We start from the raw sequence: 72,089 nt of genomic DNA, 5'->3' as shown, positions 1-72,089 counted from the left end.
TCCCTTTGCCTTTGTCGTCAGTGCAAATGATATTCCTGGACCAGCCTAACGTCACCAACATGTTTGCTTCTAATTGTTCTCTCACGATATTCAGACGGGAGGAGAAACTTCAAAATGATATTAATCAAAATGCGTTCATAGCCGTACGCGTATGACCGCAACTTTATTCTGGTAAAGTTTAAAGATAACTTTCAGTGAAAATGTATATAACTTATGACAGTGTCTAAAACCAACTCGTCCACACAAAACATGTCGATGACGAAATATAAATTATACGATGCACCAAGAGTTCTAAACTCGATTCTGTAGAGAAATGATGTGGGAAATCTTTTCTCAGAGTTAATAAAACCAATGCATTTGTTCATTCAATCGTTCATTTATTCAGACAAGGCATTGATCACAATCATACAGTTGCACAATTATAATGTATAGGTGTATCCGTGTCATTGTTATGGAGACAACAATACAACATAAAACCGGCATTCTGATGAATTTATCGTTTATAATTTGTTTTTAATGCTTGAATACAAACGTCGTTTATTTATCATAATGCAAGGTGGATGAAGTTAAACTAAAATTTCAGGCAATGCATCACCTGGTTTACAATTGGCTCTTAGCATACATAGACAACGCCAAGTACTTATCACACTCCACATTTCTGTCAACTTGTGGTTTTTGGCGACAACTCCGTGGACAATTATCTTACTTTCTTATTAACCAGGACCCGTATTCCTGAATATGTTCTCATACTCAAATAGGGATTTTGTGCTCAAGCCAAATTTCTTTTTCTGTTTATAAATTACTAATAAAATCTTATTTTGTCAATGATTTATAGCGGAATTTGAAGAGAATTTAAAGCCGAATACTTTTTTTTATCTTTTGATATGATTTGAGCGAGTTACAAGAAAATTGGTTTGAGCACAGAATACATTCTTGAACATGAGAATGATTTCATGAATACGGGCCCTGATTTTACATTTGAACCCCGGTAGTGCTAAAGTGTCGTCCCTCTCTGATTGAGATCTACATGTAAATTGCATTCACTGTTTTCTCTTAACAACCACGAAAAGGAACTTGGAAACGACGGAAGTTATGTACATCTAGTTTTAATAAAGTATTGACAAAAAATGCAAATATACAAGGCATATAAAATCATACAGCAGAAACTAGTTTGTAGATTGTAATGTTTAAGTTATAGGCGTCGGAACAAAATGGGTACTGCAAAGGTTGTACGGAATTGGGGAGGGAAACAGGAGAGAGTGCAATACGAACTATATACACGGGGCTGTTATGTACAATGGATACGTAGTAGATTAGATAGTTGCACACATTTGGGATGAGATGGAGAATCGAGGTAAGAATAGGGAGTGAAATATCATTCTATTACTGGAAAGTGACGTCTTTCGATTGTTTTTCATTGTTACGTCACTGAAAATTCACAAGGTCATTTATTTCTCTGGGCTAGAACAAGGACATTCCAGATCAGGAAAATCATGCTCAGGGGTAATATAAACAATACATTGAGGGGAATCGAAACTGAAAGGCCACGATATAACAAAACACAAGTAAAAGGAGGCGGGACTAATCACGTATGTACAATGTACAACAAGTACAGGGACGAAACAAAGGCAGCAAAGCATGCTGGTCAGACGGACTTTTTATGCTAATCAAACCATTTTAAAACGTAAGTTATAACCACATGGTAACTCATGCTCAGCGGTTGTGGAACATTGGATCATTTATCAAATGAATTCAAGTATAGAGTCCGTTTCCGGCATTTTTTTCGAGAAACTGACATACAATTAGTAAGAGTAATAGTGAAAGTATCGTTTGGCGCGTTTAACCCCGAGATAGAGGTTCTAGGCGCAAATTTCTATATGTAACACATTAAAACATACTTCGGTCAAACTTATTCACATTGCCAACCATTAAAGCATGAATGTCAATGAAGAAGATAGCTTATCATTATCTTGAAAATTAAAGAAGCTGCACTTATATACGAACTTCTGCAATCAAAACAACTTCAATAGTTTCATTTTTTTTTTAGTTTCATAAATTTTAAAGTATCAAGATGACAGATATTCATCATCTGATTTGTCATCGTCCTCGTCAGCATCAGCATACTTGTATCGTGCTAAATCATCGCTCTCCTCCTCTTCCAGAATAGCGCCTAAGTTACCGTCTCCAAGGTCGGCGTGGATTTCTGTAGATACATCCTCCTTATGTTTTGTGTCTGAAGAGGCTGTACCGTCTGTTGATTCAATCTCGTCTTCGTTTCCGGATGTTGAACTATGTGTGGTGTGGAAGTAGTTTTCCATTTCATCCTCTGACGTCATTTCTTGCATAACTGAAGTTTCTTCCGGCCCTGTTGTTTCGTCTGTGACGTCATGGAATGTGCCGGATTCTGACGGCGGGGAGTCGTACGGTATGGTGTGCAAGGAAACTGTGAGTGGAGGACTTGGTGTCTTACGGCTGGTACTAGCAGTTTCGTCATACGTCTTGTCCTTGGCGGGGCCGTGTTTCATATCGTACAATTCTTTTGCGCTGTTACGGATGTTAGTCGTATAAACTACGTCATGGAAGCCTTCAAAGTCGACTTCCCATCTTCCGTTTCCGCTGTCGAACTCTTCTAGCCTGTCAAAGCGGTGTCCCCAGAGTAATTCCGACGGCAGATATGAGGTGCGGGCCTGGCAGTACTCTCCAGTAGATTCTATGGTACCTTCAACATATATGATAAGTTCATACTTGTCGGTCATGAGGTCAGCAGGTTTGATGGTCCAAAAAGGGCTGTCGGACGTGATTTTATGAGACAGGATCAGTGGCCACATCAGCACAACCTTTTCCCCCATCCCTTGCGCATGGAACTCCATGTCGTGTAGATACAGCGGGTACTGCACGCCCTCTGCGGTCACGTGTTTCTTTGCGAGAACTCCATGAACCCGGGCGTCCAGCAGGTGGCTCTGACGCATATCTCCTAGGCGGATCTGTGGAGTACAGATTCAGTTTAATCACAAAACGCGTTTACGATATGCAATATTTATGTCAAACATGAATTGTGAATAAATAGTGTCGATATCTAACATGTTTTTGGTATGCATGGTTGAAGAACAAGTACTGGAGTGCATAAGTTAGATTATAGAGATATTTTTGTAGATACTTCACATGTTGTGATTTTATCTTAACGAAACAAAGTACACCTATTATACTGTCTAGTTTTTGTTGAACTTGAAACCCATTCAGAAACATGAAATTATAGTTAACACTCTACATGATTGATAATTTGTAATGATGTTTACCTGCAGACAAAGGTTGCCATTTTCCTGGTTGACAACGGCGTTCTTACTGAAGACAATGGTTTTCTGTCGGCGCTTTGGCTGGGCGAACTTGACAAAGACGAAGCCCAATAACAGGTTCTCCATCAATATCCCGCAGGTGATCTGGATGAACAACAGCACGAGCGTACTGGTACAGTCCGCGTTAAGGTAGGCGTATCCATACCCAATGGTCGTCTGCGTCTCTATGGAGAAGATGAGCGTACCGGCGAATGTGTAGACCCCGGTAAGGCACGGCTTCCAGTCGGGGTCGTTGAGGTGGTCGAAGTCGCCATTGCTGGCCATGATCCAGTACCAACACACTCCGAAGAAGAAGAAGGTGATCAGGTACATGTTGAATACGATGGCGAGGAGATATCGCCATTGTAGGTCGACGAGAGTGATGTAGAGGTCCCGTAGGAAAAACCCTCGGAACTGCTTTAGTCCTAGAATATACAAGGGTTAAAATCAAATAATGTCATTTTTAAAGTTACAATTTAAAAAGGACTAGGGGCGTTAAGGGTCAGTTCCGGCCTCATCGGGAATTTAAAATTAGTTGTTATATTCGTAATCTTGAATAAACGAAGTACGCAAATATGGAATTTCAAATTCATTCGACAACTGGTTTAGGAGATATGGCATTGCGAAGAGAGGCATAAACGCGCATTTTCATGATAAAATGTGTGAATATCGTCTGTTGTGCGCTATTTGGTTGAGAATTGGCCATTTTGAAGGAAATTAACTAAACGCTCTTCAATTTTTGAAAGCCTCCGCATGCCACAAACAAATAAATAAACATTGTTATACCAGTGTTCATTCGTAGAAAGGATTTTTTGTTTGTCACATGCCGAGGCTTTCATTTCTGCATGTTAACTGTCCAAAAACACCATTTTTTTTCTATTTCTGCATAGCAACGCAGTTCGTTGCTATAGTGGGGCATCTACGCATCCGCAATGGACAAAATATACACATAGAAAAATAGCCCCAGTTAACCAATATGATGTTTTTAACAGAATATGGCAAATAAATTCAAGTTGAAATTTTCAAACATGACCCATTACGCCTCAAGTCCCTTAAGACCATACGAATTAAAACATATTGTGGTTCAACCCCATCCAAAAATCGTTAGCCTACCAACCTTCATTAAAAACTACAGTGTATTTTCTATTATCTGGTGATCTCCGTAACAAGAAACCAAGTCTGCCAAAAAAACATGCAACCTGTATGTGAGGGAGAATCCACTATTATATAGAATTTATATTCTCTGTACACGAGAAGGAACTGACTGTTAAGTTTAACTAGGTACAATGATAACCAGTGTAAATCGCCGGAGTATTATTTCTCACGGAAGGAGTTTGTGGACAATAATCATGTAACTCGCCCTTTAAACCAAGACACTGCACGGACTTCAGGTTAAGTGTGAGAATGATAAAGAACTTCATACCATAATGTATAGAATATAAAGAGTTTAGGCGTCAGGTGACGACATCTGAAGATCTATATTTAACCTGTATGCAATGTCCAGGTCAATAAGCTCGTGTTTTTCCCTTAAGTTAAGTTCGTCTGTAATTATGTAATAGAATAAAGAATTGTTTTAGATCTATCAGAACAGTTCTCCTGAATATGATCACTCAAGTGGTTTCTATTATTTTTTTACAAAAGTTGCCAAAATATTAGCGATTTATTCTGACATGTTAATTATGCTATCCCGACTACTTGCTTTTGGAAACTTATACAAACCTCTCTTTTAGTGGTAAAAGTTAAAATTTTATCTGGTGTCAATTGTAGATTTAACAAAAGATGTAACTACATTGTAATTTTATATCATATGGTCGCAGACGAATGTTTTTGACCTTATATGTGTACAAAATAAGACGAAAATTGAAATGTCACTTTTCTTGCAAACAAAACAATTACATATATGTAATGTTTTAAACCTTTATAAACGAAACTGATTGACAATGCCACTAATCAATATTTTTGACATACTGACGCATAGTAATTATTATTTGTAATTAACCTCACTTGGAGTAAAAAGGGCGCTGGAAGTAATAAAATACTAACGATAGAGCAAACTACAGAATAAAGCAATATGAAATTGTTCTTTTCGAACCAAAATGCTTTCTGTTGTCGTTATGGTCAAATGAACACAGGATACCTTTATAACTGTGCTGTCGTCAGTATGGTCAAATAAATACCGGATATCTATGTTAACCGTTCTTTTGTCACCATTGTCAAATGACCACTGGATACCTATATATCTGCACTGTCATCTATATGGTCAAATAAATACCGGATACATAACGGCACTGTTGCCACTATGCTCAGATAAATCCTGATACCTGTAATGATACTGCCTTAAGCTTATTTGGTCTGATATGGCAATTGTTTTTATTCACAACCACAAAGATTAAAAAGAAGTATTGCATTGTTCCATATTACCCTGAAAGTTATTTTGGAAATACTAAACCAATGTTAAACTATATTCGGCAATTTCTGCCTTTTAAATTGAAAATCTCCATTTCCTGGTGTCCTTTTTACACAGGTAAAATGATGAGCATATTAAGATTCAAGTTTATGAAATAATGCTTTTTTGTTCAACAATATACCACAATTAATACGTTAAGGACAAAGCAAAGTAGTGGATTAACATTATGTTTAAATTGGCGTTTTAATCGTAATACAGAGAACAGTGAAGAAATAATCAAAATGGATTTCTGTTGTTTTTCGGTAATTATTCGCTGTTTTAAAGTGTTGTGGTGGTATTTCCGGCACCGCAGAAACTATCTACTTTCAATCAATACCAACAATAGATCCAATTTCAGAGAAAATGAGTAAATTAAAGCCATAACAAAAACCGTTTTCAGTCAACTCATGTCCAAGGTACGTAGCTGTCGTAAAGCTAACCTTCAGCCGAGCTTTTGTACCATTAACTTAAATACAGGTGCTGTATTGGTTTACGAATTAACAGTGCAAATCGGGATGCTGATAAATTCTATGAAACATTTTGCGGAATTTTATCCATTCGCCATCCACACAATGAAATCGGAGGGGCAATGGTACAGATACAAATGTCTATTACATAGATGATGATATTGCCTCATTTAGTGTTTATTGTTCACTTATTATTTAGACATTTTAAACTAGGAAAAAAGGAAAACTTGAAAAATAATTTGAATTGCCGATAATGTGCTGAAACCCACGTTTACGTGTACTTCTTACAAATATGGTTGAATGAAAACGCATCTTTTATTTCGTAAGTATGGTAATTCTTTTCTCGCGTGTAAGTTTCAATTTCTTTTAATATGTTATCTTTTGGTATTAAACCATTTTCAACATTTGACAATATTTATAACTTACCTGTGTACTTGACGCGGTAATGTCCCGATTTCTTTACCAGCGCGCTCCTCTTATCTTCCGGGTCGTATTGTCCGATTTTAAGTTTTCGTTTGACGTACTGCAATATAGGGTAGCGACTTTCCACAGTAGGTTTGGCGTCCTTATACATATAGAACGTTCCGAACTCCTGGCCTGCCGTCGTCATCGTTAGATAAAATTGTCTTTAGTAAATGATAAAATTTCACGTATGTCTAATATATAGCTAAGTATCTATGTTAGGTACAACACCATCTCTGGTCTCACAAGAGGTGTGGTCTGGTCAAAGTAAAATCAATCAATAAATACATTTCTTTGCAGTCCCGGGTCCATTCAAGTATCATTTGGTAATTGATCAAGCGTGAAATTTAATGTAGCCCCTTGGTTATTTTTTAATGATTGGAATACCCCGGGGGTAATTTATGTTACCGGTACTGTATGACACTACCCATACAGTACGATAATATATGTAGTCATGATACTAATTTAGTATATACTGTCAAAGAAATAATATAAGATTAATTGTTATATACAATAATGTTATTAATATTGGTTTACTATGTTAGACAATTCCCCTCGTGTTCCCCAGAACTTAGTTACTGTGTAACGAGTTTGACTGTAAACGATGATAAATGTATGTACATGCTGACATGACAAAGTGAATCAATGAGCTGTTAAATGAAGGATTGTATCAGTAACGCACTCGATTTATTTATCACTGCCACTCACAGCTAACATTTACTTTGTTCTATCTGTCCAAATTTTAACTGTCAACAAAAAACTACAAAGAAAAACTTTGTCCTTATCTGTTAGATCGAACATCTCTGGCGCAACAGGATATCAGAGCAATATCTTCGTCTCGTTACATTTATCAATATATCGGGAATTTGTCAGGATCCATGTCATATAGTAATCTGTATCATTACATATGTCATACTTTGATACGCTTGTAATGGGTCCCTTCCATGACCTGGAAAATAGGACGGCAGGGTATACTGTTGTAATTATTATTACTAGTACATGTCTTGGCAGTCCATTGTACATTTATCAATTGTCTTTTCTATTCTAGTCATTTTAAAGTTATTTTGTTCTAGTCATAAATTATTCAAGTTATTATTTTTAAAATAAATCCTTTATTTTAATCAAAGTATAATGCAAGCAATGTATATGCATTTTAATAGAGTAAAATCCCAATAATTTGCAATGATTCATACGTCGTATTTCTGTCATACCTTGGTACGTAAATGTATTAGCATATCTGTATTAAAAACAGTAGTATGAAGGAAAAGCAAATTAAAACAAAGTATTATAAAAGGTAGGTTAAATATACCTGCAGCAGAATACACAAAGACAAGCTGACGGCAGGCATGTTTAAGTTTTTAATAGGTTAAAACTGATTAAGTATTCGCAAGATGTTATTTTTATGAAAATATATTTGCCATATTTTCTTGATCACTCAACATAGAATTGCAGACACCGCCATTATGAGAAAACTTCAATATCAATATAATAATAATAATCAGTATTTTCAATAGACATAATTGGTTTTGTGCTAGATACATTCGATATATTTGTAATATGTTAGAAGTACAAAAGATGTTCTGACAAGTTACAACAAGGCACACTGTGTACAAAGTAAATACAATCTGTACATAGTATTTCCACAGAGTAACAACAGCATTAAAAGAAGTGTTGTATCATTGCGAGGGAAGGATACACTGACATATGTTAATGTAGTTTTAATTTTATGATATTTAATGTGATTCTAATTTTATAATGCTCCATTTCTTTGATTTATAGTTGTATGATATATATATCACTTTGATTTATAGTTGTATGATATATATATAGCACTTTGTTTTTCAGTTGTATGATATATATATAGCACTTTGTTTTTTAGTTGTATGATATATATAGCACTTGGATTTTTAGTTGTATGATATATATATATAGCACTTGGATTTATATAGTTGTATGATATATATAGCACTTTGAGTTTTAGTTGTATGATATATATAGCACTTTGATTTATAGTTATATGATATATATAGCACTTTGATTTATATCTGTATGATATATATAGCACTTTGATTTTTGAAAACAACAGACAATAAATCCGATTCAAGCTAGTATATCAGTGAATTACAAGGTAAACAACTCTATGTATCATTGGATAATTTATTAGCCTATATTTCATCCATTCCAATATCATGTTTAAATCATCTTAATTTTGACAGCTTTAATTATCATCGGCTGCTTACAAACTTATATTCGTTGATGGAGCATGTATTGGCAACGCATCAGCAACGAATTTCAGAATCAGTTTTATTGAATCAGTTAAAAGTAAATCTGGGAGATCGTTTATGAATTAATTTTAAAACTGTACCTAAACGCAAGGTTTCCTCATTTTAAGACATTAATTTAACCAGGCTATTACTTAAAATATGCACAATGTCACATGAAATATGGCAATTATGTATCTTTTATTTTGTAAATACTCACATGTATATGATAACATCAACATTGCTTGTACTTGACATACATGGAAGTATTTAATATTAATGATTAAATCGTGAAAGTGAATTGAGTATTGTACGTAATGTAGTTACATCATGTGACGTTTAATGAGTGCAGCAGACATCAATATAGATCTCTGATATATACAGGGATCTTATCGGTTGATCGGGAAATTACTGATATGATGTACACACGTATTCTATTTAATGACACAGTTGTCAACATAGCAACATATTGGTTGCCATACATATATACTAGTGTACATATTTCAGTTACTGTACATGTAGTTAGCCTGCAAATCGCCAAACGTAATATCGGACTATATACCTCCTTACGATACCACATCGTCAATGCTGGGGTGGTCAGACCAGGCAGACATTGTATGACTTAACATCAACTCTGTACAAACTATAGGATATAAGGACGGGGAACAGAGATAGGGGTTGGCATGAATATATAGTTATGAAATATATTTGTTAACGATTGCTGTTTAATGTGGTTTATTGTCTGCATATCTCTTTGTTTGAAATTCAAAGTTTGAAATATATGCTGAAACATTCGTCAATAACTTTTTAGCAATTTATGCATATCTATTTATATGAAAAAAGGATAAAATCACGAAAATATCATATCTCAAAGATTTAATCTTAATATCATATTTTCGTTATTTGATGTATCTTACATGGCCATTAATTTAAATTGGTATGTGTAAATATGTATAATATCTACATATATTGCATGTATATATAGTACAATTATTCACAACTTTGCATAAAATCGATTCTAAACCAAAATAAGTTCCATTTTGTTCTATTGATACTAGGCGTTATTGAACACAGATTTAATATCCAGTGTGGCACTTTTGTGTTCCTAACAATAAAAAAGGTTCGAGAAATCATGCTAAAAATAACATTTGCTTTTAAATTACCTAAAATGAGTACTGGAAATTAACTTTGTCATTATGACCTCCGCTTATCTCATACATGTACGTTATTTCAACGGTATGTCTCATATAATGTTTTACTGGATAGACCTATTTACAAACGAATCAATTTTGTTTTAAACTACTATAAAATGCATTTACACAATGATTTAAGCTCAGCAAATCTAGTACCACACTTAAGATTTCAATTAATAAAAAATAAATTGTTGCCATTGCTGTCTTGTAATTGTTTAAATAGATGTTAGTAGAAGGCGATGAAATGTCTCATAAACATGTGTCTCATTTCCCCTCGCTTTGCGTTTGGCAATACTGTATAGAGATACATTTTTGTCCAGTCAAACGTTCGCCTTCGCCAGAATAACCCATATTCGCTCAGTGTTTAATTCGCCCTTCACATTTAATTACTATGCATATTATGGTGTTCACTAATGTTCGTTATAAGGATAAATCCGCCTTCACTACGGCAAACGAAAATGGCGAAAATTAAACTGCGGTGAACATTTCCTGGTATACAGTAATCATATCACATTAATACCTGTATTGAATTAAATATATACTATATATATCACTATGGCGATTAAATACTGCGGTTAAATACTGCGGACGAATATTCCTTTATTCTCGTGAACATTGCTAAATATGCTAGATCCATCAGTTGTTATGTTAGAAATATTTTGACGAAAAGTTGTTATTGTTTTAGCAAACAATATTATGTTTCTGTAAAGTGTATCTGGGAATGTAAAATGATATATAAACAATATTTCGACAACAAACATATATGTTTTGTTTATTATTTGTACAATGTTTAATATTTTGCATCACTATTTTGTGAAATACATGTACATCTCTACGAAGTTTAAAAAAAACAAAACAGGTGATTTCATAGGAATAAATCGAGATAATGCAACATGGATTTATGCATATCCTATCACCTGCATATGCTTTAATATTGTTAATATTAATATTGTATTATTTACTTGTTATCAATATAATGCATGCAGACATGGTGTTTTAAGTTCAAAATATAAGTTAAAGAAAATTAAAACGATACTCTTAGATATTGCCTGAATAAACACGCTACTTGTTCTCCTCTCTCTGCACAAAATTATATTTTTCAAAACTGAGACTTACATTTAATATTTTATTTTTTGGACCAAATATTAAGAAACAAAACAAAAACAAATGGCAGTAGCATCACTATTGGTAGAAAGGATACTTGAAAAGAATTAGGTGATGCTCACATAACTACTAATCATATAACTACATTGTATATAAAATTCCTACAGTTTCTGAAACAAATCAATGTGTATATCAAAGTAGTATTAAAAATATAATATTTTTCGTATTTATGTATTATAAAGTATCATAATTATATGCGTCTCCTTGAAAAAAAGTGTCAAAAATCAATATTTTTACGTAAATATCAGCGGTTGCACACATCGGACACATGTTTCTGATGGACGAGATGAAGCACTAAAACTTTGACATTCTGACATCATCTTACGTCGAGTGTGGTAAGCTACTCGTTCACAGTGCTATAACACGTGTCCGGAGAGAGGAACACGCCCAAAGCTTGAGCAACAAGCTGACCATAGTCAGTAATCGGTCTTATCCTGACAGCACCAGTCACAACATCACTTTATGGTTTCCTGTCCAGAATAGCATAAATATAATGTATGTCAATGTTCAAAGGAACTGATTTCCGACCCATAATAAGACTGGTTTCAAATTGATTTACACACTCAAGGATGGTGTACGTATGTAATATTGTGTACCCATAACACATATATACGATCAAGATTATTCCTCTGGCATATCAAACCTACAAAATATGTAACAACAATTTTAGTAACCAACTGATACAATGTACATTCACAACGGATACAATCTTTATATAAAAAAATACAATGTTCATGTATATACATACAATTGATGATTACAATGAACCATCAAATACAACGTAATATGAAATAAAACATTACAACATCATAATGTTTACCTGGAATTTTATGTAAGATATGCAATGCACTTGCTTGGTACTTTAAAATTTAATGCACCTTAAATATGATTAAATTTATACTGCAAAGGGCGCGTCTTATACTAGTTTTCTCTCTGTATATAAAGTCTTATATAGATATGTATCTTTCCCTGAGAATGCATTCAGAGATATAAATCTAACAAGGAGTCTGTTATGTACGTATTCATCAAGTTGAAGTAAAAGAGAAAAACTATTCTATAGAATCAACAGAAAGGGGCGAAATTTAAATTTAAAGCCGATATGAAGAACACAATATGAGCCGAGTAGACAAAACCATGTGTTCTGCAGGAGCCTCTATGGAATTCAAAATCTCTGTCAACGTGTGTATTTTAATACACTTTTTTAGTTACCCTTTAATACAGAAAACAAATTAAGAAAACTACATAACAATAGCCGTACATTAATGTAACCGTATGCTATTAATTTCTATAATATTATGGATTTTTTGTTTGATTTTTCGAATTACATCGTACCACAAATTAAAATGTACTTGATGAATATACTAAACTAAATTACGAGAAGAATGTTTATTTAATTGTACCATGTGGTTCCTCAGTCAAATGTATTATTACATTTTGAACACTCCTCGTTCCCGTACGAATGCTCACTGGGGTTCAGACAAACTCTTAACCAAGAAACCACGGGGAAATATCCACGTTTGATTTTCCAGACAAACTCTTTACTTAGGATTTATAGAAAACACCAACGTGAATGACTACAGACAAAAGTTACACAAAGATTTCATAAGAAGATATTCACGTTTATTATTAATTTCAACAACTCAATGTAATTCACTACTAGTGCATCAATATTTGTATTTGTATATCTATCTGATAGTGACTTGTGGTTATTCCTTGCTTCATGGATTTGGGTATTTCTTTTCCAACACTATCTTTTTTTGTTAAAGGATAATTTCTTTAGCATAGAATATGGGACAACATGAAAGATATGTTTTTAGTGTGTTATGATGTCAACGGTAAATCTCTCAGTGCATGTTTCCTATCACAGGTTATGTTACTATGCCAACAGTAACACCGTCTTACTTCATGTTCTCATGTCAGTGATAACCTTGTCCGGGAATATTGTCCAGTGTCATCGATAACATGCATGCCCACAGGTCCAGTTGACATGTCCATTGTCCACCGCAGTGATTTGAGCGCCATTTAGACCAAAGGTAATCCTTTCTCACCTGTATACCTAGTTATGTACCTCAATATAGCTGTCAAGGTTCTGGTCAGTTCCTATGACAGATAATAATAGCTAAATGATTGGCCTTGCTATGGCCTTTGGTCAGTTTATGAACTATGAGTTATGGGTCACTCTGACAGCTTGTTCTTATCGAACTGGTCAATACGGCCAGCTTAACACCTTTAGTCTCGTCATCGGACTGACGTCGGAGATTGATTTTTAGTTTCGTATCAATTACATAAATGCAAAAAAACAAAAAGGAAGAAAAGAAAACAATCAATTATAAATAGTTCCCCTAAACTATCTTTGCAACGATTTTAATAGAACTTTAAAGATTTATAGTCAAAATTAATGTAGGTTTATGCTATATTGCCATAACATTCCTGACCATTAAATTTAATGAAGCATTTTTGAAAGTACCGATTAGAAAAAGTCTCCATCAAGACTAAGAGGACGAGAATTAACACGAGATAAATCTCTTAATGTAGTTAAATGAATGTACTTGATTTCTTGAGATCGAAACAAAACTTCTAAAACATCGCTTCGTCCATCTTAATATTTGTTATTTCATAAACAATTTTGTCTAACTATAAATTGAATTCTCTTTTAAGAGCGTCGACTGCTTACTCTATTTCAGAAGATTATTATAATAGTCAGATAATAATTTTACATGTATATTATTACAAACACTATAAAAAATACCAAAGTGAATTGCAAATTTCAAATTTTTTATGCCAAATATACGTGTTTGTAACGCAAATCACGTTCTGTTACCCACCTTTTCCTACAATGTCTCCACCAACTTATTTAATGGGTATATAATTTGAAATGATACGAATGTGGCCACAAACAAATATCAAAACCATCCGAAAATACATTGGCATACGTTTTTGTTTTGTGTTTGTTGTTTTGTGCTTAACTACGTCTATTTATCTATTTTTCAAAATCGTTGTAGTACCCATGCACAACTAGGACATCAGTAAGAATTACCCGTAATTCGTGAGACTAGTATGGCAAGTGTTGTAGTGTTGAATCACATCTACTCTCAAAAGGTTTTTATACACAAACGTTTTGTCACTACTTTTATTTCACCTTTGCCAGACTATATTATTATTTATAGCTGTCATGTTATCTATCTGAAGCATGTTCATGTTTCATTATATCATTATAAAAAGATTTAATATGCAAAATAAGAATATTAATACTCACTGAAATTTAATCAAGTCTCATGGATAAACCTAAATGTTTAGAAGTTGTGTGTGGTAGATCCTTATTCAGTATTAATTACCTTACATGTTTATCTGGTGTGCATGACAGTCATTTACCCGGTGTTTACAGCACACCATGTTTATCAGTTGTGTATGGCAGTCATTTACCCGGTGTTTACAACACACCATGTTTATCAGTTGTGTATGGCAGTCATTTACCCTGTGTTTACAACACACCTTGTTTATCAGTTGTGTATGGCAGTCATTTACCCCGTGTTTACAGCACACCATGTTTATCAGTTGTGTATGGCAGTCATTTACCTCGTGTTTACAACATACATGTTATGCCACTTAACGTACGTATTATCAGTTATATTTGCCATTGTTCCCCAGTGTATAATAAAACAATGAATTAGATGCTTCAAGATCAATAAGATAAGTAAGACCTAGTTAAAGAACTTATAATTAGTATTTCAAATGAACGTGTATTGCAATCAGACGGCATTTTAACAATCATGTCAACCCGAACAGACTGCATAATGAACAAATGACAAAGCACTATCTAAAGGATGCATTAACTACTCATAAACCGAGATATTGTCCTTGGACGATCAATTGATGGTCATTGTCGGTCTAAGGAAACTGGTCAAGGATATTAGACCATGTCTGGTCATCCGTCAATAAGAGCGGACTAGCGACAAGTTAGAGACCTTTATGTTTCGTAGAGCAATATATGGAATTAATCTTTAGCAGCATGTATCCAAATACCATTGTCAAACCTGTTAGAACAAACCCTTATTTGTTGTGCTTTGTTTTACTTATAGTTACTAGTCCATCTTTAATTATATGTACAATCTCGTTATGTAGAAGATATACACCTGTGTAAGATACCTTTATAAAACTGTAACGCTCGTTTCAGCTTTTTAGCAGAGGTCTGGAAAACGACAAGTTTGATGCATATCACTTTCTCTAATACTTCTTAATATGCACATACATTGCAACTGGGCAAACGTATTTGACAGTCATCTTCAACTAAGTAAACTGAAGTGCTTGAAAGAAGTTAACGGCCGTTATAAAAATACTTTCTTCGTGTACTTTACAGAATAACCCTAAATGGTATGTGTACACCATTATTATAAACATCAGTATCTAACAGTACCATACGAACGAGATATAGTGTGCATCGCATACGGGTGAGCAATATGTATATGAATATTTGCATGTCAGTATGCTTTATTATGGCGTGACACAGAGGCACTTGTTCCATTCTTCTCTGATACGTGTAGACCAACAGGAACATGTGTATATACTAGACATACAAGACCATATGTACAGGTGACCGTGGGATTGTTGATGAGTTACTTACCTACGTTACCAACATCATGTCTAACACGTTTGTACATGCCTAGCGCTAGAAGTCAAATCATAGCTAAAATTCTCAAAAAGTATTCAATATTCTTGTACTTCATATCCCACAAGTAATTCGCTTCTGGTACCACATATCCCACAGGTCAGTTAATATATATAACTACATATCCCATTGATCATTTCATATCCTGCACTATATTATTTCATAGATAGGGTAATATATCACATTTGTCATTTCATGTCCAGTACTACATATCATAAAATATTGCAAATTAGTTACAATCAGTAATTCCGTATGATTTTGCGGAAACTTATTCATCGAGTAAATGACCCACATTTCGATTTCCAATATTTCTATGCCAAATATTAATATTGTGAGAAATAATGTATAACGAAATATTTTAACTTCGAATTGTTTTATAGTTCTCAAATTGACATATTTTGTTTGACAATAAACGTGCGGACAAGCTCTTACTCAACACTAAATACCCGAGTGGGAATACTCAGTGGTGAATAACTTCTGGATATTCCAAAACTCAACTAAGAAAATTAAACTGTGGTATCGTTTACCCGTTTTATTTATCACAGGTATGCACCTGTATATTTACAATATGACAGTGACATAAACTTTATTATGAAATCAACTCTTAATTTGACCATCATTTTGTACTGACCTGCGGCTGTTTAGATGTAGCGATAGGCTTCTAGGTATTAGTATGTAATGAAACGGTACATGCCTGTCAAAATATCTGACATGATAAATATAGGAAAATTAAAGTTATAAAACATAAATTACAAGCATCACAAACGTCGCTTCGTCGCTCTAATTATGATTTATTTCGCTGGATCGGTTTTTATCTATTTATTAGATGCTCGATATTATGCATGTACATCAATACATATAGGTAACACTTTAAATCCAGAGTTAATACAATACCTTATAAAACATTAGAAGAGCGAAGTATGTACAGACTGAAATAATAAATTCCAAAGTTGTGTTATCTACTGTAATATTAAGCAATAAACATTTTGGTATTTAATGTTTTTGTTCAATACTTTTTCAATGTGTGACATACACAGTGAATATTGTGAATTGAGTTAGAAGATCGAGACATTTTTTTTCAAATGAACATTTTCTTAATATAAGGAACAATGGAGGTTTCTTTGATATCAATTTTTCATACTATAACGGTTATCTAACCAATGCTATTGGTCTTTGAAATCTTACAAAATTTGACACCGAACATTGATAACGATTCAAACAACACAAATAGTGAAATGTAAATATGTCTCTGGATGTACTTCATGGACATGTTTCCAATCTATATTTACTAATCTGACAAAAATACCGCTTATATACTAGAGCACCACACCACATCGCGTCCTTACATGTGTATCACATAGTATGAGGTATATTACATGTACGTAACAGAGCGATATAAACAAACAGTATTTGGTTAAATGCTTAAATAAATTTTTAATATATAATATTAATAATAATTTAGAAAATGCAAAACAAATAAATATACATATATTAAAAACAAAGAAGGATATTTTCCTGTGAGATCCAATGAACCTGGCCTTTATTAAGAATGTTATGGGGAAATACATTATACATCAGTGAAACATCAACGAAGACTCGAGAGAAAACCAAGTGCTGCAGAAAGTTACCGAGCATTTCTTTGTCACATGTGGCACTCATCCTATTGTATCTCGTAATATCCAGGGATAGAATATTTAGGACGCCATCTTAACACTATTGGTTTTTCAACGCAGCTTAAACCGATAAACAGATAAGGTTCTAAACAATACGTGATTAAGATAACCGAATGTTTAATTTGATATGTTCATCTGTGTCTCTCTCTGTCTCTTTTCTCTTCCTTGTTTTGATAAATGTAAGAAATTTACATGGTGCTACATATTACCGATCGTTAAGCCTAGATTTTGTTATTTTGAATAAAGACGTTTAAGCATATCTGATGTATTTAAATTCATTACATGCTGATGCCAGATTGCATTAAACTATTATGCATGATGTCTTTCTAAATCTATGGTTGCAAATAGTCTAACAATAACAGGACAGCTCTTGTTACCTAAAGTATGTGAAGACAGAACATTCACATATTAAATCATACTTAGGAATGATGTGGTTTACCTCTTAACCTCGGACCGAGCAAATCATGGTCAACAATTTATAGTCCCCCCTCTGATTCACTTGAACACAGTTTATCACTCACATCTATATTTCGAATCATACTGCAGGTATGCCAAATACGCGTTAGGTAGGAGCATTTTTAATCATTACTAGCAATGCAAAATACGTACTATTATTTGCAAACAACTGTTAAACCTGCACATGTCCAGTTAAAGATGAAATATCCAAAAATGTACTGTATGACAAAATGTTCAATGTCATGACGTTTTTTGGAGGTATAAGGCAGCGATATAATGGCCCATGACAGAAACATCACAAAAACAGATTCTCAAGTAGATGTATTAAAACTAATACCATACACTGGATATAAGTGTACAAGTTATGCATGCGCTGCGCTATAGAAAACATCACGTTACTTCGAAACACTTTCCATCTGATTAAATATCAATCGACGGGGAAACAAGTCCTTCTATGAATAAAATCTACGTCACTTCCAATCAGTTTGTCTTCTTAATTTTCGAGCTTGATAAAACACTTTCATGTATGACAAACTTTACGTACAAAGTAAACAATGTTTAACTATTTTTTCTTGTGATTCGTTTATAAGAGAATGTTTCATCCAAAAAGCCATTTTTTATATTCTGGAACCACTACGTAATAATAGAAAAAAATGAAAGCATTGTTTCAAACGCTTCGTAAGAAATCCCTTACAGTTCGGGAGACCAAATAGGAAAAGATTATCATAATAAAAAAAACTTTATTTCATCCTAGTTAGCCGAGGCAAAAATACCACAGGGTCCTCCTTGTTGGTAAAACATGGTAGGTTTGAAAATACATGGTTGCTCACAAAATATTTTATAAGATTTATTATACATTTATCACAGATACATATTTAAAATTATCACAGAATGCACAAAAGTTAATGCATATAAAGTATCATTAAAAGTCATTAGTCTAAATATACATACATACTGATATAGTAAAGGGTCAAAATTGACATAGGTATACGCTATTATAGCATATAGTGAAAGATTTACAGCATCGGAAAGAATCTAAAATAATAGTTATTTAAGGGTTAAAATAATGGCTTTAAAGCTTCTTTTTGAACATAGAGAAAAACTTTATTTTTTTTTATTTCATTTATATAAGAAGGTCATTCCATTGTTGAATGCTAGATACATCAACTGTTTTGAATAAATCTTGGAACTAATACATTTTTACTGGATACATGCCTAGTAGAATGTTGTCCCTCGCAACAATGTCAGAGTGTAAAAACATAGATTGAACTCATTCATTTAAACAAATCTTGTGTATGTATTTTTGATGCGCTGAACTGCCGCTCTATATGAGTACATGTATATACAATTGGACTAGTGTCATCACATTCTGTGTCTAACATTTATATAGTGCACTATCACAATAATTTCTAGACGTAAAGTCATCGTCTTTGGAACGTTTAGTTGTACAATGACTTACTTGCAGTTGTATATATTTTATCATTCAACCGTAGCTAAATAGCCTAGCTCCAGACTTCAGACGATATGTGAGTAAACGGGGACAATCTAAAAGACAGATCCAAAATTACCGAATGAACTATTGAAATGAATGAGTTCAATCCTTGTTTATAAACTCTCACATTGATGTGAGGGACATAAATAAGTCTGACTGCGGAAGCAGTAATCCATTACCTGTACCTGACGAACGCAGGTTCCCACACAGCAAACTTGGAAGCTCAGACACCCAACCGCTAAAGAAACAACACTGTTACCACCCTGAACCTAATCAACGAACAACTAGAGCACGAACATGACCTTAAAGTTTAAACTGAAAAAGCTCCACCGAACCTCATTTCCGTAATTTTGCTAATTCATCACGTGAAATGGACACACAACGTATTTTCTTTAAGCGTATAGAAAAGAAAAAAAACACTTTTAGACGCAGTGCCATTTGTTTGAAAATTGCTATAAATGGCTTTGTTCTCTACATAATTATGTTCGTTTTCCTTAAATAGCGATTCAAGGATCATGTTGTCATATACAGAAATAGGATACTACAAATACAGGACGGTTCGTTTCAAAGGGGATCAGGAATATTCATTCATTTTGTAACATCAGCTGTGGTGATATTTCGTTTTGAAATCATATTGAATGGTATCAAAGTTCCGGAATCGTGTTCAGGCTATGGCGCAATATATTGAGTAAGTTCCTATCGTAAGTATGATGATTGGCTACAGAGCTGATGAATATCCTTATTCATGATTGTTATATAGAGAGTGCATGATAACTTTTCATTCAGGTTTCCACTTTTGTCTCTTCATATATTAAATAAAGTTGATTGAATATCATCATCGTTTCATTAGAATGATAAATTCTACCAAATGTACTGATTCTGTAATCTATAAGGCATAGACATAGGGTATCTTATATGACATGTGCTATAATTAGAAAACAAACACTTATACATATAAAACATAAGGAACTAAACAAGAGTACGGGCTGTTTACACCTAATACCATTAGTATGTACAACACCCTTTCCATGAAGCTATTCCAACCATTTGTCATATGCTGCCTATATGAAATGTTTAATTGCCCTACTATAGGCCATTGATTGACTTGTAAATATGTTATGACAATTTCGGTTTCATTTAACGGTAGTTTTGACTTTCATTTCATGTTGGGAAAATAATAATGGTGTTTAAGCTCTCATAAATTCAGATAAGCGATACTAATACTATATTACATGCAGTCTCATAATTATTTCCGCATATGAACATGTATGCGTTATTATGAAATTAAAAATAATGAAAAATGCCAACTAAACATAGTTTATGAATATTCTTCTATAATCAAGCATATAACATGAATGTTTATTTTAATGTAAAATTAATGTGTAATCTAAACATTGGTTCTATAAAAGCTTACAATAGCAACATAATTTCGTTAATTTTACCAGCGTTTTTGTCATTCTCAAAAACAAACAATATTCAAAAAATATACATTTTGTATTAATAATATTATAGTGTATATACTCTCATGGCAGTACAAAATGCGCGAAAGATTAATAATATAATAAAACACTATTTATATAATGTGAACAAGAACATAGACATGAAATGGAAACAATAGCGTACCTATAGATGTTGTACTTGTACTAACTGAGTGAATCGTAACCGGCACGTAATATACCCCGAGGTCAACGGATGACAGACTACAGAGAGAATGACCTCCTCACAAGTAGGGATGATTTAACCTGTAACCGCAAAATACTACCGTATCATGTCTGTCAAATGACATATCGAGTACATCAGTACAGGATTACAAGATTTTTAACGCCGAATGTTTAAAACAGGAAACATGAGCACTGTAGTGTTTCCTTTGTAGCAACAAACATGAATGCAGTATCAAGTAGCGACATGCAGATAGTTAAAAAAGACTAGTTAAGAAGTGGTTAGCATATAACACAGGAAGCAAATTATAATAAGTAATTCAATGTACATAAACAAATCAGCATATTTGCTAGTAATCACATAAAGTGGAATTCAGAAGATGAATTTATAAAACCTCAACTATGATAATAGATTATCATACTGTAATAAAAGAAGTAACTTTTTTTTATCATGATAATTAAAATAGAGAAAATTAGGTGCAAATAAAAAAATAAATAAAAATGCGAAAATGCAATATACGTTACATGCGCTGAAATTATTATTATAGTTTTTCTAATGCAATTGTTTGAAATTATATAACATTCATTGAAATATGATAGTGTTTAGGTTTTTATATTTCAACATAATTCTACGATAATGATTATTTCTACCTTAACTTATTGTTCATATATGTTTTTGCATTTGTATTTTATTAAGAAAAAATAGCTACTGTCTCTATTGTAGAATAAGTTACATTAATATGACATAATGTCAATAGAAAAAGAATTTACGGCAACGTATAATATTCAACGAAACATGGCTTGACAAAAAGACATTAGCAGATATATTTCATTAGTTTGCTATAATTTATGTATAATGTTATAAACATTTTCAATACTACATATATTACAACCCGGTCGGATCAATCTGTCACTTTTAGTCTTATTTTGAAATAGTTGATATGCTAGCAGGTTTTTTTTTACATATTTCCTTTTATCAAATCAATGTATCAATAAGCTTGGCATTTGTAAAGGACTCTACTGAGTCAACACTCTTTTTTTTGTGAAATAAAATGCATGTGTTTTCTTTGGAATGTACAGCAAATAGCATAGAATCATAGTATTTTTTCTGATATTTCCTTAATAAAGTAACCAGTTTAGTATAAAAAAAAAATGATTTTTTAACGCCGTTCGGTGTGGTTCAGACAGATGTGTAGGGACGAATTATTGATCACTCGACAATGATCGTTCGAAACATTTCTGGTCCTTTGATGCCCCGCGGACGTACAATGATTGCTTTGTGCAAAAGGCGAAGAGTTACATGTTCGTCAATGCCGTGAGCAACAATAAAAGTGATCTTTCTGACATTCCTCTGCTGGCGGCTCGTCATCCATCATCGTCTCTCGATAAACCGCCATGATGGTCATTCGTACTCTTGAACAATTAACAAAACAACTCCTACCTGACAACAAGGATCAATAAAGCAGGCAGTCATTGTGCTCGCACAACCAATCAGAACCTTTCATTTCCCATTAATTTTCCCCGGTCCCTCTCAAGATTGATAAAGCCCACGTTTTTTGCATTTTGGTCATCAGTTCTTCATAATTCCATCTTAATCGTGGATCTCGTCACAGTATTGCTGGTCTTAGCACGTTAAGTTGCCTAATTCGCTTAAGTCTTCCTCATTTTCACCACTGCTGAGCATGTCAAGACCGGATCACATTATAAGCCAGTAATATATTTCATATTCAACGTCACGCCATGTCTTACGATCACCGGAGCTCACTGCTTGCAAGCTTCAAGAAACCCAGGCCGACAGACAACGGATCCAACGAGGACCCAGGACAACTACTAGAATTCCCAGCGATAAATGGCGCCAAGGCGGAAAAGGGACTCAAAAACGGCTATCAGCTTGGACGCCCTGCGCTTCTGAAAAAAGGTGGGAAATACAGGGTGTCATACAAGGGACTCAAAGAACAGAAAAGGATTCCATTCCTGAAAGACATTTTCCAGACATTGATAGATATAAAATGGCGGTATGCTATTTTAATTTTCTGTGCAACCTTCCTGTTTGTATACTTTGTGTTTGCTGTACTCTGGTACATATTGGGCTATGCCCATGACGATTTCAACCCCGAAAACATGAACAATCCAAACTGGCGGCCATGTGTGGAGAACATGAAAACGTTTGCCGACTCGTTTATGTACTCAGTTGAGACCCAGACCACCATCGGATACGGCGGTCTGTACCCTAATACCCAGTGTGGCGGCACCCTATTTCTTGTCTACCTACAGGTAACGGTCGGATTCCTCATAGAAACCCTCCTGGTAGGATTTATCCTCGTCAAGGTTGCCAGGCCCAAACATCGGCGGCTCACCCTCCTGTTCAGCGACAGCCTGTGTGTTTGTATAGAAGACGGAGAACTTTGTCTACAAGTACGGGTAGGAGATATGCGTAAATCCCACTTAGTCGACACCACTGCCTCTGGCATCTTCATTAGCGAAAAGGTTTCCAAAGAAGGCACCGTCTATCCGCTGTACCAAAACGCTATGGAATTTGAAGCGCACGGAATGGACAGCCGTGTATTCATGATGTGGCCATTAGTTCTCAAGCACAGAATTAACGCCAAAAGCCCTCTATGGAACATGGAGTTTGATGAAATCCTGTCCAATACATTCGAAATTATTGTTTTACTGGAGGGAACTATTGAATCTACAGGAGAAATATGCCAAGCAAGAACATCATATTCTTCAAAGGACATACAGTGGGGATCCCGGTTTGCTAATATAGTAGACTTTGATATACAATCAGGCCTCTGGGAAGCCAATTTCAAGCAATTTAATGAAACTGTTCCCACTCCTACGCCAAAGTGTAGCGGGCGTGACGTCACCAACATCTACAATGGAACTGGCAATTTGGAGAATAATGAAGGAGCCACTGGGCGGTCGAGTTTCCGGAGAACCCAAAGCCACGCAGGACCCTTGAACTACATGCTTGGGAAAGCCAGTCACGTGGCAGATGTTGCACGGGAAACAGGGAGGGGCGCAGTATCATTCCAGGAGGAACCCTACAACAGTCAGAAGTGGTATGTATTGCATTAAAGCTATCTTTATCATAATGTTAATTTCCCAGACCTTATCATAACCAGCGATAGCATGAATCAACCCACTCGACTTATCTGCACCGTTATTAACAATGTTAAGCTATGCCATAAAATATATTTTGCAAAAATCCCTGCTGTGAAATAAAATTACCTGTTTTGTTTCTGGTAATTCTGATTTGAAGTAGTATTAGATACAGGTGTGAATAATCTTTAGCGGAGCTACTTTGTAATACATCAAAAACATATTTCTGTCTGCAAACACAACATATATCAGGTAATAAAATTCAGAAATTGCTCAATCTAATAAAAACACAGTTATGAAAATATTTTACAGTTACGGTCAGAAATTATAACAATTTTTTTTTTTCTTACAACAATTTTTTTTATAATGAAAAATAGAATTACGTTGAATTATTAGAGCAAGAATGTACAAAGTTAGAAATTGATCGATAGAAGATGTATAACCTCAGGAAATCTCAAAGCAGTTAATCGAATTATGTGGTATAAATCATACGCGGTTGAAACAAAAAGAATAAACATTTATAAGTTTTTCATGTAAGTGATGCGTATGAATTATAACAAATTAAAGAAAGATGAGACGGTTGTGAATTGTCAACTTTGTATTTAAGTTCAAACAGGCCTGGTCCTCTGATCGCGGCCTGCGACAGAACACTATATCATACCTACAGGAGAACAGCTATTTCTGTGGTGACTCACACCTCCCCCTTTGTCTTCGCTGTACCTAGTGAAGTGCACAGTGGTATAGTTTTTCATAGTCTGTTATTCCTTTGATGTGTTTTTCTCAGTTTATATCGAATTTGTAAATTGGAAAGTTTAGAGTGCAACAGGTGCGCGATCTGGTTAACGCTGTGGGGAATGTCTTGGTCATTTGTTTTTGACGGTGTTGTGGGTAGAACGTCGAGTTACAGGTTTAGCATTCAGTAGTCTGTTGGTATAATTATTGTACATATGTGGAAATTGTTGTTACATTTGAAAATTATCACCAGTTACGGATTACCAAGACAGAGACGAATCAATCATTGTCTGTTTGAGGAGATATACACTTTTGCTAAAAGGCTGTGGTACACAAGATTGCGTAAGGGAAGTTTACTTCATGTTTCACTTGAATAGGGAAAAATTCATGTTGATCGGATTGGTTGTTATGTGGCAGATTTCTTAAGATAATGTGCTTGCGCTTTGTCCCGATTTACTGGGCCTGTTTGTCTGCTGACCACCTATTTCTAGATATGACTTGTATTGTGTCCGTTTCTGCAATTGTAGAAATAAGAGAATTGTAGAAAACGACACAATATGAGCTGTGTCCGCCTCCCGACGACTGGTGGTCTGGCTTCTGATGGCGACTAAAATGTCTGCTGATGGTTTCACAATGTCTTGCTTTGATAATGATCTTGACGTCAGTTACAAAAGTAGTGCGCTGTAGATGTTCTTTCTCTTTATATGTGGTCCGTTTTTGTTGATTGGTATTATAAAAATGTAACAGTCGATTTTAAATGCATAATCCCTAATATCAGCCTTTTAATAGCGCGATTTCACCAAAAGAATTTAAAATGTAGTTGCAATTATCAAAAATTGGCGCCGGAAAAGCATGTTGCCAATTATGTAACTTAAATATACACTGGTTTTACACATACAATTATACACAAATTGTAAACGAAGTTGAATCCGACACACAATACACATCGGTAGTATACACATTTAATTGACACTACACATACAGTGGTGTAAGCCTAGTTTAGCCCGACAAATAAAGCATAACAGAATACGTTAGTTTCACAGCATACTAAATGTATTAACACAACACATAATACACAGCATACCAAATGTATAAACACAACACATAATACACATCATACCAAATGTATTTACACAACACATAATACACAGCATACCAAATGTATTAACACAACAAATAATACACAGCATACCAAATGTATTAACATGACACATAATACACAGCATACCAAATGTATTAATATGACACATAATACACAGCATACCAATTGTATTAACACAACACATAATACACATCATACCAAATGTATTAACACAACACATAATACACAGCATACCAAATGTATTAACACAACACATAATACACAGCATACCAAATGTATTAACACAACACATAATACACAGCATACCAAATGTATTAACACAACACATAATACACAGCATACCAAATGTATTAACACAACACATAATACACAGCATACCAAATGTATTAACACAACACATAATACACAGCATACCAAATGTATTAACACAACACATAATACACAGCATACCAAATGTATTAACACAACACATAATACACAGCATACCAAATGTATTAACACAACACATAATACACAGCATACCAAATGTATTAACACAACACATAATACACAGCATACCAAATGTATTAACACAACACATAATACACAGCATACCAAATGTATTAACACAACACATAATACACAGCATACCAAATGTATTAACACAACACATAATACACAGCATACCAAATGTATTAACACAACACATAATACACAGCATACCAAATGTATTAACACAACACATAATACACAGCATACCAAATGTATTAACACAACACATAATACACAGCATACCAAATGTATTAACACAACACATAATACACAGCATACCAAATGTATTAACACAACACATAATACACAGCATACCAAATGTATTAACACAACACATAATACACAGCATACCAAATGTATTAACACAACACATAATACACAGCATACCAAATGTATTAACACAACACATAATACACAGCATACCAAATGTATTAACACAACACATAATACACAGCATACCAAATGTATTAACACAACACATAATACACAGCATACCAAATGTATTAACACAACACATAATACACAGCATACCAAATGTATTAACACAACACATAATACACAGCATACCAAATGTATTAACACAACACATAATACACAGCATACCAAATGTATTAACACAACACATAATACACAGCATACCAAATGTATTAACACAACACATAATACACAGCATACCAAATGTATTAACACAACACATAATACACAGCATACCAAATGTATTAACACAACACATAATACACAGCATACCAAATGTATTAACACAACACATAATACACAGCATACCAAATGTATTAACACAACACATAATACACATCATACCAAATGTATTAACACAACACATAATACACATCATACCAAATGTATTAACACAACACATAATACACAGCATACCAAATGTATTAACACAACACATAATACACAGCATACCAAATGTATTAACACAACACATAATACACAGCATACCAAATGTATTAACACAACACATAATACACAGCATACCAAATGTATTAACACAACACATAATACACAGCATACCAAATGTATTAACACAACACATAATACACAGCATACCAAATGTATTAACACAACACATAATACACAGCATACCAAATGTATTAACACAACACATAATACACAGCATACCAAATGTATTAACACAACACATAATACACAGCATACCAAATGTATTAACACAACACATAATACACAGCATACCAAATGTATTAACACAACACATAATACACAGCATACCAAATGTATTAACACAACACATAATACACAGCATACCAAATGTATTAACACAACACATAATACACAGCATACCAAATGTATTAACACAACACATAATACACAGCATACCAAATGTATTAACACAACACATAATACACAGCATACCAAATGTATTAACACAACACATAATACACAGCATACCAAATGTATTAACACAACACATAATACACAGCATACCAAATGTATTAACACAACACATAATACACAGCATACCAAATGTATTAACACAACACATAATACACAGCATACCAAATGTATTAACACAACACATAATACACAGCATACCAAATGTATTAACACAACACATAATACACAGCATACCAAATGTATTAACACAACACATAATACACAGCATACCAAATGTATTAACACAACACATAATACACAGCATACCAAATGTATTAACACAACACATAATACACAGCATACCAAATGTATTAACACAACACATAATACACAGCATACCAAATGTATTAACACAACACATAATACACAGCATACCAAATGTATTAACACAACACATAATACACAGCATACCAAATGTATTAACACAACACATAATACACAGCATACCAAATGTATTAACACAACACATAATACACAGCATACCAAATGTATTAACACAACACATAATACACAGCATACCAAATGTATTAACACAACACATAATACACAGCATACCAAATGTATTAACACAACACATAATACACAGCATACCAAATGTATTAACACAACACATAATACACAGCATACCAAATGTATTAACACAACACATAATACACAGCATACCAAATGTATTAACACAACACATAATACACAGCATACCAAATGTATTAACACAACACATAATACACAGCATACCAAATGTATTAACACAACACAAAATACACATCATACCAAATGTATTAACACAACACAAAATACACATCATACCAAATGTATTAACACAACGCAAAATACACAGCATACCAAATGTATTAACATGACACATAATACACAGCATACCAAATGTATTAACACAACACATAATACACATCATACCAAATGTATTAACATGACACATAAAACACAGTGTAATTAATTGATATTTGCCACTATACCGATGTATTCATTGCTTTTGTTGATAGTCATCCATTGTTTCTATAATTTCAGGAGACTGTCGATGCCGTCTTTTTGAGATGCTCCACGGAACAAGACTTGTATATATACCACTGGTACCAGAGCACAACTGCCATTTAATGGAGCCTCTGGTGAATTTTGCATCAAGGAAAAAAGCCATGTTGGAAAACCAGCTTTTCGGTTATAGGGAGGACAAAGGAAGAGTCGCTTCCTTATAAGGAATCACAATTCCTTAACCGGGGGGACATATTGTCTCCAGTAGTTTTGTACAGTGTCTTAGCCTCGGGCATGACCTTGACCCTTGACCTTGATATTAGTCATGCATTTGACCTCTGATCTTGGTCTTTGTCATGATCCATGACCTCAGACTAGATAAGGTACGAAATACTTTTTGAAAATCCATTTGTTTTCAATATTGAATAGTTTTAGTTTTGTTCTTGACTACATTTGTTCATAATGCTGACGCTATCACAAAGCTGATGTCCAGGTACTGGTGCACCTGGGCGGTCGTAGGCTAACATTGTGGTTAACTGTATATAGTGTATGTTACATGTACAAATCAATTTTCACCAACTGCATAATCCAGTTTTATAAATACAAATTCCATATGTGTACCATATTATTACTATCACGTACGTATACGCTATTACTTTGATGTGAAATCATTGTTAGCTGTTCGTAAAATCCATGATAAATACAACGTGTTATTCAATATCGATAAACAACAAAAGTATTTTTCTTCGAAATATTAACGATTTCGTTTGAACTCCCTGCTCAAAAAACCTAAATGAAAATCTTGCATGATTAACATGTAGTTCATTTTTGGTCTAAACTGAATTATCGATTCACTATAATTTAAAGGTAGTTGAAATACATTTTCTAACCAGCACTAATGATGTTTTTCTTTCACTAAAGAGATGCATTTTTCTTTTCTTACTAACAAAAGACACTGGAATTAAGCTAAGATAGAACTAAATGAAAAAGTAACCTTTCCCGCAGAAATATTCTGATTTTTCCGATTTACTGAATGGTCATAATTTTAAATATTATTTACGATTAACTTTTGTGTATGTAGTGTGCCATAGCCTAACTGAGACCAATACAATCTTCTAATGAAGATAGGAATATAAACTATAGGCTGTAACAAATAATTCTAAATTACGTTCACCTTGTTTTCCTGCCAAGCAATGTTAGTCCCTGTGTTGTAATGAGTTGTAATGTCCCCTTCACGCAGATTCAGGCGCTATTCTCACCAAGGATACAGTCATTCAAAATCATGACAAATATCAAATATTTTTATAAAATAGCACATGAATTTTATTTAAAATGCCATTTTTGAAAACACGTTATTGGTTTCGTTCCTCAAACCCACGTTTTGAAACGCCTGGGTTTCTTACAATTATATTGGCGTGAACCATACTATTGTATTACATATGTACCAATATTTTTTTTGTATGAATAAGAAATCTAACAAAAAGTAAGATTAATTCTGTTCAGAAAAAAATACTTTGATCATACTCACAAAGACTTGTAGACCTTTACACGTGTATATTTATCCCTGCTACAAATCCATTTGCACTACAAATTATATCTTTTTGCACGTTCATTGTATTGTTTTTATTTCACATCAATAAAATTGAAAAAGTTGTACCTACACTCACCGTTTTTGTGTTATGATTGACAATCATGTACTGTATAGCGCTTATTTTTCACCAGTCATATTTTTGCTACATTTGCGGATTGAAAAATTCAGTAAAATACCATTCATTTGATAAACTTCCGTTTTAATAGGTAAAGGAAGGATTACTGATTATTTACGAAACTCATACCAGGCGAGTTTTAACCCGTCACAAAAACCGCGAAAAAATATGATCCCGGGAAATTAAAAGCGTTCTACTGTACATAAATATACATAAAAAAGAAAGAAATTCCGCAGCCCATGTGCTCCCATTCGGAAGCTATTACCGTTTCCATCTTAAGGGGTAGGAATACATTTTCCACTTACGAAAGACCTACTTTTATTGACAATGTACTATGATGATACAATGAAATCCTCGTTATACTGACACCATTTCTTGAGATAAATTTTGGCGTTGCAATGGGGTTTGGCGAAAAATTGTGTGAGACGTATAAAAGAATTCTGAGGAAAGAGAGAAAATTAACCTCGAAGTGTCGTCGGTAAGTCAGGTGGCAAATGAAATAAAGGTCATTTTATCCAGGCTTTACTGTATGTATCTATAAAAATACATCATATTGAGCACACGAGAATCGACACTCTTTTAGTCCTTCATTTCCTTTACATATATATTTGAACGTCATTTTATCATGACACATTGATATTTATTTGAATTGTGCAGGAAATGAAAATCTCATTAAATTCCAATATTGTCTTTGAACTGTAAAACTTTGAACTATATAATTATACGTTCTCTCAACACTGGAACCAGACCTTAATATAATTTGCTTAGTCTCAAAACAACAAAGTCTTAAACATACAAATGTATCGAGAATGTTGAGATATTTTAAACGCCATCATATCATATTATATCTAGCATCAAATTTATTTAAACGAACTTGACCTTCTTTGAAGACCACAGATGTGAAATACATATATGTATATACCTAAGTCAATAGCATTAAATAAGAGTGATTACTAATATAGGCCAGTGGGGTACATTTTACATGTACCTTGTAAATTGAAGAATAAAACAACTCAGTCTTGTCCTATACCAACATTTCTTAGTCACTAGACGAGTTCAGCATTTTGGAGCATTTTCTAACAATGTATATTGGACAAGACTAAATAGTTTATCAAGTACATGGGTGTTAAGTAAATGCCACTCATCACCTGATGATAAGTTTCAGTTAAGAGGGTCTTATTTGTTTCAATTTTGCTAAAACTGTTAGCAATTTGTGCAGATTTACTCTTTATTTTATGCATCTATATGAAATTTTCCTGGAACCAATTATTGCCAAACTGAAATGAAAATTAAAAATTCTGAAAAATGATTTAACTTTAATTTCCCTGGTTATGACTCAAAAGAAATGGCGAGATAATAGTTCACTGCCACCATTCTGTAAGAAGTAAAATCAAAATTTCATCTGAATAACTTGTCATACCTTGAAAAGCAGTCAACACCAATGCATAAAAAGATTTAAGATATCATTCAGAAATGAGTCTTTCAATTTATGACAATCTAGATCAATGAAGCTGTAATTCAAAATTCTGATAAAAAGGGTAAAAATATACAAAATGAAGAATAAATCTGGTCAAATTGCGAATTACTTTTGGCATGATCCTGTACACCTACATGTTTGTAAAGATTGCAGAATCCATTAAAAAACACAACAATTGTCCATGCAAATCAAATGAATATGTTTATTTTTCCTTTAAAAATAACAGTATTGAATGTTTGAACAATAGAATATTCAGTACAATGTAACATGCGACTCCAACAACAGTAACTGAAACTTTTGCCAGTACAAAAATCCATGTCCTAAATTGATTTGAAATCTGATAATGGTAGGTTTACTTTTTATTCCTTTAATATCTGTCTGAAAACTTCATGATCAGGCAAAATAAAACTAAACTTAATGCTCTAATTTCTACGTAACCAGACGACCGGACTCGATGAAAATCTGGACAGAAATACTGACTTCGAAAATTATATCAGAGATGAAATTATTTTGACTATTGGAGAACTTCTTTTGACTTTTCTCGCTTATATTCTTCACAAAATAAAAAATATAATGAACCTTCCTATGAATCATCTGAATACAAAAATAGAGTCAAATATATCTTGTTTATGAAATTTGAATATGAAAATTCAAATTAATGTAAAATCCTTTTATTTGTTTTTTTTTATTTTTGCAATTGTTTTTGCATTTATTTTATCTGTTCTGTGGATTTTTTCATTACACAATTAACGATATTTTTTCATCATGAAAAACCATGAACTTGAAAAATGTATCTACCACTTTATGGTATAGTAAATAATATTCAAAAATTGCTATACAAAAGTTCATTAAAACCCTTAAGAACAGAAAAATAATTAAAGATCAAACTTACAAAATAGTTTTTTTTATTTAAATAAAAAAAAAAACCAGGAAAGACATAAAGAGACTTTCCCATATACATACAATGTTAAACTATACTTCATATCATAAAAAGAACTCCAGCAGAACTGTTTTCTTCTGTCAAAGCCATTTGATTAATTTCCAGTATGTCATACTGTGTGTATGAAGAAATAAAGGTTTATAAAAACATATCTACATTACATTTAAGGTGTAAAAACAAGACACACATGTCGAATAAAACATTGACTGACAAAAATAAATTATCATATCAAACCATCTATTGTATGAGTTTACTTTCATTCAGACTTCACACACATAATGACACAGTAGGAAATTGCCTTGTGCATCCCACCTCCTCACAAACAGCCAATAACCCAATGTTATGAAAAACCTTTTTTATACAATGGAGGTACATGTATATCATTTAAATCTCTGTGGCCCTCAAAAGGATTCTTCCTCTACTAGTACATATAAGCATGTTCTGGTAGTATGGATGTTCCGATTTGAATCACTCTCGACATGATGATGACATATATTTGACATCACGACTTCAGTACTAAAAAGGTTCTCTGTATCTCATATTCATGAGATTTACTCATCAGTCCAACAGATATCATAAAATCCTCAAATGCAAACTGCACCAGTGATGACAACTTTGTACCACACCTCCTCTTTGTCTCCATGAGAAGCAAAGATTTGGGTGAGAAATAACTGAGATACTTTCTATTGTCGTCATTGTAATGGTCGTTTTATATTGGTTAGCTCCAGATACTGGTAAGTCAACAAGCACCAGATCCAGATCTACTTGGTAGCTGAACAACCCTGATTAAGTCATACTCCATCACCACATTCATACTACCTTGTTTGTAAAACACATTTAAAGGGAGTTTTCTCTTGCCCATTCATGATCATTTGTTTGTAAAACACATTTAAAGGGAGTTTACTCTTGCCCATTCCGGATCATTTGTTTGTAAAACACATTTAAAGGGAGTTTACTCTTGCCCATTCCGGATCATTTGTTTGTAAAACACATTTAAAGGGAGTTTACTCTTGCCCATTCCGGATCATTTGTTTGTAAAACACATTTAAAGGGAGTTTACTCTTGCCCATTCCGGATCATTTGTTTGTAAAACACATTTAAAGGGAGTTTACTCTTGCCCATTCAGGATCATTTGTTTGTAAAACACATTTAAAGGGAGTTTACTCTTGCCCATTCAGGATCATTTGTTTGTAAAACACATTTAAAGGGAGTTTACTCTTGCCCATTCAGGATCATTTGTTTGTAAAACACATTTAAAGGGAGTTTACTCTTGCCCATTCAGGATCATTTGTTTGTAAAACACATTTAAAGGGAGTTTACTCTTGCCCATTCAGGATCATTTGTTTGTAAAACACATTTAAAGGGAGTTTACTCTTGCCCATTCAGGATCATTTGTTTGTAAAACACATTTAAAGGGAGTTTACTCTTGCCCATTCAGGATCATTTGTTTGTAAAACACATTTAAAGGGAGTTTACTCTTGCCCATTCAGGATCATTTGTTTGTAAAACACATTTAAAGGGAGTTTACTCTTGCCCATTCAGGATCATTTGTTTGTAAAACACATTTAAAGGGAGTTTACTCTTCATAATCCCTTATTTGCAAATATGTTTAAACAGTCCTGAATCTACTTCACTTTCTATAACATTTTGCTCAATAGTTCCACAATGTGAGAACATAAACAGTGTTACTAGTATCATCTGTCCCAGACCTTAATGTCAGCACCTTCACATTATCCTCTGCCACTAGACATTCCAATTGTGTCCAGTCCTTGTCCAGCCTTCACGTATCCCTTACTGAAGATACAATCGGATATCCATGAAAAACAGCAGTCATTTTTAATTTCCAGCCTCCGCAAATTCAGGAAAGCATTCCTTCAGCTTTAAAGATGCCTACAACCGTCTGCTCTAACATAACGATATTACACATTTTCAGAAAGTCTTTAAAATATCCTATGATTTCTTGTATAACTTGATCCGATAACTTTGACCCTGAAAAGAAAAGAAAACAGAAAACAAATACACATTAGGTCATTCATTCTTTATCATTTGAAAAAAAATTCAACACCAAGATAAAATTCATAATGAATGTTTTGTCTTGAACGTTTATAAAAGATTATACAGAAATAAATATACATGTATATCATTGCACCATAGTAGCATCACATAGTTTAATTTTACTAGTAAATTGAGAAATATCGGAGTGATACTTTTTACAAACAACACACTGTCATATTTATATCAATGGAAATATAGATTACAAAATCCATGAATCAATCTGGATGCATCACTGAACCCCATACACTGTACATGTATCACATATCTTAAAGAGAAACAACCAGTTCCTACTCACACTTCCGACCTCCTTGGCGTCCAGTCCTAGGTCTGTAGCGGTCTCCAGGATACACTCTATCTCTCCCATGCTGAAGTTGACGGAGGGAAAGGGCATCTCCGACAGGCTGGAATCATCACGGAACTCCCTACAAAACAGTAGCTACCAAGTTCATGTATAGATTAATTTAACTCATCCACCCCTGGAACCTCATAATGAACTATTCCAACCTTTAATTTGGAGGAGTTCAAATGTTTCTTCAGAGGTGAATGAGTTCAGGTGGGTTTTATTTCTCAATTAATCGAGGAATACTTTATATTCCTTTCGGTCAATTTTATAGAGTTCATTATAATACTAAGACTGTGTACTTGACTATTGTACAGGCAAATCTAATAATGTCATGTATACATAGAGATCCTAGTTCATACACCTAGAAAGTGATTAAGTGTATATCTTACCATACAGCAGGTATGACTATAACACTATGATAAAGCAACTGATTTCTATTATACTTAATTTTGTGTATATATATATATATATATATATATATATATAGTGACCACTATTGGAAGCTTATGAAATTGTCTCTTAACAGAGATTCAGCGATTAACATGAACATAACTGCAATGGGCAGTTTCAAAAGAAGCCTCTTAACACCTGTGTTTGCTATAATTAAGGTGGTGTTTCAAGCAGGTCTAAACGTATTTATTAATATGAAGATGTACTGTACATGTTTAAAGTATTGGTTTATAGGGGATATTATTGGCAAGCCAATACTTTCCCCCCTCTGTAATAGTTAAAAGAGGAGAAACTATTGGCTAGCTGATTCTTTTCCCATCTGTAATAGTGGGGAAACTATTGGCTACCTACCTACCCCCCCCCCCCCCCCCCTACTTTAATAGTTAATAGGGGGGAAACTATTGGCTACCTACCCCCCTACTTTAATAGTTAATAGGGGGGAAACTATTGGCTACCTACCTACCCCCCCCCCCCCCCCCCCCTACTGTAATAGTCGATAAGAGGGAAACTAATATGGGCTAGCTGATTCTTTCCCCCTACTTTACCTTTGTTTACAGTTTGATAGAAATTTGTTATGAAGTGAAGTCATTAGAGTGATGACACTAATTTGTTAATAAATATCTATAAATACTCATGATACCCTTGACCTTGACACCATGAACCATGAATGCTAGCCTTTCTACATTACGGTATACAGTTTGATAAAAATCTGTTCAGAAAAGAAGCTGCCAATTAGGCAATGACACTGAATCAGAATTCGCCAAGAATCTATAGACATAGGTAACAATATTCCCAAAACCCTTTCCCGATATTTTCCGCTGAAAATGGCATGGCACAAAAACAGCTCATAGTCATGATTTAAAATCACTTTCTACACTTACACATTTGTACATTCAAAGACATGCAGTATGAAAACTACCAAATTTTGAAAATATACATGCGTTAACTTGTTATTTTGGCAATTTTTCAATAATCAATTTTAGTAAAATCTTATATCCTTGATCAAATGAATTTTAAAAGTCATGCTATTACAGAATTTAACACACTTAATATATCATTTAATATAAAGAACGACGCCACAGGATCAGATACTGGTTCACCGTCTAGTACACACCACCAATAACACGATACTTACACTAGTTTAGTCTTCACCAGATTAGTGAAATCTTCTGAACATTTCAGAGCTTTGTTTTCTTTTTCTATTATTCTGTTGTTTTGTTGTTCTTTTTCTGTAAAAGAGATAAAATTATGTCATCTACAATAAACTGAATACCTAAATTACTATCAGCCCTGGGCCTCCCAAGGTCTTGTTCAGTTACAACATTATAGCTTTATGAAGCTTTGTATGTTTCCTGGAACCTACTGTAGAACACAAAATGCTCTCCATTTTGCCCTTAAACAGGAGAACAAATTCAATATGGACATAGAATATCATAGCTAAGGGTTCTGGTAAATATTTTTAGTGAATTTCTGGTTGGGGTGTTTAAGCACAGTTACAGCAATAATATTAAGATTAAATTGATTTTATTCAAAATTTGCTTGTTTTTATGAGATAAATGTCAAAATCATGTGAAAACAGTTCTGATTTACCACTAAAAATTAACGAACTTATGCTCATTTTTATTTCACAAATGAAATGATTTTAATTAAATCAAATATCAAGCCATACAATATGTCTTGATATATTGCAATGTTCCTTTAAATAAATTGCAGTAATGCATTATAATGCAATATGAATATTGCTTGCATTACCCACCCCTTTAGAATAATAGAGTAATGTATATAAAGGTAAATTCAGCACTGAACACAAATGTTTCATAAGAGCATGCACAGAGGGCAAACATTTGGAAGGGTGAAAATATAAGTTAACTGTATCTTTACATGCAGGTAAAAACAAAACCCCATATTTTCTATGCTAATTCAGAGTCAAGTCTAGCAAACTTTAAAATGCTGTTATAACTGTCAGATTTAAATATGATTACATAAAACCATAAAATGTGAAATAGTTTGATCTAAATGACATGTTTGCAACAGCTGATGTCATATAATGAAGCTAGTTTACTAGCATGCTATAACCAACAACTATTAACCCTTTCACCCCCATGTAACTTTAGTAGACTCTGCCATGCATTGATATGGATGAGTCCATTGTGGTCTACAGCGACGAAAGGGTTAAAATGTAATGCTATTGAAACGTTCTGTCATCCCTGCCCTTCATTTTAGCGGTTTACCTTCTTCAGTCTGTCCCTTGGGTTTTGAGAACATCCGTGAGCACATAGTGGCTTCCATTACTTTGTAGTTCTTTACATCCCTAAAATTAATTTAAGAAATTAAATTAGCTTAAATGGGAAAAAAGGATGTTCAATGTTATGCATCTAATATTTCTACAATTACAGGAAAAACAATCAACATTATAAAATATATTCCCTACCTCAAAACTAATATCAAAAATGAACAAATGGCTATAACACATTATGCACTAGTCACAATACCTGATTACATTGTGTGACATTCTGCCATGCCAAGAGGCACTCGCGCCAAAATCTGGCAAGTAAATAAAAATGACAAGCGTTAAAGAAATAAGTCGTAAACATAATGATGAATAGCATACAAAGAGCCATAACGCTGTATAAAGCGAGGTACTGACTGATGGATGGTGTGCACTCCTACAGTTCCTGATGGCATTACAAGAAGGGGACTGATTAACTGATTTCTGGCACTTACAGCTAGTCCATATTAAAATGGAAATTTGCTTCCTAATGTGTTACAATTTTGATCATTGCAAGAAAAAAATCAATCTGTAAACAGTTCTGACTCACCTTTCCAGTTTGGCTAGCTGTTCGTTAATACTGCGATTGTTGGGCTCCAGGCGCTGAGCCTTGACCAAGTAGCTACGAGCTCTATCAAACTCCTGCTGTTGGTGAAGTGACTGAAACATCAAACCAAAATATCTACATACAAAACATCTATCACAGAATGAAGATCAGTGGGGAATAGATGAACCTGGTGCACAGTAGGCACGTTTCATTTTTGATAAAACACCTTAGGACAGTTTCATCCACGTAGAGCATTTAATTCTAGTATGCTACGGTCTTAAATTACATTGTTGACATTTTGGCTTATTTAACCAATTTTGGACCAACCCCTCATGATTAGGCCTCTTTGGAATCGGGGCTATATACATGTAATTCACAACTTTGGTTGAAGTAGAAAATATGATTTATTTACAGATTCACAGCAACACAAAAAGCGATAATAATTTTGAGCCAATTAATTTTCAGATGTTTCTCAAAAATAGCATCTACAAATTTGGCATTACCAACAGGCCTAGAACAACTGTAGGCCAATGTAAATATGACAACGTGAAAACTGTAACATTTCAAACAAGGAAACAGATTGTATGTAGTAAACATACAATTTCAGATATCAAAATATAAATCTGACAGCATCCAAGAGTTGTGTACCTTTCCATAAAAGTAGAGGGCGCTGGCGTTTTGGGGCTGTATCTCCATCATCTTCTTGCAGTAGTTGATACAGCGGCCGGGGTTCGTCATCTTGTTGCTACAGAGCGCCATGTGGTGGTACATCTTGAGTAACATCTGTTGCTGTTCTCGCTCCTCCTCGTCATCTTTCAGTCGGTATTCCTCCAACACAGTGGCAGCCTGGATGTGATCAATATAAATAATAAATGGTAAAGTAGTTCATAAACAAAACAGTGATAGGTAAGGTGATTCATACACAAAACAGTGATAGGTAATCAGGTGATTCATACTTGTAAGTGAAAACTGAATAATAATGTCATTCATACAAGAGGATATTTAATGGCTATATGTCATTTATAAACATAATAAATGCAAAGTTTGATCTGAACACAAACAGTAACTGAAAACTTATTTTGCGATACATTTCGCCAATAACACTTATACAACAGGCAATCAGGGGGACAGGTAATTAGTTTATTAAGGGGCCAAATGGGTGAAAATATTACCTGCTACTAGTCTCCCTGACTGCCTGAAGTATTAGAGTGTTATCATTTAGTCTTGATCATATTTTCTGACAGTTGACTTTACTGACTCTACATCACATTGTGGCTTAATAAGTTGATTTCAATTGTTTACCAATAATTTGTACTCTTTGCTTGACAAAGGAAACATGTTTTCTAAAGCTCGCAAATAAGTTTGCAATTACTGTTTGTGTTGAAAACTAACTTTGCAATTATTATTCATACCAAACTGATGAATCTCATTCCGATAATCCATAAACAAGGTTTATAAACTTTATCTATTGGGTTAAGCATCCTATTTAACAGCTGATATCATTTAAGGATGTGGCTTCATGTGTGTAATATATGCTTGTGTGTTTGAGGCAATATGAAACAACATGTCAAAGGCACCCAGCACAGTATTCCACAATGCCATTATATACCACAGTGGCCGACGTCCATTATTTAGACAAGACACAAACCAGTCCTTTCCCTACCTGTTTGAAGTTAAACATAAAGCAGAGAGCAGAAAGCACAGATTTTAAGGACTTAATATGAAATCAGGGGACAGAACTAATAAACTTCCTTACCTCTGCAGGGTGTTATTAATTACACATCATGCAGTGTGTGTAGCACTAACAAGTCTGTACCCAAAAAGTGTATTTTAGTTCAATAAGCATGTTCAACAACTTCATTAAGCATGTTCAACAACTTCAATAAACATGTTTAAACATTTTTGTAGTTTAATAAAGATATTTGCATTTAAATAGGTGTGTATGTAACAATAAGTGTTTGTTACAATAAACATTTGTGGAACAACATGTGTATTCTGAGATCAGTAAGCATGATTGCAAAAAAAAAAGCATATCTGTGACATAAATATGTTCTTAAGGTTCATTGGAGTGTATTGATAAACGAAACAGGAAGTACATCCCTAGTTGAAAATCCAATGTAGGGAGACAGTATCACAATTTCCACAAATTCTAATGTTTAATATTAAACTGATGAACATTGTATGTTTATTATTGACAGAACAGTGTGTTCTCTCAATATTAAAGTATTTCAAAGAAATCCAGGCATTAACTCAGGGTTTTTTATCAATGAGTCACATGTGTCCATTTTTCTGTACTTCAGGAAACCGGCTACCTATTTCACTACTGTGATGTTTTTCAAGAACGATAACTCTTACCTGCAATTACTATGTGTATTAATTTATTATAAAATGTCAATTTTTATATCGTGTATAGAGAATTAATTTTCAACATTTTCAGCATTTATTAAATTGATATACATTAATGCAATACTAATATATGTCAGTATCATTTTTTATTGACATTATTTTGTAAAAATATTGTGTCTTTCATTTTTTTTTCAAAATTCACTCCTTTTTACATAAATTTCCATTTAAAATCCTTAAAATTCTGACAACCTATATTTTTTTTTGTGGCAGAAAAATTTCTTTACTTTAAAGCAATATTACTATAAAATTTGAAGAAATTCTACTGAGAAATGGTGACACAATCCTATTACCTTAAGTCAGTAAGAATGATTGCAAACAATAAGCATGGTTGTAACCGTATACCGTGAGCGTGCTTGTAAAAATAAGCAAGTTTTTAGGTCAGTAAGTGTGATTGCAAACAATAAATATGTTGAACTTTGTAACCATACGCAGTAAGTGTGATTGCAAACAATAAATATGTTGAACTTTGTAACCATACGCTTTCTTGTAGAAATAAAAGTGTTTGAAACAATAAACATGTTCAGAATGTGGAACACTGTCCTTTACCTTAGATCTGGTCATCATGACCTCAAATACAATCCCTTACATCCTCGTCCCATCAACTACTACAGTCTAGAGTACTGTATAGACATCAATACTGAATGTTTAGTTATTATGTAACTAGTATATCGTGCTATCTACATTGTATTTATAGAACAAAAACTACTACTGTTTACATGATTATATTACCTTCCTGTAATGACGGAATGCTTTCCCGTATTGGTTGGCATCAAAAAACTGTTTTCCATGCTGAAATGATAAAACATAAATCCTGTTGAAGGGTCTACAGGTAAATATTACAGTGAAAACTTAAGACAACATTCAAGTCACTCCAAATATGAGAAAAAGAAAAGAACATTGTTGTCATCATTTTTTCATTTTTAGTTTAATACACAAGTCATTTTATGAAATACAAATGTAAGTCATTCTGTTGTGGGCACTACACTCTCACAGTATTGCCTCCGAATTGAATACCTCTTAGTATAAGTTATAAGAAAACTTTATTATTTGAAACATTCAGAACAATACTTTAATATTGTATAAAGGTTGCTAAAATCGTATCAAAGATAGTTTTATCATCTAATCAATTTGCCAATTACCTGTCTTTCTTCAATGTAGACTTTTCTCAGCTGATCAAATTTCAAATTTCGTTTTTCCTCCTGCATAAAAAAAGAGATAAATTATTTCCTCTGTGATTGTCTAAATGCATAACAGAGCTTGACTGTGATCAAATTATACGTTTAGACACTGTTACAGCCACCACTAACCTGGTTATCTGTTACAGCCACCACTAACCTAGTTATCTGTTACAGCCACCACTAACCTGTTTATCTGTTAGATCCACCACTAACCTAGTTATCTGTTACAGCCACCACTAACCTGGTTATCTCTCTAATACAATGTTTCCCCTGTTGTATCAAACTGTCCCAATAAATCAACTGTTTCATAATCGAATCACTTGAGCTGGGTAAGAAGGTGTCTGTGTGAATGAAACTTGACTGTAAAATGTATTATATTCTGTAATTATCAGAAATATTTCTAATTTGATTGAGTGATAACACTGCACCGCTGGCTAATAAAAGTTCTATGAAATAGGAAGTGACATTGACATTTGAACCATGAAATATGAAGTGTTCTCATACTTGTACATGTCAAAAATTTGATCAATGCTGCTAAGAAATGAAGCCACTAGATAGATGACATTCAATCATGACAGGATGCAACAGGATAGGATGGACATAGGAAACAGTATACATTGTATGCCCCTCCCCCTAAATCTGTGGGGGCATAGAAAATAGTTTCAAAAAGAGTCATAATTCCTGTGAGCATTTGTAAATTTCAGAACCAGAAAGGTAAAATATACAAAGTATATTGATTATCAATATCAACTATTTCTGTACCTGAAGTTCTTTCGAACATAAAACCAACGAAACATTAAAGCAAACTGTTTAATTGATGCCATATATATATACATATATACATGTATGTATCTCTCCATGACTTAGAGCTCTGTTGACATGAATGCTGGTTAATTTGTTGATGCCGTATGGTATCAATGGTATGGAAATAGTTATACTCACCTCTGTTAGAAAGTTGTACTCATCCAGGCCAGCATGCTCAATAAAACTCAGCAACTCCACCTCATACATCACTACAAAGGAAAACAATGGTCACATGTACAATTAAACAGATGTCACACAAATAACAGAGGTCACATGTACAATTAAACAGATGTCACACAATTAAACAGAGGTCACATGTACAAATAAACAGAGGTCACACAATTAAACAGATGTCACATGTACAATTAAACAGATGTCACACAATTAAACAGAGGTCACATGTACAAATAAACAGAGGTCACATGTACAAATAAACAGGTCACATGTATAAATAAACAGGTCACATGTTTATACAATCTCTTATGTACTTACTATTTAAGAAAATTGTACCTTCATACAACGATTATAGCAATTTTAAGGAGCATTGCATTTTTCAACAATGAAAGAAATAGCCATATTTTGCAGTACATTGATTGGGCATTAATAAATATGTATCATTGCATATAGTTTAATACCAGTGGATTCAGGTGGGATTCGAGGAGCACATCCAAGTTTTCCAAATGCATAATCATAGGTGATGATGAACCTGGACAATTCTCCTTTCTTCATAGTTGAGAGTCCTAGCTCTAAGCCTTCAACAAGTTGTCCTGAAAATTTACAAACATACTATTTAAGTTTCTGGCTGATGTCTAGAATCCACCCTGTTCTCTCTCACTGTTCTACAACTGTTGATGGCTGGACTGTACAACAGACACCAAGGCTATCACAGATTGGCATAAGCACACCTTGGTTTTTTGGACAAGGTGAGCTAAAAAAAATAAAAATAAAATAACAAAATGAAGTTGAAATGGACCACTTGAAATTGAAAAATACCACCTCATGTAATAAGTTAGCATACAAATCCCTGGATACCCCTAAATGTGGCAGAGATCTGCTTTGAACATAAAATATCTGGTACTTAGTACCAAGATATATTTGCTTAAAATAATTATTCTACAATTCACAGCTCAATGAGATTTAGTGTGGAAGCATTAAATTCATTCCTACATCTCTAGTATTTGTGGTACAGTCACTGTTCCTTAACTAATAGTAAATGTAAAATGTACAAATGATAAATCTTTATTTCACTTTAATGTTTCAAGAAAACATTTACCAAACTACCAGGATATATTAAAATCAGTATACTTCAAACTTCTGCATTTTGATAAGTTGTCAGTTATGAATTCAATTATTCTTATATATTCAGCAATTACATAATTTACTTTAAATAATGAAAATCAAATCACAAACATAAAATTATTACCTTTTCCCAACTGTTTTTTGATTGGAGCATTTCGCAACCGGGAGGAATCAAAAGGCTCATCGGAGTACTCCAAGAACCCATTGTAGTGAACTGGAAATAGAAAGTATATCCAAGTTTTAACCACTTATGGCAGAATTACTTATCAGTTAAATAAAGAGACATCCGACTAATACAATTTGTATAATTATTACAATGACTTCCTCTGACATATAGATTAAGGTCGCATTCGTGTTTCCTAGTTGAAACGGTTCAGGTGGCATAGAAAGAATCCACGATAAACGAACGCACTTGGACCGAACTGAAGGCAGAGCTAAAATTCCACAGTTTCGGAAAATAAATAACAATACATCAAGAATAATAAGTCCTTTCCTGCGTCCACTAAATTCTATAATGTATCTCAAAATCTACATGTGGATTGACCTTGGTTTATAGGAAATAAAGAAAACTAGCAAAAGTGAGCATTTTAGTTTCCCTGAGGCACGTCTAGACCCCTTATTCTACACGTGCTGAATATTCCTGAGGTCAGCCTCGGTTCTGATCTGCGTCTGTCATTTTCTTTCTTTCAGGTTCAACCATATCAACTGACAAAAGGGGCCCCCAAGTGTTAACTCACTCCTAACTAAAACTCCACCTTATATAACATATAGACTTAAGTGTCAGAGAGAGGCATGACTCACTCACTGTAGGAGTGTTGGAGGACCATGCCATAACACCTGATGTGTACTGTAAGTTTTCACTCACTTGAAACGATGGCTCCCTCTGGTATAACGTTGCCTGCTCCATGTGTAAGTATTTTTTTCACAACACCACCATCTTCAACAAGCTTCGTCATTTTCTTCGCCATTTTTTCAAATGGACAGGCGTCATCATCTTCATCTGTGTCATCATCTTCTTCATCATCAGGAATATAACAGTTTTTCAGCACATCATTTGGTTCAAAGAAAGCATTGCTGGTCAGGTTTTCATCTGAAAAAAAGAAGATTGTTTATCCTGAATTAAATTATCTCTTTCTAGATCTCACGGGTATGAAGAATATTTCAATTCCCCTTACTTTGTGTGTATGTATATGTGCATGTAATTTCCCTGTACTCAAACATATTTTAGGTTTTATATCAGAAGCAACTTAGAATATATAGGATCGTAAATGAGTTTTCATTTCATGAGATTTTATGAAACGAATCTTAGGAGATTTTATTTTTGCGAGTCTTGGCGAGCAAAATTTTAAACTTCGAGACGAGTTTCATAAAAGCTCATAAGAAATGACAACAAATTTAAGATAGGTTTTAAAGCCAAAATGTAGAGGGCTTAATCAAACGGAGACAGACATTTTGTTGCACCAACTTATGATGTCACATCATTGTCCATATTATGACGTCACAATCAATTTCTGACTGGCACAGCCAATGAAAAACGCTCCAGGGTATATTACACTAGTGAAATATGTAAAAAAAATATTACACGGACGAATTCACTAGATAACAGGACAATTATGTGATGAATAACAGATCAATTTAAACATGTATATTTTCTTTTGTCACATTCTCTGTATTAACTATACATACAGCATCAACAAAAATGTCCATAGGCACACTAATGTTATTTCATAACTTAATTACTTATCAGATCATCCATTGACAACTCTGGTTATCAGTCTGAAATTTATCTTTATAAAAACCCTTTTTTTTTTTTTTTTCATAAAATGTAACATTGATACAACTGTTATAGCAACCAATTAGTCAGCTGACATTTTATACAGACAGACCATAGCAATGGTGGAATGTTTCGACTCTTAATTACTAGGAAAACGTAATTCTGGCAAGATGAAATCCATTTTCTAATTCTTCTGAACCATCTGATGTGGAAAACAGTAATCATCAATACATATATTAATATAAATTAAATATGTATAGAAACGAACCTGCTGCCATGCAATCCTCTTTGAGCTGAAAACTCTGACCCTCACTCAAAGGGTTCCGAAGCTCATTTAAGTCGAGCGGCTCCTTCAGGGGAACAGCAACATCTTCTTGCTATAAAAAAGAAACCCTGTTTCTGTTTACCTTATATACTTCCTATACGGTCAAACTTTTTAATCTGATCTGTTTAAGTTCACCACAACTATTCTTTCAAATCTAACTTTCACTTTGTTAAACAGATCTATAGCTTATCTATGTGTAAAATAAAATGATGAAAGACAAATAGTACGAGTCTAAATTAAATGAATACCTAATATGAAATGTTAATGTAAAACTGGGGACCTCCATTCTCTTGAGATGCTATAATGATTGAGCTAGATTGTACCTGGTCTCAATAACAAACAATCAACCAAGTCAACTACTTCTGATTATATATTTTCGTTAGGTTATATTTATATTACAGGTCAAGGACACTCTGTTGCTGTAGTAGTCATTATTTGTCAATATTGCTTTTAACATATTTGTTGTATTTAGCTTGACACGTTCATATGTAACTGAAATCAGCCTTCCGTGTAATATTGTACGTAACGCATTGCGGCAAAACTTGCATGCCCGCGGAAATAGCATGTGTAAATGTGATTGAGGTACCAGGCGGATGTGATGTAATGTGTCCAGTACCTATTGTCTATGTATAGTATTCTTAGTGCTGAATGTTGTGTAGGTTTACCCGGCGCACTGGTTACTTTGAACAGAGCGGCCAGAGCGAGCACAGCTATACATATACCTATACGTACAGTACCTATAACTATAGCCAACATAGAGATTGAAAGATGTAGCGGGCACTAGAGCCAAAAGCAGTAAACGTAAGTAACCGGGTATAAATATTAGTGTAATTCATTAAAGTATCTATTTAATAATAAATATTTATAATTAACGTAATATTTTTGTTTAAAAGTAAAGCAAAAGAAGAAGCAAGTTTTTAATATATGTGTATATACTGAACTAGTCAGACTAAGGACTTGGGGGACTTTGTTCCAAGAAAACCCTCTTCACATTGAAGAGATGGATATTTTATATATTTTGTAATTATGCTGTATAATTAGATAAAAACTGTAATTTCTATAGATTGAATGTCACAGTTGTAAAATACATATTCAGCTATTGTAACTTATGTCGGTGTTTGACATGTTTTATCTTATCGTGTGATTGTATGAATGTATCATTATGTATCGTAGTAATATAATGTCTTTCATGTTACAGGTTTTTTTACAAGTAAAAAAACAATAATTTACAAGTAAAAAAACAATAATTAACAAAGAACCCGGAGTTGTCATAAATCCAGGCAAAGACGACTATCACATGTTAATGGGTTTTACTTGTTCTTACATAAGTACAATTCGGCTTTAACCACATGCATGTTTATGAAATATTAAATCATTAGGAAAACCTGTTTGTTTTTAATATATAATCTTGGACAGCTAGGAAGATAACCTTATTTTCTTGTAATGGCAATGTCTCGTTCCCAAACAGTAAATCTGGTACATTCTAAAAGAAAGTGAGCAGTGTTTTCAACTTGACCGCATACACATAGCGGAGATTGAACAATATTTTTACTAAATACATGACTGTTTATATAATTAAGGAACTACATTCCATTCGCAGACGAGCATGGTATATTTGACCCTTACAGGTTCCAAAAGTGTAGTGGATTGGTACTTTTCTACTTAACTGTTTATCAAAGTATGATTTTATAGCAGAAACAGACGGATTTGATCTAACATCAGATGGTAGTTTATTCCATTGATCTATAGTAGATGGTAAAAACGATTGTTTATAAAAAGCAGTCGAAGAATAGATCTTTCGATCCATGCGCGACATGTGTGTGAAAGTGACAATTTGTTTCTAAAATATCAGTTTGAAGTGCGACCCTGGCGCGGGTCGCTTATTTCCCGCATATTATAGAGGGCTGGAGTTCTGACGTTAATCGACGACAGACCGATATAAAAAAAGTCGTTAAAACGTCAGAATAATTCGGACTAGGGTAGAGCATAAGACTGGAGAACCAAGGGTTGGGGCTCGAGCCCCAGCGATGGCACTATCTTAATCACTATTTCTCGTCCTATACTACTACAAACTCAAGGATTAATGCAGGAAAAGAAAATTAGTACCTTTTTTTTGAAATAGGAGAAAATATGGAGGGTGACATGAATAACATCTTTAAATTTGAGTTCCCCCTATTCATTATAGACGCTTCCAATCATATACTGTAAACATATGGCCAACCATAAACAGTGTCGTAAAAAATTCGACAGTGATAACATCAACACAGGCAAAATAAAATAAATCACTTGGTCATCAAACAGACAGAAATAAAAACACAATAAAACCATGACAGATATTTATGTGGTAGTATTTTAGCTACATGTGGGTGAATTTTTAATTGAAAAAGGGGGAAATAATGCCAAAACCTGAGAGGGGAATTGGCCCATAATTGGTCCAGTACACTCTGCCGATTGAGATGTAAAGACCTATAATAGCTCTATTGACCTATCTGAAATAGGTCTTTTGAGCTATTTTCATGTGATTTTTTTTAAGGAAAATGAAACAAAGTCACTTTAAAAAATAAAATAAAAATATGAAAAATGAAAATAAACATCTAAATGTTAGATGCTTTTTGTAGTCAACATTACCATAATCCTTACTGTTTTATGCGACTTTGCTTCAATTTAATGAAAATTGAAACCTGAGAAAATATAGCTCAATACAGTATAATTTATAGCTCAGTCGGCAGAGTACTAGTGTACGGGTAGGGATAAACCACGAAAAGGAGCGAAAAGGAGTTGTAATACGTCAAATAGACACTTTAAAGTGGATTTGTACTTGAATGTGGCCGTAAATTGTCTTTATATTAAACGGCACTGATAAACATACGGTTATGAATAAATAAAACGGTTCCTTTCGCAGAGAAACCCCCCAAAACCACTCCTTTTCGTCATTACAACTCCTTTTCGTGGTTTACCCCTACCGCTAGCAGGCTAGTGTACTGGACCTGTACGTAGTTACCACGTGAATTACTGTGTTTCGATTCACGCATCGATGTGTTAACATTCATTTTGGAAACATACCGTAAAATAATCCTCCTGGTCCATATCTTTGGTGATAAAAGTCTTCAGCTATTCAGAATACACTGTAAACAAATGACACGCGCTGACTTCTGCCAAACTGTTGATTTTCGATTCCCGCGAAACTTCAAGCATGTCAGTGAACAAGAGTCAGTGATACTAATATTAGATCCGGTTAGAGTATAAAGTACATAGGATTTTGTAATCAACTAATAAAATCTGTACCCTATTTAACTCATTGAGAATTCCCACCCTAAGGCAGCAAGACACACAGTATTTAAGATATGCAAGGCATGTTTAAGATACCAATCAACAGTAGCTACATTCCCAAATGTGTGAAATGATATCCACTCAAGCAACACCATGATCAAAGGCTACAATGTGTTAAAAAAAATATAACCTTTATAATCAACAAATAACAAGAAAATGCAGCAAAGCTGCTGGACACCAAACCATTTTATGAAAATGACTTACTGACAGTCCACCAACCACGAGGGAACGAATCCTGCATACTTTAATCTATTTAATTATAATCATATAAATTGTAAATGGCATTAATTGTGTTGTTCAGAATATTCAGTTCACGCTCAATATCTAGTTGTAACCGCACGTTTTGGGCCAAATGTCAATGATTTGGTAATAATGTCATCTTCTAAGAGAGAGAGAGAAGCCGGGGACATAAGACGATTTACATAAACTATCATTTACACCTTTTGTCAAAATTGCAGCAATTTTTGCATATATAATTCTTTTGACAATGTCCCTATTTGACTATTTTGGATAAAATATCAACCATTTTCTAGGATAAAGGGTCAATCGTAGCCCCCCTCCCCCCGTCCCTTTAAATAATAGTTATTAATTCTCGAGACTGCAACGAAGACATATTTTGACAACGCTGGTTTTTTGGTTGTTACCTTTTCAGGCGCTAACTACTAGCCAAATGCCACCTGGCTAATATCTCCCCATGTGTGTATGACTGCGTGTGTGCTGGAAATGTATACGTAATGTGGTGTGTTTGTAGCGGGACCGTGCTTCATACGGTATCATTTATAGTGCCACCTCGCTTGAATGCTACAGCACAAATACCGCAACATTCTCCCCAGACCAATTTATACTCCACCTGGGTTGTTGGAGTTGTATAGGCAGGAGAAAAACACTTGCTCTGCATATCCATGCATACGACAACTTCTGGGATCGAACCCCGGCCGCATGGAAGGCCGTTGTGTTAACTTTGACCACTCGACCATATTAGCATATGACATATTGTTCAGAACGACTTTAACAAAAAGGGACCGAAATTGCCCCTGTCCCAATATGGGGACATATATTTTGAAATAAAAGTCCTCAGCAGGCAGGGGTTTAGGGGGATAAGGTATCCTGGTTTAAGTTAAGTTATGTTAACCCCCCCCCGTACGAAGAAAACATAATAGTACACCCATTGAATAATGACAGGACTGGATGTTCACTCTACTGACAAAATGTAACTGTTAAGTTATGTAGGAAACAGTAATTTCATGTGTATGTGTGCCAGCTGTTTGGGTCTCGCCTATTTCATATTACAAGTGAAATAAATATAGCGTATTGAACGGGAAAACCATGAAATTTTCTATTTCTTACATTTCTTTCACGTTTCGCTGCGCAAATATTGCTACATCAGAAAAGCGCGGGAATGTATAACGTAGTTTTTGACGCCAAATTATAATGACGTCATGCTTGACAACAATACAAAGCGCCACTTTGAATGGGTTTTCACTGCAATTTTGCCGTTTGCTAGTATATCTGGTAAGATTTCCAGACAAAAATGATATTAATTGTGTAGTTATGTAAAAACAACAATGTATGCTGCAAAGGTAAACAGCTCAACCACTTATACTGCCGTCACTTCATCTAAACTTGAAACTGAAAATCTACGCAGAAATATAATGTACCGTTCAGATTGGACAATACTTACAGAGTGAAGTTTTTACTTGTGAAGATATAATGTTTCGTTTATCTTCACTGCATTAAATATATGTTTTTATTAAATAGAGAATTCATGATATTTTACAAGTAAACTGCAATCAATACGTATATCGATACGGTAGGGTTTACCAACATATTTTTGTAGACAGTATGCGGCCTTAATTTCCCAGAAGGCTTTCACGCATGGGGAAGCACCGGAAGTGGACAAAGTGTTTACAGATCAAACCCCGGCGGCGCTTTGCGCCGCTTGGAGGTTTGAAAAAAACCCGGCGGCGCTTTGCGCCGCTTGGAGGTTTGAAAAAACACGCCATTCTGTTTAGAAAAGTTTTTCATAGTATGAGGTAGTTTTAAAAAGATCTATTATAACAATATAAAATGTAGAATTTTCCCCACAATTTAGTTATTACAAATTCTTTTCAAGTAAAACTTTTAACAAATATGAAGAAGGTTAAAATATATCCTTTTTTCAAGAATTTTACATTACCTTTTACAGATGTATCATAACAAATAACATTTTATAAGATTCGCTGTCATTGTATAAGAAAGGTTATATCTTTTCAAATATTTGTAAACAATCATGAAACGTTATGGAAACAGTTTTTTAAAGATAGTGGACTGTTACAACCAATAAAATGACACATCATATATTTAACATTTCAAAGAGTATTTTGTTAAAGAAATTGACACAAAAGTATCCTGACAAACAACTTTTCATGAGATATGTTATTCAAACTGTACATCTTTTCAAGTAAAACCTCTTACAGATTAGAGATAGTTTAAAATTCACAGCATTTGAAAACAATTTCAAGCGAGAAACGTCATGAAAACAGGTTTTTACATAGTATGTGACAGTTTGTTTTAGTATTTATGAAGATTTACAACAACGAAAGTCTTTTCAAGTTACACTTTTAACAGGTATGAGTTGAATTAAAGTATTTTGTTAACAAATTGACACAAAAGTATCTTGACAGACTTTTTATAACATATTTTTTAATTCAAAAATATACCTTCTTTCACATAAAACCTCTAACAGATGTGAAATAGTTTAAAATTTACAGTATTTGTAAAACAATTCAATCATGAAACTTTACGAAAACGGATTTTCAATCAGGAAACGTTATGAAAACAGGTTTTGAAATAGTATGTGACAGTTTGTTATATATTTATGAAGATGTACAAAAAGGAAAGTCTTTTCAAGTTACATTTTAACAGGTATGAGTTAAATTAAAGTATTTTGTTAAAGAAATCGACACAAAAGTATATTGACAGACTTTTCATAACTTATTTTTATTCCAAAGTATACCTATTTTAAAATAAAACCTCTAACAGATATAAAATAGTTTGAAATTCACAGCATTTGTAAAACCATTTCAGTCAAAAAACTTGCGAAAACAGGTTTTTACATAGTAGGTGACAGTTTGTTTTAGTATTTATGAAGATTTACAACAACGAAATTTTTTTCAAGTTACATGTTTAACAGGTATGAGTTAAATTAAACTATTTTGTTAAACAAAATCGACACAAAAGTATCTTAACAGACTTTTTATAACATATTTTTATTCAAAAATATACCTACTTTCACATTAAACCTCTAACAGATGTGAAATAGTTTAAAATTTACAGCATTTGTGAAACAATTCAATCAAGAAACTTTACGAAAACGGATTTTTTAATCAGGAAACGTTATGATAACAGGTTTCCACATAGAATGTGACAGTTTGTTTTAGTATTTATGAAGATTTTCAACAACGAAAGTCTTTTTTTAAGTTACATTTTTAACAGGTATGAGTTGAATTAAAGTATTTGGTTAAAGAAATTGACACAAACGTATCATGACAAACAACTTTTCATAAGGTATGTGAAGACAGTTAATGATTAACAACAAATTTAAGATACAAGATACATCAAAGTTGGTTGGACTTTTGTCATATTCCCACATCTAACAGCAACACTGATAACTGATCAGGCCCCGTTAGAATAGAAATGTAGACAGCATATACCATTTATTAATGAGTGTTAGAATCAAACAATTGAAAAATAGTTTCAAAAGAAAATAATACTTTGTTCTTACTCTCGGAGCAGTGCAGATACAACATTGAAGTAGGTAAATTCGGTTACTAATACGAATGAGATTAAGTCTCCGTTAGCATACATTTGTAAATAGATGTACACACTTCTCTGTATTTAGATATCTATAGAAACAAACAAAAGTTTACTATTTGAATCAATATGTGTTAATAACATCATCTTATCTTTAAAAAGGGGGACAATTTAGCATTTGACAAAGTGTATGCCACAGAAAAAGTTCCTAATAAGCTGTGATTAAAATTTACACTACACTTTAGCTGATTGGTATTCAACTATTTTAACAAATGGATGTTTTATTTTGATACCTTTCAAAAGTATAATTGCTTCCGTCTCATTTTATATCCAATTCGGATAATTGTTTACTTGCTATGGCTACTTTTATGACTTTAATATTGAACATGTATATTAGAATAAAATGCATATAATTGTCGGTTTCAGATGTTATTGGGGTTTTTTTAATTGTAAAATGTTCTTTAGAGTTCGATCCTGGTGATAAAATACCTAATGAGACAGGAAGGAATATGATGCTGTAGAGATGGTTAAAGATTAAAACTGAGAACAAGTTACTTGCTCGTCAATTGCATTTGAGTTGACAGAATGGAACACTCACTAGTTTTTTCCCATTACAAACGCTCACTTATTAGCATTTGTTTATAATGATAATCACAGACTCGATAACATTGGAGGGATTGAGAATCTACCTGTAAAGACTTCCCATTCCGATCAGTCAGAGTGAAACCGAAGAGAAGATGGAGTGGACATTGTTTGTCTAATAGAACAGACCATATATATACATATGTAATAAAATGTATGGCAAGCCAACTTAACATTTATTCAAGGAGCAATGTCGATCCTGTAAGATATCTCATATACTATATAAGATATCTCATATACTATATGAGATATCTTATATACGATTTGGAATCAGCATAATTATGACGTCACAATTAATGTAACGGCTTTCCGTGTATCCTATGGGCTGTACTTGCCCGGTGTCAATTGACGAACCTGACCCAAATTGACAAATTAAAAAATGTGTATCAAAGCAATACGCAGGTCAATATTAAGCATTATGTATACTGCTAAAACCCATTAAATATAAATATGTGCTCAAGATCCAAACAATCTGGATTGGCGGAGTTATCCCGGGGCCGAACTTTCCTCGGCTCCTTGTCCCTAACCCCATATTGAACCCTCCCGCACTGGATCAGCCCTGGTTCGTTGTTTTTCAAAGCACCTTAGTAACATTTACAAATTCAATATTGGCGATATTAAATCACTCATCTAGATGTCATCTACATAGGGATAATTAACCTAAATCGAACTGCCGTCCATATTGGAAAATTTTGGATATTAATCCGTTTTTATCCTTCTTCTTTCTTTACTTAGCTGTTGCGATGATACAAAACTCTAAACAAATAAAGTTCATATATTTCTTTTTGTATCTGTAATTACTTCATTTTATTTTTCAATGAACATTCATTTTAGATTAAAATCATTCAGTTTAAAAGTGATAAGGACGTCTCTTACTGGGCAATCGTAACAATTTCAATGGAGACAGTCTGTGGAGGATTATAAGACCCATATAGATTTTCTGTTTCTTTTCTTATTTGAACTGGACAACAAAATGCATGGCTTTCAATTACTTGTCACCATGTATGATGGACATCTCAGAATATGAAATGATCGAGAAACACTTGTTAATAGCAATGTCAAAAACAAGAAGGTTTCCAATCAGTGTTTGTATGGAGTCAAAAATAATATTAGCATTATTCATTCCTGTTTTGCTTTCTTCAGATGGTACCGTAAGGTAAATGTACTGATATCATTAATAGCCAATAATGAATACATTTAACGAAAGAAAATGACATAGGGCTTTAAATGTGATGATCTTCTTGCAACTTCATTTACTTATACGATCAATAAGTATAACTTACTGTTTATGTCATGCTGTATTTCCACTGTTTTTCATTCAGTATTATTCTGATGAAGTCAGGTAGACACTTGTTTTGTTTTTAGTAAACACATACATTTAACAAAAACATTTATACACAATCATTAATGTACTGTAAAAGAATTTACTGCATATATTTCTCCAAAATAATTTGGTAAGGTGAAGAAGCAAATGGCGCAGAAAAATGCGCCTTTTTTATAATGAATTATATTGTGTTAAAGGACTCACACAACTAAATCATTTACTATATGTTATTAGCAAACATTTTAGCTAATAACTTTAATATTTAAAGTTCAAAAGTAGTGACAACTGTCTAGATTCATAAATACATACCTCGCAAAGGCTACAAAATGACTTTTTTGGTAGGTTTAGTGGCATATTGGAGTGTCACAGCGCCAAGAAGTTGACACCCGGAGTTTACCATCAAAACCGGTGACCCAAAACAGAAACGACCCCAGACATTTTGCCCCAATGCAAATCCGCACACAGACATGGAAATATATCAAAAGTATATATTTTTCAAAAGTTAAATACCTGAACATTTCATTTATCTAAAAATATGTCATCAGTTCCTTATTAAACTCCTTCAGTGGCCCAGTAATTAGCCGGAACTTATTTCAGATAGGAACTACAAACGTTTGAAACACTTGCTGATTGGCTGGTTTAATTGTGTGAGTCCTAAATCAAGTAACGGAAAAATATGACATTATTCTGAGATGAAAATGCAGAAAAAACTATCGTTGTGTTTGAATATACAGAAACAAATTTCTTTTTATTTGAAATCTGCCTGAGATACAACAAAAATACAAGGTTTTCATTTAAAATGTCAAATTAATTGTTTGCGTAAAAAAGAACATCAATGCAGTCACGGAGCAACGCATGTTGCCGTTTTTTGCGAGCCTGTACGACCGGAATGACGATAAATTTTGAAGCCTTCATAATATGACTCAGGCATGGCCTGGAGAGAGCGAAGCTCGTATTGTACCTTTGTTTCAATAGTATAGTATAATATTATTGAATCATAACATTACCCATTTTAATACAAAATGCACCTGTACTTGTATTTTTATAATATTCTTGAATCTGTTGCTGGGCAAAATCATTCATCCTTGTACTTATGCGTGCTCTGTTTTAGAATGATCCACATTCACACTGCACTAATATGACGCATCACATGTTCTGCTATAAAGCTAGACTATATTGATAGTAATAGTATCCTCTTTTGGTTCTTGTGTATCCAAGAATAAAAGTATGTACTCTACTCATGGCTGTTCATAATAATATCTATTATTATTTTTATCCAAAAGAAACAAATGCCATTTGAAAAAAATCATAGAGTTAAAATGATAATGTGAGTTGTAAGCAGAATGTTTAAACAATTGGTTTGAGCTGATATGCCAATCCATGAAGGATGTATCTGTATTTAAATTAAATATGTTTAGCATGTTAGACACAGACGGCTAGAGACTGTCACGTCTCCTACCACTATTAGTATAAAAAGAAGATTTTAAATTTTTCCTTTTAATAATTTAGATAATCAGTGATAATAAGTGAAATGCTGAAATTTAATGTTTGTACTAATTATATACCTAAGAAATTCCAGGTATCTACATCAGGAGATTCTTCCTCTTAATCGTTGCTGTTGTCATAAAGTTTTGTAGATACCTAGAGATAGGTTGGAATATCAGCTAAAACTGGACAAGCAGGATCGATGCAAGGAAGATGTCCTTCTTCCCCAGGACGGTGAGAGACTGGAACACCCTCCCGCCAGACATCACCCTCGCCGACACACTTGACGCCTTCAAGGCCAGTGTTTCAAAACTCTGAGGTCCTTTTTTTTATCCTGTTTTTATCAATTTTTAACCTTTCAACGTAAGTCCTGCACAATGCACACCATGGCCACCTACGAACATAGCAGAATCTTCACTTAACCTGTTGAAGGAGGCTTTTACCAGGCAGAAGCAGAAAAAGAAGAAGCGACGTTTTCGAATTCTAGTCGTTTAGGTACCCGGTCGTTTTGGTACCAAGTCGTTTGGTACTTATGAAAAACACATTTTGGTACCAAGTTATAGTCAACGTCACCAGTATACCTTCAAGGGGGTAACTCTAAGTGTGGAGTCAAACTTGTGCTATAATACACGTGTTTGTATCAATTTGTTCACTCTGCTTATTTTGATTTGCTCATGTTTCTTAATATCTTTCTTTAATAGATTATTTGATATAAGCACGGATTTGATATCTAATATGTCCGTGAAGGGTTTTTTCACGTGAGGGTACCGCAAAATGAGTTTGTACTGCTATTTGATGTTTTATATTTAGAGCTACTATTCAACATTATTTGATTTGAAAAAGACATATTGCAAAATGCACATGACGCTTCATGATGTATCTTTATGTAAATGTAAAGTGTTCCATTTGAAGTACCCTTACGTCATGTTTCGTTGATTGATACGCTGCGTTCGTTTCAACCATGAATACCAAAAACAAAACAAGATTAATATTATTACATTGATGAATATTTTTATTTCCATACAGAGATAGCATATATTTATACTCCGTAAACAAAAACAAAAATACATATCAAAGCAGTAAACAACATAATTCACATCGTCATTCAATATACATTTGTTGACTCGATTTGAGGACAACATGTATCATGTTGAAACAGAGGACCAAACAGTTTGGTCCGAGGGTTCAACATAACACATACTGACCGAAATGTTTTGTTATAACTTTTTTCAAAATTTCTGACGTTTCCAATTTGGATTTATCTTGGAAACAATCCCGAGCTAATGCGTTATGCTTTGCTTCAATATACTCTGTTATTAATTTCTCTGCAACTCTGATCACATTCTTGGTGTTTGTACTGTCTGTGTAATTAGAAATTTCATCAATTTCTGCAGCAGTGTATTCCGAAAATCTGTATATGATTGTACATAAGGCAGCCGACATACATAAACATTGCAGACGGCCGGAAGCAGACGTGAGCAATACTTCCTATAGGGATGCCACTATTGGTAATTGCTTAACAGCGGAAGTTGCCTGGTAATGGCCGGGAAATACCGAATAGTAATGAGCTGTGTCGTTAGCAGTCAACATTTCACTCAAAGCCAGTCAACATTTCGATGTTGACCGGTCAACAGTTTTCTGTGGCAATCATCTGGAATTTCAAACTTTTTTCACTATAGCAGAGTATAGAGAATAAGACGTAAAAGTATAACAATGGCTACTATTCTAGACAGTTTCACATGTTACCCCGTATAAGGATTCCGTACTATTCTAGACAGTTTCACATGTTACCGCGTATAAGGATTCCCTGTATAATAACCACACTTCATCAATAGCTACTATTCTAGACAGTTTCACATGTTACCGCGTATAAGGATTCCCTGTATAATAACCCCACTTCATTAATAGCTACCATTCTAGACAGTTTCACATGTTACCCAGTATAAAGATTTCCTGTATAATAACCACACTTCATCAATAGCTACTTTTCAGTTTCACATGTTACCCCGTATAAGTATTCCCTGTATAATAACCACACTTCATCAATAGTTACGTACTATTCTAGACAGTTTCACATGTTACCCCGTATAAGTATTCCCTGTATAATAACCACACTTCATCAATAACTACCATTCTAGACAGTTTCACATGTTACCCCGTATAAGGATTCCGTACTATTCTAGACAGTTTCACATGTTACCGCGTATAAGGATTCCCTGTATAATAACCACACCTCATCAATAACTACCATTCTAGACAGTTTGACATGTTACCCTGTATAAGGATTCCCTGTATAATAACCACACTGCATCAATAACTACTATTCTAGACAGTTTCACATGTTACCCCGCATAAGTATTCCCTGTATAATAACCACACTTCATCAATAACTACCATTCTAGACAGTTTCACATGTTGCCCCGTATAAGGATTCCCTGTATAATAACCACCCTTCATCAATAGCTACGTACTATTCTAGACAGTTTCACATGTTACCCCGCATAAGTATTCCCTGTATAATAACCACACTTCATCAATATCTACGTACTATTCTAGACAGTTTCACATGTTACCCCGTATAAGTATTCCCTGTATAATAACCACACTTCATCAATAGTTACGTACTATTCTAGACAGTTTCACATGTTACCCCGTATAAGGATTCACTGTATAATAACCACACTTCATCAATAGCTACTATTCTAGACAGTTTCACATGTTACCCCGTATAAGGATTCACTGTATAATAACCACACTTCATCAATAGCTACCTACTATTCTAGACAGTTTCACATGTTACCGCGTATAAGGATTCCCTGTATAATAACCACACCTCATCAATAACTACCATTCTAGACAGTTTCACATGTTGCCCCGTATAAGGATTCCCTGTATAATAACCACCCTTCATCAATAGCTACGTACTATTCTAGACAGTTTCACATGTTACCGCGTATAAGGATTCCCTGTATAATAACCCCACTTCATTAATAGCTACCATTCTAGACAGTTTCACATGTAACCCCGTATAAGGATTCCCTGTATAATAACCACACCTCATCAATAACTACCATTCTAGACAGTTTCACATGTTACCCTGTATAAGGATTCCATGTATAATAACCACACTTCATCAATAACTACTATTCTAGACAGTTTCACATGTTACCCCGTATAAGTATTCCCTGTATAATAACCACACTTCATCAATAACTACTATTCTAGACAGTTTCACATGTTACCCCGTATAAGTATTCCCTGTATAATAACCACACTTCATCAATAACTACTATTCTAGACAGTTTCACATGTTACCCCGTATAAGGATTCCCTGTATAATAACCACCCTTCATCAATAGCTACCATTCTAGACAGTTTCACATGTTACCCCGTATAAGGATTCCCTGTATAATAACCAATCTTCATCAATAGCTACTTTTCAGTTTCACATGTTACCCCGTATAAGGATTCCCTGTATAATAACCACACTTCATCAATAGCTACGTACTATTCTAGACAGTTTCACATGTTACCCCGTATAAATATTCCCTGTATAGTAACCACACTTCATCAATAGCTACTATTCAGTTTCACATGTAACCCCGTATAAGGATTCCCTGTATAATAACCAATCTTCATCAATAGCTACTTTTCAGTTTCACATGTTCCCCCGTATAAGGATTCCCTGTATCATAACCACACTTCATCAATAGCTACCATTCTAGACAGATTCACATGTTACCCTGTATAAGGATTCCCTGTATAATAACCAAACTTCATCAATAACTACCATTCTAGACAGTTTCACATGTTGCCCCGTATAAGGATTCCCTGTATCATAACCACACTTCATCAATAGCTACGTACTATTCTAGACAGTTTCACATGTTTCCCCGTATAAGGATTCCCTGTATCATAACCACACTTCATCAATAGCTACCATTCTAGACAGATTCACATGTTACCCTGTATAAGGATTCCCTGTATAATACCCACACTTCATCAATAGTTACTATTCTAGACAGTTTCACTTGTTGCCCTGTAAAAGGATTCCCTGTATAATAACCACGCTTGATCAATAGTTACGTACTATTCTAGACAGTTTCACTTGTTACCATGTAAAAGGATTCCCTGTATAATAACCACGCTTCATCAATAGCTACCATTCTAGACAGTTTCACATGTAACCCCGTATAAGGATTCCCTGTATCATAACCACACTTCATCAATAGTTACTATTCTAGACAGTTTCACATGTTGCCCCGTATAAGGATTCCCTGTATAATAACCAAACTTCATCAATAACTACCATTCTAGACAGTTTCACATGTAACCCCGTCTAAGGATTCCCTGTATAATAACCACACTTCATCAATAGCTACTATTCTAAACAGTTTCACATGTTACCTCGTATAAGGATTCCCTGTATAATAACCACACTTCATCAATAGCTACTATTCTAGACAGTTTCACTTGTTACCCTGTAAAAGGATTCCCTGTATAATAACCCTACTTCGAATTTTAAACAGAACAAAAATAGAAATAACTTACCATCAACCAAAACCCATATAAGACTGCAGAAAAAATAAATAACAGATTCTATATAAGAGAGTCAATAACTAAATAAAATATAATAAATAAATTTCTAAAATTACATGAATTCGTTCAATTTGACATCTTGAAAAATCAATTAAAAGTGTGATATTTAAAAGAAATTGTTTTGATAATTAATTTGACGATCAAAGTGTTGTTGTTCTTGCAGGGTCACTGTAGAGAAATTCTTTTAAGTGTATTCGAGTTATCTTTCTTTGAACACTAAATCAGAATAGACACACGGAAACATATGACGGCTACTTCCGACGGGAGAAAATTTGTAAAAAAATTGTTTGTTCTCTTTTTTTTTAAATACAGTTTTATGTTGCAAGTTTTTTGTTTCCTTTTGTAGATTGTATACATGTTTATGACACTGATCCGTAATTTCAACAGTTTTCTGCCGATATGAGTACGAAATCGTTAAGTGCGCGGAATCCGGTAACCCGAGGATATATACATGTATAACATGTTTAATTCATATTTCAATAATTTCTAAGTATAACAGGGCATATGTATAAAATGTATAGTTCGTTTTTCAACAAAATAAATAGCTAAGTATATTTGGACGTATAAATGTTAAAATGTCTATTTCATATTTCAATCATTTCCCGGGCAAAATTCTTTGCGTTCATCCGGGGACTTTGCTAAACCCTGACGTGTCTTTGTTGATAAATCTGAGGACAGGCGGAAGTGGATGAAGTGTTAGAGGTTTAGACGAAAACATCACAGGTAGGATGGCCATATGCTCGACGGTTTATTTTACTCATCGTTATTAGTGTACAGTTTTTCGAGTTATATTATCATTGCGATGAAAACACGCGTATTTACTCAGAGGTTGCACGTAACGAAGTATTGTTGTCTATTTTCCAAAATGTTAACTTGAGTTTCGCGAGTTGATAAGCAAGTCGGTCATTGTGACCTGTCAAGAGGAAAGTGTCTGGTTGTGCTATATGTAATACTCGTCATTATATAAAGGGTGCATTGTTCGAGGACAGCTTTCCAGTTCGAGTTTCGACGCGCCCAAACACCAGATTTATTTACTTACATAGGCCTATCGATGTAATCAATATGCATGTAGACCGAAGTGACCACATACACTTACACAAACATTTAGGTACATACATCTGTAGCTGCGATAACGGGCACGATAACGTAGCTTTCTGACGACAAGATAAAAAAATTCGGACGTTAGTAACAAATCGGGTGTCGGAGACCTTGGGAGAATTTACATATCTTTATATATATATATATACAAGATCAACTTTTTAATTTGTTACAGTGAAAATGGCTGACGGTTTTGACCCATGTGAGTGTGTTTGGAATCATGAACATGCCATGCAAAGACTCATTAACTTGGTAAGTAAACATGGTTCATGGTAGCTGCGATCACAAAGCTTTCGGACGACGAGAGATTTTTTTATTTATTGCGTTGTCCGGGGCAGAGGAGGCCGGGTATTAATGTTAGTACTAGGTTCATGGTGGTCGACGTCTCTGTAAGCATGATTCATTGATTCTAGATCTGTTGACACTTCTTCATAGTCATTTACAGGCTGCGCAGAGGACACGTATACAACGTAATATTATATAAGTAACCCCTTGTATTGAGGTTGTGTAAAGTTGAATGAAAAGTCAAGGTAGACGCAGATTTCTTGTTTACCGGTTTATTCCCACAATATGTGGAACATAATCAAAAAAACCTACAAAGACACAATACAATTGATTACATAATGAAACACAGCGCTCACATATATAATTCCTTACATGTACCTTCGGTGCATACATATTTGATCCGTTCACACACAATAGGTTATTCAAAAATAGGAATAACTTTACAATGACTGACTTCATCATAATCAATAGTTGAAATTACCTTTACGAATTACTTATACATAATTATATTAAATACAATTATCCTCATCAGTTAGCGCTTGTTTACATTATCACATACAATATTAAAATACCTACCCCAACTATGGGTTGGGGGTTTACACGAATGAAGATCTGTATCCGCGCGTTCTCTATCGAAAACTATCATCTCTGTAAAAGAGACATGTAAATCACAATTTACATTGTGTTGATAAAAACATATACATTACTTTAAAAAGAGCTATCTATGTATCGATTAATTACACATGTACGTAAGATAAAGATTCTGTTAATTTTATAAAAAGTACAATTTCACAATATAATTAATGCTACTTTATCCAAAATCTCATTAATATAATAATTTAACATAAACCAATTACAGAAGAAGACTTTGTCACATCTATATGTGTACGTACCAGATCTGGAGAAAGACTTTAAGACTCAAACTTCTGGATATAAATTACATCCACGCTTTAGCTCTGTCTATGAATGAATACTAAAAACCTAAGGCAGGGATGATTTGTTGGTTAGTTATATATCTATGGTGTTTATAATTATCAGCTTATAGATTTTTACCATAGCAGCTCTTAGTCTTCTATATATATTCAAGCGATGGTAGCCCTAGCCGACGAATACGTTCAGGGTACAAGATCTTTTATGGATGGAACTAGTTCGGTTGCCCTTCTTTCAACATTTTCTAGGGAGATTTGGTCTTTTTTTCAGTATGGGTGACCACGTAGTAACATGTACATGTTCAACATAAAGACCTCAAATAAAACTATTACGTTAATTTATTGTATATACTACAGTGACGTGACATAAGTCTTTCACATTATGTTATTTCCCATTTGATATGATGTTAAGACACTTCTTCATTAAAATTTCTCTGCTTCATTTTTCGTCCTATTAACATAAGCCTGGTATAGAGGAATTTGATAATTCCTGAACCGGAATGAACTTATCTTATAGGATTCTACTTCTACCAAATGCAAGTTGGCATCAGCTTGCAGACTCCTGCATTTTATGTTGGTGATACATATTGATGTTTCTCAGAATTTTATCCATGATAAATTATTTGGCCGAAATAAATTCTTCAAGCAAAATGTGAACATAGGATGAGGTATGACGTAAAAAATAATTGTGCAGAGCTTGGTCAAAAATTTATCAGTCATGAATAATTTGATATATGGGACAACAGACGACTTTGATTATATCAACATTACTAATAGAAGTGTGGTAGCTGGTATATGTAGAGGACTATATAATTGTCCTGAACCAGAAATAAACTTATATTTAACTTATCCTATATAGCATTACGGTCGCCTTCTAAGCTTCTTACTAGAGGGAATTTACCTTTAGCTCATGCCCAGTGGTCATGGGTCATTGGTTTGATCCCCGATGGAAACACACAGTATACTCTCTTTCCTGTTACAGAATATTGAAGCACTGGTGTGAATAAATCTCCAGCTGTGTACAATTTTTTTATCGAAATTTGAGTAAAAAATTAAGTTGTAAAAATTTACTAAAACATTGAATTAATGTAGAAACCAATGGGGAAATAATTATAACATGAAAGAATTATGGTACATCACTGTATATGAATGAGAGAGATTGGCCATATCAGATTTCATACTCTTGGAAAACTAACTTAAGTTATACAACATATGTACTCATCTTAATTTTGAGATGGATAGAACAAGAAACACACTTTATGTTTCAGCCTTAAAGTTTAGTTATATACCTATTTAATACATATATTTATAATATAATTTCCCGACAATTGATTTAACATTTCTGTGGACTATGTATATTTAACTATCATATATTTAGCTTTAATTCATGAAACTCAAGTTCATTTGTTTGTTGATGTTTTTTGCATCTTTTAAACATTTTAACTTTTTAGTTAGTTTGATTTTTCTGTTTTAGGAAATGTCTGTTTGAAGTGTTGTTTTGCTCTTAATGACTTGAGTAGTCAAAGGGCCTAAAGCAATACAGAAACAAAACTGACGAGCATTAACAGAGATATTACTAAACTACTATAGCGGACATATTACACACATACATGTACAATACAGTGTACTAAATCATTAATGTACCCGAAAATGTTTACACGTATATGTTCAAAGGAAAAATCCTGAATCATAGCTATGGACAGATAACGTTTATTGCTACAGCTCTCTGTTAATTCGTTACTATGTACATACAAAATATTACTTACCAATATATAATAAAGCAGTAAAAAAGACAGGTAGTGAAAGAAATATTGAACATGCAAGATTTAGGACAATGATGCTATACATTCTGAAGCTGTGTACATCTAACTTCCAGTAATGTTTGTGAGACTTATGTGATGGAGACACGTGTTGTCTATTGAGATTTATTGATTAATTTTTCAGCTGAGAAACACCCAGTCATACTGCACAGACAATGAGTGTTTGACAGACTGTAAGTATAGTCACAGATAATCATCAATATAGAATCTTATTCATAATGTGAAAGTCAGCAAGATATATATTTTTTTTGTTCCTCTATGATCCTCTGGAATGAATTAAAAATAAAATGTGAAACCGTTCTTAAAAAGATATATAATAGTACTTAAAACATTTTTTTTCCACCAATTTTTGAAATGATGTGAACATGTTAATCTCAAAATCAGGCAGACATGTTTTCCCAATAAATTTATAAAACCCTTTGTTTCACGAACCTTTGATTAATGGAACTTTTGTATATATTTCAGTACCTGGTGCCAATACTGCCCCAGATGGAGGCTTAAACAACATGATGCTCATGATGTTCGGATGGGTCGCTTTGGCCACAGCTCTTTTCCTGTTTCGTCCCAGGAGCATGAGAAATACTGGCGACTCCAAACCGGCCAGGAACAATGTAAGTCTGCTCTCCAAAAGATAATGATGTCAATGAAATTTTGAGTAGAGAGTACTTCAGAAAAAGTATAAGGCAATCTACAGTGTACCTGGTTTCAATGTCAACATTGAATGTCCTACTTTTTACTATCTGGAATATTGAAAAATATATATATACCTGTAGTAGATATGAAGGTGATATGAAGGTCATATTTGGATGACCTTGCTCGACTAAGTAGCTATATAGTGTACTGTTGATTTTGCAGACATAAGATGTTTAAGTAGATAGTGATACCATATTTACGTTGACATTTCAGGATCCCAGTCCCCCTCCTCCGGGTCCTTCTGTTAACTGAAGACAGAAAAGTGGAGCATGGTTATAATCTCACAGTGGCTGTACAACATTCTGTGTCATCATCTGGTGGAGGATCTAACATTTCATTTCTACGACTTTTTTGTCTCAAGAGGGTGCCATATTTTTTTAAGGGGACTGTATATATACACATAGGCATCTGCTTTCACTGCTGAGCAAAAGATCATTATATTGATTGAGAGAAAAAAGAAAACATTAACTCCACATGCTATTGTGAAAAAAGGGAAACACTGTAATCAGTGATTGCTACGTTACGTAGGTAAATTAACTAAATTTTGATATACATGTAGATAATCATCTGTTACACACTGTTTTAGGAACATTTTTGGAAGTTTTAACATGAAAAATGAAAATACCTTTTTTGTACACAGTGAGATATAGATACTGTTAAGGGTTTATTTTGTTTCGTTAATAAGTGACATATTAAAGTCCTTATTAGAAGAAAAATGATTTAACTTAATGAAATGATCTGAATGTACTGTACAGGTTTTTCATTTTTATACAATTTATAACCAGGTTATCTTACAGTTACAACTATTAGCAGTCATTGGTACTGCTGACTTAAAAGCAGTCTTATTTTTTCAAGTTGAAAACTTTTTTCATGTAATTCAACACAAAAACTATCCTCATCCAAAAAAACTATCCTCAGTCTGATGGTCTAAAACTATAGCTAGTGTAAATGGTATCTGATCTAAATTGATAATTGATATTCATTAGTCTGTGATAGCATTTTTTTGCATGTCAATTTATGTATCCAATGTTTTGTAGTCGTTAACTTAGTTTTATTTATAAACAAAAAGCATAAAAATAGTCTTAAACTATAGAATTAGTCAAGTGCCTTCTTCAAGGAACTCTAAAGTAGAAAGGATGCCTAGCTCTGGTAATTTCCTGTAACAAGTTAAAGCAATGGCAGTATTTTGTTCTTTATTACAATTGTATAATACTGAAAAGTGTTCTAAATATAACTACAACACCTGAGTTCCCTAAGAGTAAAAAATGGTTGGGCTGTTGGATTTTCTTTTTAAATTTGGTTTATAGATTTCACTTAATCATTCTTTGGATTTTCAAATTTTTGTGATTTCAATTCTTTTTGCCTTTGTTTATATTGTTAAGTGCTATTGAACCAAGTTCAGTAAGTGTTTGTTGTTGCTTCAGATGTGTAGCCATTGTTTCACCATTATTATAATGTAGAATAGTTTACTATCATGGTCATTTTCTGCAAGGCTTAGGAAGTATAAAATCTAGATGTGTTAGTGTAAATTAAGAGCAAATATTTTCAAACAAAACAGGCAAATTTCCGAGCAAATACAATCTGAATTTATCACTTCCATAATATCACACACAGGAAATCATTCTAAAACAAATAAACTCTAGTGAATTTGAAATCAATAAATATTAAGTTTATAATGTTTGAGCAATCACATCTGTTTGATATATAATGAAGCAAATCTTATTAGCCAAAATCAAGCACATGATCATGACATATATGCGACATATATTCCATCATTATATCAATCCATACTTTACACTACAGTGTAGAAATAAAAATATACTATATAAAATCTTATAATTGAAATAGGTCAAAAATAGGTAAATGCTGAGTCCTGTACATATATACACCGTTATTAATGTGCATGAAATTAAGTATAGGGTTAATAGACAAGTGATAATGTAAGCTATAAAAATGTCATTGTAGATAATACTTCAGTTTTTATAATTTCCTGGGCCCAGTTTAAAGCCATATAAGCTTACAAGTCATTAATGCATACAATGAAATTTTTGGGAAACATCTGTAAAATTACAATATTTCTCGTATTTGTTTTTGTCATCGGATGATCGTGTTGGATCCCTATACATGCAGTATTAGTTCTGAAACATAAATTTTTGAAAATATACTTTATAAGAGAGTAGCATTGACATTTTGTGAAGCTAATAGAATTTTGATCAGATGGACCTAGGAAGTTACTTTTGTATCTGTTTTGGCTGCTATGCTATTTTGAAAGACGAGATTCAGCACAGTTTCTATAAATAAATAAAACAGAAATTTAACTTTCTATGTCCTCATCCAAGTTACACACATACATTTTGTTTGGAACATTTATCAACCTTTTTCACAACAATACATGTTGGGACACTGAAATATCATAATTAGATATTACAGATTATTAGCTAGCAGCAATCTTTTGAAGTAGGCGCTTCGATTGTCCATGTTTAATTAACACTGATGATCCTCCTTTTTCATGTCAAGCAAGATATGTCATGAGTTCAGCATTAAGTTTGTATCTAGGCTGATACCTATAGAAAAGTGTTACAGAGTGATGACTGTTGTTACGGTACTGATAGAGAGTGCTACAAATTGTATGTATTTTATCTCCACAAAGTCAATATTTAGTAATTACATACAGTTTAAAGGCGCTGATCAACGATAAAGTTTGAATGATGTGCAATGTATGTAAAGAGATTATTGATTGGTCAGTAAGGAGAATTGTAGTGTGTATAAGATGGTGGGTGAGCTTTTTGTGATATAAACGTTTGTTAATGTTAACGAGCTTGGTGTGAGGTTTATGGAAATTACCTAGGGGAGTGGGGGGCTGGGCTGGGCTGGGCTGGGCTGGGAGAAAAAGTGTTATTTATGTATATAAAAGATAAATTGATAAAAAAGTATAAAATATTCACATAATGTATATTTTGAAAAAAATGTTGTGAATTGTGATATTTGATCAGATTTTCATAATATTCTAGAAAACAATCTTTAAAACAAAATTAGCATAAATGTTACCTTTGTTTCTCCATTATTTTTGTATTCTGCAAAACATAGTTTTAATATCTCTTTTGAAGTTTTCATTCTAAATTTGGAATATTTGCATTTTTATATGTTCCTTGTATTTCTTATATTTATCTGAATTCTGTGATGTAAAATTAGCCAGTGAAATTATGGTATGAAAAATATGGTAAACAAAATGTGTTTTTGTTTCTGACACTTCATTGGTTGAATCACAAAAAAATGTGTTTTAACATTGCCCATATTGATTATAAAACATGTTTTGTTTTAATTCAGAAAATATACTGATACAAATTTGGCAATTTTTTTCGGTCACGTTAAATTGATATTATTAAACTTAAACACATTGATAGGAATGATGTCATGTACTATTTTCATAGAACATGGTTTTGCAAACCTTACACTGTGGTGCATTGACCTTTCACCTCTGGAATGTGCAGCATACATTATCAGAAAGAATGAAACTATGGCCAATTGTTTAAGAAAATGACTTGTTCATTGATTTATTCCAATCTGAAGCTATAATGATATTAATTTTGCATTTAACCCTCCTTTAAAATGACTGTTTTAAAACTTTATTTTGAAAACATTCCTATAGTTTTCAGAATATATATATATATACATATATAAGTTGTATGACATATACGAGTGCAATAATAATAGAATGCCAGTTATTAAATAATGTATAATCATTAGAGTGTAAATGTAGTTCTGGATGTTTGTCAATGAAGAATGCGCTTCCACTGACATAAATGGGTCTGAAGTTTATAAAAACGTACTCTCCAGAAAAATGTCCTTGAAGACTGACTCCTACTGTATAAAACAACACACCTAAACTTTTTATTTTAGATTCAGTTAGAAATACCAAACATTCACCAACAGTTTTTGTATTGGTTTCCATGTTGGGTATTCAATTGGTCGCAGGTATCTTAAACGCAGGTGAAATTGTGACTAAAGAGGTCAAACATGAATTTAACTCATTCACCCTTGAAATTTCATAACAAATTATTCCAACCTTTGAATTGGAAGAGTTCAAATGAGTCTTCGGAATCAATGAGTTAATTCACAATGGTGTGATGTACAATTGAACAAGATATGAAATATATAGTTATATTATGTCATTATAAGACTGGAAAATAAAACGGTTTATACAAATTGTACAAATTTTGTGTAGGAGTATAACCAACTTTGAACCAAGGGTATAGCAGACAGTGGGTTGTACAGACATATTGTCACGGCTTACTAGTGTAAACGAGCTAGGTTGTGTATGTATGAAGTACCTAACTAGTTGGAATGAGATTTTGATTTGTATCTTGCCATGGTAAACTCTCTATTCGACATTGTCACCTCATTGTTTACCATACAAATAAAAACCCTTCTCATAATTCAAAGAGTTGTGTTTATATTTGAACAAAACTAAACATATTTAGCTCACCTGGCCCGAAGTGAGCTTATGCCGTAGTGCGGCGTCTGTCGTCCGTCGTCCGTCCGTCAACTTTTTCTTTTGAACAATTTCTTCTGAAGAAATGTAGGACCTAGGGTCATGATATTTGGTCAGTAGGTACCTGGGATGGAGTGCTATAAAGTTTCCTCATTAAAATGACCTTGACCTACTTTCAAGATCACAGCGGTCAAATATGTTAAAAATGTTAAACAACAATATCCTAAGAACTATTTGAACTAGAGTCATGATACTTAGGTATGTTATGTAGACCAGCAGTGTGAATATTTTTCTCAATTACAGTAATGAGGTCAAAAGTCAACTTTAAATGCTAGTCAGTGGTCAAATGTCAACTTTGGTTAAAAGCTTTAACAATGTTATTCTCAAGTTCCATAAGGCCCAGGGTCATGATACTTGGCCAGTAAGTACCTGGGATGTAGTGCTATAAAGTTTCCTCATTAAAAAGACCTAGACCTGCTTTAAAGGTCACAGCAGTCAAATATGTTAAAAATTTCAAACAACAATATCTTAACAACTATTTGAACTAGAGTCATGATACTTGGGTATGTTATGTAGAACAGCAGTGCGAATATTTTTCTCAGTTACAGTTATGAGGTCAAAGGTCAACTTTAAATGCTAGTCGGGGATCAAATGTCAACATGGGTCAAAGGCTCTAACAATCTTCTTCTCAAGTTCCATTAGGCACAGGGACAGTATATTTGGGCAGTAGGTACCTGGGATGGAGTGCTATAAAGTTTCCTCATTAAAACGACCTTGATCTATTTTCAAGGTCACTGGAGTCAAATATGTTAAAAACTTCAAACAACAATATCCTAAGAAACATTTGGACTAGAGTCATGATACTTGGATATGTTATGTAGACC

General features: G+C 33.7%; 4 protein-coding genes across 5 annotated transcripts; 2 read left to right on the top strand and 2 right to left on the bottom strand.

Moving 5' to 3' along the window:
* Positions 1-360: 360 nt before the first annotated feature.
* On the bottom strand, positions 361-7,015 carry LOC110450650 (G protein-activated inward rectifier potassium channel 2-like). Its single transcript, XM_021498276.1, has 3 exons — positions 6,672-7,015; positions 3,297-3,757; positions 361-2,984 (listed from the first exon to the last, which is right to left on the bottom strand). Exons 1-3 carry the CDS (start codon positions 6,853-6,855, stop codon positions 2,067-2,069), a joined length of 1,563 nt encoding a protein of 520 aa, XP_021353951.1. The 5' UTR covers positions 6,856-7,015; the 3' UTR covers positions 361-2,066.
* A 14,991-nt stretch (positions 7,016-22,006) lies between these two features.
* LOC110450647 (G protein-activated inward rectifier potassium channel 3-like) lies at positions 22,007-30,804 on the top strand. Its single transcript, XM_021498273.1, has 2 exons — positions 22,007-24,335; positions 29,183-30,804. Exons 1-2 carry the CDS (start codon positions 23,011-23,013, stop codon positions 29,205-29,207), a joined length of 1,350 nt encoding a protein of 449 aa, XP_021353948.1. The 5' UTR covers positions 22,007-23,010; the 3' UTR covers positions 29,208-30,804.
* A 1,706-nt stretch (positions 30,805-32,510) lies between these two features.
* LOC110450646 (inactive peptidyl-prolyl cis-trans isomerase FKBP6-like) lies at positions 32,511-49,920 on the bottom strand. Its single transcript, XM_021498272.1, has 14 exons — positions 49,780-49,920; positions 46,660-46,768; positions 45,483-45,707; positions 44,742-44,831; positions 43,954-44,085; positions 43,457-43,527; positions 42,476-42,535; positions 42,066-42,125; positions 39,579-39,776; positions 38,934-39,043; positions 38,346-38,425; positions 37,250-37,343; positions 35,617-35,743; positions 32,511-35,255 (listed from the first exon to the last, which is right to left on the bottom strand). The coding sequence occupies exons 1-14, from the start codon at positions 49,801-49,803 to the stop codon at positions 35,217-35,219; spliced, it is 1,419 nt and encodes a 472-aa protein (XP_021353947.1). The 5' UTR covers positions 49,804-49,920; the 3' UTR covers positions 32,511-35,216.
* On the top strand, positions 42,998-69,593 carry LOC110450648 (small integral membrane protein 14-like). 2 transcript variants are annotated; one of them, XM_021498275.1, is made up of 7 exons: positions 42,998-43,011; positions 44,188-44,191; positions 62,583-62,611; positions 63,162-63,238; positions 66,145-66,193; positions 66,486-66,631; positions 66,927-69,593. In XM_021498275.1, the coding sequence occupies exons 4-7, from the start codon at positions 63,167-63,169 to the stop codon at positions 66,963-66,965; spliced, it is 306 nt and encodes a 101-aa protein (XP_021353950.1). In that variant the 5' UTR covers positions 42,998-43,011; positions 44,188-44,191; positions 62,583-62,611; positions 63,162-63,166; the 3' UTR covers positions 66,966-69,593. The 2 variants fall into 2 exon arrangements, with proteins under 2 accessions (XP_021353950.1, XP_021353949.1); XM_021498274.1 differs by lacking the exons at positions 42,998-43,011; positions 44,188-44,191 and having other exon boundaries at positions 62,503-62,611.
* The last annotated feature ends 2,496 nt before the right edge of the window (positions 69,594-72,089 follow it).

The sequence above is a fragment of the Mizuhopecten yessoensis genome, unplaced genomic scaffold, assembly GCF_002113885.1.
Source record: "Mizuhopecten yessoensis strain PY_sf001 unplaced genomic scaffold, ASM211388v2 scaffold5409, whole genome shotgun sequence".
Lineage (NCBI taxonomy): Eukaryota > Metazoa > Mollusca > Bivalvia > Pectinida > Pectinidae > Mizuhopecten > Mizuhopecten yessoensis.
The sequence above is the reverse complement of the archived record's forward strand: the minus strand, read 5'-3'. Positions and strand labels throughout refer to the sequence as shown.

Bases quoted from the DNA above. Each gene is read 5' to 3' on its own strand.
- LOC110450646 (XM_021498272.1), bottom strand. From the start codon at position 49,803: ATGGACCAGGAGGATTATTTTACG. The intron at 39,044-39,578 runs GTACACAACTCT...TTGATGTTTCAG, and splicing joins CCCTCTACTTTTATGGAAAG to TCACTTCACCAACAGCAGGA. The intron at 37,344-38,345 runs GTAAACCGCTAA...TCTCTTTTACAG, and splicing joins CAAGGGACAGACTGAAGAAG to AAAAAGAACAACAAAACAAC.
- LOC110450650 (XM_021498276.1), bottom strand. From the start codon at position 6,855: ATGACGACGGCAGGCCAGGAGTTCGGAACGTTCTATATGTATAAGGAC. The intron at 3,758-6,671 runs GTAAGTTATAAA...TGTATATTCTAG, and splicing joins TTACCGCGTCAAGTACACAG to GACTAAAGCAGTTCCGAGGG. The intron at 2,985-3,296 runs GTAAACATCATT...TGTACTCCACAG, and splicing joins ATGGCAACCTTTGTCTGCAG to ATCCGCCTAGGAGATATGCG.
- LOC110450647 (XM_021498273.1), top strand. From the start codon at position 23,011: ATGTCTTACGATCACCGGAGCTCACTGCTTGCAAGCTTCAAGAAACCC. The intron at 24,336-29,182 runs GTATGTATTGCA...CTATAATTTCAG, and splicing joins CCCTACAACAGTCAGAAGTG to GAGACTGTCGATGCCGTCTT.
- LOC110450648 (XM_021498275.1), top strand. From the start codon at position 63,167: ATGGCTGACGGTTTTGACCCATGTGAGTGTGTTTGGAATCATGAACAT. The intron at 63,239-66,144 runs GTAAGTAAACAT...TTAATTTTTCAG, and splicing joins TGCAAAGACTCATTAACTTG to CTGAGAAACACCCAGTCATA. The intron at 66,194-66,485 runs GTAAGTATAGTC...TATATATTTCAG, and splicing joins CAATGAGTGTTTGACAGACT to TACCTGGTGCCAATACTGCC.